This window comes from Arvicanthis niloticus, chromosome 2 (genome assembly GCF_011762505.2).
Source record: "Arvicanthis niloticus isolate mArvNil1 chromosome 2, mArvNil1.pat.X, whole genome shotgun sequence".
Classification (NCBI taxonomy): domain Eukaryota; kingdom Metazoa; phylum Chordata; class Mammalia; order Rodentia; family Muridae; genus Arvicanthis; species Arvicanthis niloticus.
The window spans coordinates 62726248-62791473 of record NC_047659.1 but is presented as its reverse complement, the minus strand read 5'-3'; the positions used below and the strand labels follow the sequence as shown (position 1 = coordinate 62791473).

Here is a 65226-nt window from a genome sequence, read left to right as displayed (position 1 = left end):
TCTGTGTTCCTAATGTCATAGATCACTTTATATTTGATTTTAATCCTTTACTAAATCTGGTCTACACTGATACCCACATTGTGGCTTTTGGGTTGCTACCAACAGTGGATTTATCTGTCTGTTAACTTTTCAACTTTCTACTTCTGCTGGTCTCCTCCATAGTTATCCTGTGCTAAGAAAAAGTGCAGAGGGGATACACAAAGCTGTCTTCACTTGGATCTTCCACATCACAGTGGTAATCTCATTCTTTGTGTCCTCTATAACAGTGTATATGAAAACTAGGCTACTTTACCCATTGAAAAGTTGGTTGCTGCATTTTACACAATGATGACTGTCATGTTAAACCCTTTCATCTATACATTGAGAAAAATCAAAGATGCCATTATGAAATTGTTCAATATAAAAATGCACCCAGAAGATAAATAAATATATTTCTATTTATATCAGAAAAGGATTTAATATACTTTTATTCAATTACTCCATGGAAAGCATTTACTACATGAAGTACTAAAACAACTCTTGTTCATGATGTGAGCTTGAATGAAGCAGAAATAAAAACCATATAATAGAAAAATCTAACTAGATGAGACTATAATCATACCTTTTCCCATAAATTTATGGGTAGGTATGTCTACCTCATAATGTCTCAACTTCCCTGTTTGACCTTCTGGTAGCACAAAGTTAATCCATTAGATACTTTGATCTATTCCTAATAATTTACCAATTCCTATAAACTGTAAATTCTGTGAAGTGGCCAATCTGGATTCTAAGACTTTTAAGAAAGAATACTAACATCAGTTCCAGTATGTACCAAACATTCTATGTCAACACCATTCATTTATACCATTAATTTGGATCTTTGATCATTAACCATTGTCTGCCAGAACACAAGTTTTTCAGTACTTCCAAAGTCCCTGTCCTTTCTACTAGAGTGGCCTTGGCTTTTATGTAAGGAAACAACAACAGTTGAACAATTTTATCTCTCTATCAATTTGTCTCTTATATGCCATGATTTTAATTTCTTTCTTGCTATCACCATCTAATATACCATGATGTTGGGAGCCGACTTTAGTAGAAAGCGGCTAGATCAACTTTGCAGCCATCTGGAACCATATACCCTGATGAAAGACTTAGTTGTCCAAAGCCTATAACAGCTGAAGCACACTCTGATAAATATATTGTTTATCCCACATAGCTTGTTTTGCTGTTTAGTGACCTCAGCTGTATGGTGCACGTGGTAAAGTGTTTTCACCTGTGTTCTCCTGCTTGTGTATATAAATACCTCAGAATTCCCTTCAATAGAAGAGACTTGAGAGAGACTTGAGAAAATAGAAGAGACTGAATCACACCCTGTCTTGTCTCCATTCTTCGAGTCTCTTGCCCCAAGAGCCACACTCTCTCTTGACCAGAGCACTTAGCCCCAAAAGTGTTGAGGCAAAGTGTTGAGGCAGAATGTTGGCCTCAACACCATGATACACAATAATCCCTGAGAAGTTAACCCACTCTTTCCCAAGATTATTCTCACTATTCTATAGGGTAAAGGACCATAAACACCCATGGTTAACTGGTAACATTCAACTTTTGGGGATAAAGTAAGAGGCATATCTGTGGCTAGATTCAAAGCTGCACTCCTTTTGTAGCATGTATAAGACCATAAATACTTAATTTTGATTTTCTTGTCTGTTTGGTTCCTTCTGGCTGATTAAAGGAATATAGCTCATATTGCTTTTTGTGGGGACTCAAGCTGACAAGCCCCTCTGTTCCTTTCCCCAAGGCAAGAGGTTACTTTATATGTCTCTCTTGAATCTGTAGTACTTTGACAAATGTTTGCCATTTTCACTGTGGCTGAAACACCCTGGAAAACTTTGTATAAGTATAAAATATATACTTATATTAAAAAGTATAAATGAGGTAATTCATTATGGGAGAAATCACAGTGTAAAACATTTCCTTGTTTTTACATCCTTCAGGTAGTATGAAGATATAAATTGTAAACTGAAAACACCATTATATGAGAACTAAAGTTTAAGAGAGCTTTGCATCACACCACAGATGATCTTAAGATTGGATTCCACAAAATTAAAATATACCCATATCACTACATATATTGTAGTTCCTATGCTCATTAGAGACTTTGCTACAGCAAAGAAAAACATTTCTTATATTAAAGGCATGACCCAGATCTTCATTGCTAACATGTTGACAGGTCTGGAAATCCATGACACTGGACAATGATGTTGCATTTTCAAACTCCTGAACTATATGGTCATCTTGAATGGAAAGATAAATGATACCATGATTGTTCTATCCTAATAATTTATTTCAGTCTTCTTATGCATTGTCTTCTATCAGGTTCAGGATATTTGGTTCTACATTGAAATTATTGATTCATTTGTTTCATTTGTGGTTGAGTTTTGTTACAGGTGAAAAAAAATATATATATATATTACACACACACTCACAATTTTATCAGAACCATTTTTTGAAGGTTCTAATAAAAGTAAATGGACTTCTGCTGACATTTCTACAAGGTTTATTTTATTGTTCATGGGAGGGTAAATTGTATGGCCACTTTGGAAATCAATTTAGCAGTTTCTCAGAAAGTTGGGGAAAAGTTTTACACTAAAGCCCAGCTATACCCCTTCTGGGAATATACCCAAAAGATGCCCCAGTATATCACAAAGATACTCACTGAATTATATTTATAGCAGCTGTATTCAAAATAACAATAAACTGGAAACAACCATGATGTCCTTAAATCAATAAATGGATAAAGCAAATGTGGTACATTTATACAATAGAATACTACTGAGCTATTTAAAACAAAGACATCGTGTAATTTACAGGCAAATAAAAGGATTTAAAAATATCATCCTGAATGAGATAACCCAGACCTAGAAAGACACACATGGTATTTAGTCAATTACAAGTGGATATTAGCCATAAAGTACAGCATAAGCATATTACAATCCACAGACCTAAAGAAACTAATTAATAAAGAGGGCCAAAGGGAGTATGTGTGAATCTCACTCAGAGAGGGAAATAAATTAGACATTAGAGGTGAAAGGAGGAAGGAAAATTGAATGAAGATTTGGTTTGGGGAGAGTGCGGTTAGGACAGGGCTTGAAGTAAGAATGGAAATTTTTGGACAGCATCTTTGGGACTCACCAATGACCTGGGATGAAGGAGACTCATAGGAGACTATTGGGAGTAACATTTGCTAAGACATTTTAGCAACTGTGTATATGCAGACAGAAGTGGCTACCTCCTGTAGTCAGATGGGACTTCCACTGAAAGAATGGTTGTCTTAGTTAGGATTTTATTGCTGTGAACAGATACCATGACCAAGGTAACACTTATAAATGTCAGGAGTTCATTAGGGCAGGCTTACTTGTTGTGACGTATAGTTCATTACCAACAAGATGTGAAACATGGCAGCATACAGGCAGGCATGGCGTTAGTGTTCTATGCCTTGTTCAGAAGGCAAGCAGAAGACTGGCTTCCAGGTGACTAGGAGAGTCTCTTAAAGCCTAAGCCCAAGGTGACACACTTCCTTTAACAGGCCTACAACAAGTCCAACAAGGCCATACCTTCTAATATTGCCACTCCCTGGGCCAAGTATATTCAAATCACCACAGTAGGCATCAACCTACCCACAAACCCTTTGACCCAAATTTTGTCTTGCCTACAAGATGTGCAGGGATAAAGATGGAACAGACATTGAGGGGATGGATAATCAATGACTGACCCAAAATGAGACCCACTGAATGGAAGAGAGAAAACCCTGACACTATTGATACTCTGCTACACTTGCAGACAGGAGCCTAGCATAACCGTCTTCTGAGAAGCTTCATTGAGCAGCTAGTAGAAACAGATGCAGAGACCCACAGTCACAGGTCAGGCAGAGCACTGGGTGTCTTATAGAAGAGTGTGGGATAGAACTGAGTGAGCCAGAGTGGTCAAGGACATAACAAGATGATCTACAGAGTCACCTAATGCTGGCCTATTAGAGCTTACATAGACTGAACCATCAACCAAGGAACATATATGAGCTAGATCTTGATCCTTTACACACTTGTAACAGATGTGTATCTTGGTCTTCATGTGGTCCCCTAACAATTGGAGCAGAAGTTGCTTCTGACTCTGTTGCTTGCCATTGAATCTCTTTTTCCTAGCTGAACTGCCAGGTTAGGCCTCAGTGGGAGAGAATGTGCTTAGTTCTCTTGAGATGTGATATCCTAAGGGTGTTCCCTTTCTCTGAGGAGAACATGATGGATGGGTAATTCAGGTGAGTTGTAAGTGTGAGGCTGGGGGTAGAGAAGAGAAGAGAGCTGCAATTGAGATGTAATGTGAATAAATAGATATATTAATGAAAAATATTGTGTATCCCTTGGTGTATGGAATAATGTTTGCATCTTAGATTCTAGTTCTTTCTACTCCAAACATCAGCCTGTATGTTTGTATGCCAATAGTTTTGTGTTGATTACTATAGCTCTGTAGTACAATTTGAAATATGGCATTGTTATATCTCCAGTAGTTATTATTCAGTATTATTTTAGCTTCTCTCTCTCTCTCTCTCTCTCTCTCTCTCTCTCTCTTTCTCTCTCTCTCTCTCTCTCTCACACACACACACACACACTCTCTCTCTCTCCTCATGTGTGTGTGTGTGTGTGTGTGTGTGTGTGTGTGTGTACTTCTGTGTGAGGAAGAATATATATCAGCAAGTATCTTGCTGGTAACGCAACAGTAGCCAAGAAATAGCTTTATCTGTTTTTTAAATAATTTTTCCGGGATCCTTTTCCTATAGAGGACAGAAATAAATGGGGAGAACAGATATTCACTGTCTTTGTAGAAAATATTTATTCTTGTCTTGACAGTTAGTGATATCCCTGTTTTCTGCACATGTTCTTTATAGCACATTTTACTTCTGTATTTCTCAAGGTGTAGATCAAAGGATTTAACATTGGCTCAACAATAGTAAAGGACACAGCCATTGCTTTGTCTATTGGAAATGTCACTACAGGCCTCATGTATAAAAAAATACATGGCACAAAAAACAATACAACCACTGTGAAATGTGAGCTACATGTAGAGAGGGCTTTGTGTCTCCCTTCAGAACTATATGACTTAAGGGAGCAGAGAATGACTATGTAGGAAGCAACGAGAATAAGGAAAATGGAAACACACATTACTCCACTGTTCAGAATGACTAAGAGACCCAAGGTATGTGTATCCATGCAGGCCAGTTTCAACAATGGAAACAAATCACACATAAAGTGGTCAATGATATTTTGGCTACAGAATGGTATTTGATACATAAAGAGAAGTTGAATGGTTGCATGAATACATCCTCCTACCTAAGCCCCTCCTACCATTAAGCAACAAACCTTAGGAGTCATAATTTTCATGTAGTGCAGAGGCTTACAGATAGCAACATAGCGATCATAGGCCATCACAATGAGAAGAATGATGCCTACACCACCAAAGAAATGTTCTGCAAATAGCTGGGTCATGCAACTTTCAAATGAGACAATAGTCCACTCAGAAAGAGAGTTCATAATCAACTTTGGAGCAATGACAGAAGAGTAAGTAATGTCCATGAGTGACAAAGATAAAAGGAAGAAGTACATGGGTGACCTCAGACTCGGGCTTCTGGTTATGGTAACCACAATGAGTAGATTTCCAAAGACTGTGGCCATGTACATAATTAGAAACAAAACGGACAATATTTTCCTCAGCTCTGGATCTTTTGTAATTCCCAACAGAATAAATTCTGTCATGTTGTTTTGATTCATCATTTTTGTGAGTCGAAGAACATAAAACTGGAGAATGCTCAAAAGGAGCATAGTATTATGTTCAGTGAGTCATTTCACAGTGTTGTGGATATTCTTTTCTCCTTAGCTTGTATCTTCCTGACACACATTTTCTCCATCCATTTATGCAGAAGCCAACAGCTAACAGTAAAAGTTTGACAGTAGTTTTAGGACTATGGAACTACCAACAGCTTTGTTTATTATTCATACAATTCTTGTTTTCTCTTCTGGGACTTCCTGCTTGGACATTGTGGGAATTCATAACTAAGTGGTACATATTCCTAGGAATGTTATATAATTAAATTTTGAAAAAACATTGGCCACTGGAATATATCTGCTAACAGGTATTTAATAACTGGTTTAACACATACTTAATGTGTTTTGTCTTTTGTTATGCTATGTCTCATACTTTTTTTGGTGTCTGTATCATTTATTTTTACCCACAATAAAAGCAACACTACATACATAAGACCTCTGGAACATGTCAAAAACTTCTTTTTGCACAGTTGAAAGTAAACTCTTCAGCTTCTCTTAGCATTCTATGTGGACTTGGAAAGAGTGCAAGTTTCCATATACTCATGCTATGATTTTATTGAACATTTACTCTGTTTTTATTGAAGAGCCTTGAGAAAAATTAAATACCAAGGACTTTCCTCATATTAAAGAAAACATTTTTCATTTAAACATTTACCTTATAAAACATGAATATTAATAACACCATTACATATTTCTATTAATCAGTGAGTCTGTACTTTGCCTCATGAAATTGGATATCTTACAGTGTATTTTCCATTTTAGAGGTTAGAAAATGAGGCTTAAAGGATGGTAGGACATGATACAAAATTCTTATACAAAGTCAATACTGAGGTTAAATATGAATTCAGCATTTCGTCTTTTAAAACTAAAAGCCGTTACAATCTATATTATATCTCGTACATCAATATAAAGTGCTAAATATGAATGACATTTATTATATAATTTCATTATGGTAACTAGCCTCTAAAATAAATTCATGCTTTCTTTGCTTATTTCATCCAACCATTCAGTATTAAAATTCAGTGACACTCCTATAAAAAGTCAATATTCTAATTTTATATTGTATACAACATATATATGAATATGTTTTCTAATGCTAAATTTAATATATGAATCTAAACTCCTCTTTTAAAATAAATTAAATCCTAAGAACATGTTTCACTTCAAAAGACCCATATCTATAATGTGTGTTATATCATCACTTCATATGCTCTAAGTCAGTAAAATGGTATAAAATTGTAATATAAAAGGATAATGTAAGGTCATCATCAATACTACATCAGAACCTACTTTTCTTCATGATTTACTTGTGAAATCACCAGCTGAAACAAAGGATTCTAACTGAGAGTGGAAGTGGTAAATTTATAAACCTTATTTTGCCTTGTGCTTATTACTATTTTCCCCAAGTAATTTGCCTGTTAATGTATTATTAATTGCATCATATGAAATGGTTTAAGTTTGTTTTAAGAAGATTCAACAAGTAGCTGAAAGAGTAAGATATAGATATTTGCACCCAACCAATGGACAGAAGTTGCTGACCCCTTTGGTTGAATTAGGGAAAGGCTGAAAGAAGCTGAGGAGGAGAATGACACTATAGGAGAACCAGCAGTCTCGATTAACTGGAGCTCCAAGATCTCTCAGACACTGGAACACCAACCAGGCAGTATACACCAGCTGATATGAGGCCCCCAACACATATGCAGCAGAGAAATGCTGGGTCTGGGTTTATTCAGAAAAGATTCACCTAACCCTGTAGACTGGAGGCCCCAGGGAATTTAAAAGTCTGGTATGGTGGGATTGGGGGTGGGGACATTCTTGAGAAGACTGGGGGCAGGGAGGAAGTATGGAATATGGAAAAGTTGGAGGGTGGACTTGAAGGGGAATAAAATCTGGAGTTTAAGATAAATAAATAAATAAATCATAAAATCAATAAATAAATAAGAATAAGGAACTTAAGGCTTAGAATCTTTAAGTTATATAAGAACACAAGTTTGACTCCCCAAAATGCATTTCAAAAGCTGCTTATTAATTATTGTAATCCTGGAGCTTGGAAAGCAGAGACAAATGAAACCTTAGGGTATGAAAACTACTCACCTAATGCATTTGATAAGTTCAATAATTAAATACCACATATTAAAAAGAAAGATGGTTGACATGTGAAGAAAGTTACTGACCTCTGAGTTACACACACATACACACGCACACACACACACACACACACACACACACACACATGAGACAGGAGAGAGAGAGAGAGAGAGAGAGAGAGAGAGAGAGAGAGAGAGAGAGAGACTCTTATAAGATGAATGGGAATTTTGTATACAATACTCTCATTTTAAACTACAAGTTCTGAATTACAGTTACACTCTAAAGTAATATAGTGATCACAAATAGCTATAAAACTTTCTACAGCAGCCAAATGTATAATTTTAAAAAGTCTTAGTAAGTAATAAAATTTTCATTGCTAGAACAAAAATATGTCATGAGTTATTTGATTCAAATATATTCTTTTTACTTTCCATATTAATACTTAAAATACAGTACTACCAGAGAGTTCTTTGTAAATGTAAAACATATACTAACACCAACTTCTCCTATAACTAAATTAAGATCTTCAAAATTCATGAATACGAATAAAGTAGAGTGAATACATCTTTGGGAAACAAAATAAATGAATTTTACCACTTCGCCCTGATTATGATATACTGTGAATATATGCACTTCAAAATAATTGTAATTAATGAGTGGAAGACTGAGGCCTCAAAGAAGACACATGTATGCCTTCTCCATCAATACATAAGACATTTCAGATCTTAACTGCATCTAGTCTTAAAGCTTCCTAGTAAGAATTCCTATAAGCAATCACAAAAACTAAAATAGTTTAAAAGAATAGAAAATATGTCTATAAAACAATATATACTAATCCCCTCTTTTTTCAGATCTGGAAATCAGTCATAATTATCTATTTATAACACACATCTCAATCAATGTAGTCTGGCAGTCAAACTGTCCTCAATACTGGTCAAACTAATCTCTGTTCTCTTCTTTTGCCATCTTTTTAGAGCCATGGAGTCTGCTAACTGCAGAAACACACCACAGCATGCATTTTGCAATGAGCAAAGTCTTGAAGCAGAGTGAGCATTGTTAGATCTTTTATGAGGCTAATTACTGACTACTGAACATTTAATTGTGCAAAACCCCATGTGGAATGTAGATTTTATGAAGACTTGTAAAACTGTGTACGAGTAAATGAGGTAAGTACACAAGTTAACCTGTCTGCAGAAATGAATAGAACTAACAACAATGGGGAGAAAGAGAGAATAATAAATATAGGGGTAGAATATGATCAATGTGTATTATATCTTGCATTAAACCGAGTTTATAAAACACAGTATTCTGGATGATAAAAAAAATGTGTAGGTTTTAACATTGTCTTCAGTCTTTCTCTATATAAAACACAGTAAATTAACCAAATGCAAATACTCACAAGAGACATTAGATCTATCTTAATTTTTTTTAATTGAAACTTAATTGTAGCTAAACATAATGCATTTCTACAGGATTATATGTTTATTAATGCAGTACTCTGTGCATTCTATGCACTACATGTAACTATGTCAATATTTATACATGAAATAAAAGGTATGAATTATGCAGAACACTAGTCAATCACCTGCCATATTCAGTTTTCATAGTTGTAAGTTTCTCTTCCTTCCAGTACTTCTGCTGATTTTCTTTGTCAATGAATACCTCATTCTCCCTTCTCCATGCCTCATTTCTTCACCACTACTGTATTCATTACCATCACACTAAGCACTCCTTAAATTCACCTGCATAAATTCCATATTAACAATAATTTAAATTTTTAAAATTTATGTTTTGTTCTTTTAAGGTTATCTATAAACATGATCATCTTATTATTTATCACAGTTAAAATGTTTGCTATATATACAAATATAATTTAATTAATTTAATAATACTAAATTGATCCATGCCTTCCCAGCAAGTCAGATGACATTCTTACCTCTAGAAATGAAAGCATCACCTTCAAGGTTTGGCTGTCAGTCCCATGGGATCTTGCTTCAAATAGTACATTCAGTATATTTCATCCTTATTATTCCAAATCTTAGACATGCAATAACCAAGAATTGAGCTGAACCATAACTTAGACTCTCGTTTCAGCCTTCATATTCTTTCCTCTATATGAACTTCATGAAGACTTTCAAAAAGTAGTAAAAATTCAAACTAAAAATTTCTGAAAACTCACGGCTGTTCATCATCAGCCCAAAATAGTGACTATAATAAAACACCGAAAAGAATTATTGACACAACAAAAAGTATAGTTGTAATTTTTACCCAGAAAACTTCAAATATATATCAAATTAACAAAAGCATGATTAATAATCAAGAAAAGTTTTAAACTACCTTCAATTCCATTTTATTGTCACCTCTGTGATCCACAAATGCCAGTTATTTTGTGAGCCTAGAATGTAAAAGAAAAGGTTTTACAGGCGATTTTTTTAGGTCTAGTCAAGGTGTTCAAAGGCACAGCTTCAGCACAGATCTTCTCATATTGACTTCTGTACAGAAGAGGTAGGGATCTAAATAGGAGCAGAATAATTCTGTCCCACAAGTAGGTTATCTTGATATAAACAGAGTTTTTAATAATCTTACAGGAAGATTACAGACAAATACCCCAAGTATTCAATGACTCAAAGAGGATACAGCTTTGAGATAGAAAGAGGGACTTAAATTTTCTCTACATAGAAAAGGTTCTTCAAAATGCAATCAGAAGCTCCTTTTAATACCATTCATCAAACTATGCCCATCATTCATCTGTATTTTGCAGTTACTATTTTAAAAAATCTTCCTAACTGTAAACACCATTAACATATTGTTCCTTGAGTAATATTCCTGGGGACAAAGAGATCACAGTGAATATTGAAAATAGTACAAATTTCAAAGACATGTGGGCTTTTCTATCACTTCAGTTGCATCCCTTAGTGGCTACATCTCCACTGATTGAGGATGTAATCGCTTTTCCAGTAATATCGCAGCTACTCCTGCAGTGATTAAGGTTTTCCCAGTTTCAGAGCTACAGTGGAACTGGGCCATCTGAAACCTCAAATGCAAATCAAACAAAGACATAATAAATACCGTAGTATCTCCTATGTAATTACTGGCTCTAACATTAAGTTACAAAAACTGCCACACCATGATCTGTCTGAAAATAAACAAGAGAGACTTGCGGTCTGGGCCCAAGCACTGAGCGGACCACCAGCAGCAGCTCTGCACCCAACCTCAGAAAACCCAGATGAAGCCGGGCTACCAGGAGCTCTAACTAGGGCTCAGGTAAAGAATCAGCAACACTCACCCCAAACAGGGAGTAACCGGGGCACACAGGGACCCAGGATTCACTCCTGGCCAGGAGCACTGGTACCTTCCAGTCTGGGCGGATCCAGGGAGATAGGTCTGCACCCAATCTCACAGAACCCAGAGGAAGCAGGCTCTCAAGAGCTCTAAGCCGGGCAATACAGCAACACTCACACCAAATAGAAAGTAACTGGGACCCACTGGGACCCAGGAATTCACTCCTGGGTGAACATACCGGTTCCTTCCTCTCTGGGCCCAAGCATAGGGCAGATCCCAGGAGGCAGCTTTGTACCCAACCTCACAAAACCCAGAGGTGGCAGGGCTCTCAGGAGTTCTAACCTAGGCAGTATCTCAGGTCAGGAGACAGCAATACTCTACCCAAACAGGGAGTAACTAAGACCCACAGGAACCCAGGAATTCACTCCTGGCCCAGAGCACTGGTTCCTTCCTGTTTCCACCTGAACACTGAGCAGAGCTTGGACCTCAGCTCTAACCCCAGCAGCAACAATCATCCCAAACAGTTCTGACACAACCAAGATAATAGGAAAGATAAGGCTCCAGTCAGAGACAGCTCAGGTAGCACCAAGGAGATCCAGATGGGGAAAGGCAAGCACAAGAATACAAGCACCAGCAACCCAGAGTACTCGGCTTCATCAGAACCTAGTTCTCCCACATTAGAAAGTCCTGAATTACCCTATCACCAGGAAAGCAAGAGTCAGATCTAAAATCACTTCTAATGACGATGATAGAGAACTTTAAGAAGGACATAAATAACACTCTCAAAGAAATTGAGGAGAACACAGATAAACAGATGAAAGCCCTTAAAGAGGAAACACCAAAATCCCTTAAAGAATTACAAGAGAACACAACTAAACAGGTGAAGGAATTGAACAAAAACATCCAGGACATAAAAATGGATGTAGAGACAATTAAGAAATCACAAAGGAAGACTACCAGGGATATAGAAAAGCTGGGAAAGAAATCAGGAGTCATAGATGCAAGCATCACCAAAAGAATACAAGAGATAGAAGAGAGAATCTCAGGTGCAGAAGATACCATAGGAAATATTAACACAACTGTCAAAGAAAACACAAAATGCAAAAAGGTCTTAACACAAAAACAACCAGGAAATTCAGGACACAATGAGAAGACAGAACTTAAAGATAATAGGTATAGAAGAAAGTGAGGATTCCCATCTTAAAGGGCCAATAAATATCTTGAACAAAATTATAGAAGAATATTTCCCTAACCTAAAGAATGAGATGCCCATAATCATCCAAGAAGCCTACAGAACGCCAAATAGACTAGACCAGAAAAGAAATACTTCCCATCACATAATAATCAAAACACAAAATGCACAAAACAAAGAAAGAATTTTAAAAGCCGTAAGGGAAAAAGGCCAAGTAACATATAAAGGCAGACATATCAGAATTACACCAGACTTCTCACCAGAGACTATAAAAGCTAGAAGATCCTGGACAGATGTCATACAGAACCTAAGGGAACATAAATGCCAGCCCAGGATATTATACTCAGCAAAACTCTCAATTACCATAGATGGAGAAACCAAGATATTCCATGACAAAACCAAATTTACACAATATCTTTCCACAAACCCAGCACTACAAAGAATAATAGCAGGAAAATACCAATATAAGGAGAGCAATTATACTGCAGAAAGAGCACGAAAGTAAGCCTCTTCCAACAAACTCAAAAGAAGATAAACACACAAACAATGCCTCCACTGTTAACAAAAATAACAGGAAGCAATAATCTCCTCTCCTTAATATCTCTTAACATTACTGGACTCAATTCCCCAATAAAAAGACATAGGCTAACGGGCTGGATATACAAACAGGAAGACAAGGGAAAGCCCACACTCACATGGAAATTGAACAATACTCTACTCAATGATAATGTGGTCAGGGAAGAAATAAGAAAAGAAATTAAATACGTTTTAGAATTTAATGAAAACGAAGACACATCATACCAAAACCTGTGGGACACAATGAAAGAGGTGCTAAGAGGAAAACTCATAGCTCTAAGTGCTTACAGAAAGAAACTGGGGAGGGTATACACTAGCAGTTTGACAACACACCTGAAAGCTCTAGAACAAAATGAAGCAAATACACCCAAGAGGAGTAGACACCAAGAAATAATTAAACTCAGGACTGAAATCAACTAAATAGTAACAACAACAACAACAACAAAAAAAAAAACCTATACAAAGAATCAATAAAACTAGGAGTTGGTTCTTTGGGAAAATCAACAAGATAGATAAACCCTTAGCCAGACTAATCAGAGGGCAGAGAGACAGTATTCAAATTTATAAAATCAGCACTGAAATGGGGGACATACTAACAGAAACTGAGGAAATCCAAAAAATCATCAGATCCTACTACAAAAGCCTATACTCAACAAAATTGGAAAATCTGGATGAAATGGACAATTTTCTAGACAAATACCAGTTACCAATGTTAAATTAGGAGCAGATAAACCACCTAAACAGTCCCATAATTCTGAAAGAAATAGAAGCAGTCATTAAAAAAATCTAGTTCCCCCCCACCCCCCCCCAAAAAAAACAAACATCTGGGATCAGAAGGTTTCAGTGCAGAATTCTATCAGGCCTTCAAGGAAGATCTAATACCAATTCTTTTCAAACTGTTCCACAAAGTAGAAATAGAAGGAACACTGCCCAATTCATTCTATGAAGCCAAAATCATGCTCATACCTAAACCACACAAAGACCCAACAAAGAAAAAGAACTTCAGACAATTTCTGTAATAAATATCAATGCAAAAATACTCAATAAAATTCTCGAAAACCGAATCTAAGAACACATCAAAACAATCATCCATCATGATCAAATAGGCTTTATCCCAGGAATGCAGGGATGGTTCAATATTCGGAAATCCATCAATGTAATCCACTACATAAATAAACTCAAAGAAAAAAACCACATGGTCATCTCACTAGACGCTGAGAAAGCATTTGACAAAATTCAACATCCCTTCATGTTAAAAGTCTTGGAAAGATCAGGAATTCAAGGCCCATATCTAAACATAGTAAAAGCAATATATAGCAAGCCAGTAGCCAACATCAAACTAAAAGGAGAGAAACTTGAAGCAATCCCACTAAGATCAGGGACTAGGCAAAGCTGCCCACTCTCACCTTACCTATTCAATATAGTACTGGAAGTCTTAGCTAGAGCAATTAGACAACAAAAGGAAGTCAAAGGGATACAGATAGGAAAGGAAGAAGTCAAAATTTCACTGTTTGCAGATGATATGATAGTATACTTAAGTGAACCTAAAACTTCCACCAGAGAACTCCTAAACCTGATAAACAACTTTAGCAATGTGGCTGGATATAAAATCAACTCAAACAAATCAGTAGCCTTCCTCTATTCAAAGGATAAACAGGATGAGAAAGAAATTAGGGAAATGACACCCTTCACAATAGCCACAAATAAATTAAAATATCTAACCAAGCAAGTGAAAGATCTGTATGACAAGAACTTCAAGTCTCTGAAGAAAGAAATTGAAGAAGATCTCAGAAGATGGAAAGATCTCCCATGCTTGTGGATTGGCAGGATTAACTTAGTAAAAATGGCTATCCTGCCAAAAGCAATCTACAGATTCAATGCAATACCCATCAAAATTCCAAATCAATTCTTCATAGAGATAGAAAGAGCAATTTACAAATTCATTTGGAATAACAAAAATCCTAGGATAGCGAGAACTATTCTCAACAATATAAGGACCTCTGGAGGAATCACCATTCCGGATTTCAAACTGTACTACAGAGCAGTAGTGATTAAAACTGCATGGGATTGGTACAGAGACAGACAGGATGATCAATGGAATAGAATTGAAGACCCAGAAATGAACCCGCACACCTATGGCCACTTGATCTTTGACAAGGGAGCTAAATCCTTCAGTGGAAAAAGAACAGCATTTTCAACAAGTGGTGCTGGCTCAACTGGAGGTCAACATTTAGAAGAATGCAAATTAATCCATTCTTATCCCCTTGTACAAAGCTCAACTCCAAGTGGATAAAGGACCTTCACATAAAGCCAGATACACTGAAACTAATAGAAGAACAGTTGGGGAAGATGCTTGAATACCTAGGCACAGGGGAAAAGTTCCTGAACAGAACACCAATGGCTTATGCTCTAAGATCAAGAATCGACAAATGGGACCTCATCAAATTGCAAAGCTTCTGTAAGGCAAAGGACACTATCAACAAGACAAAACGGCAACCAACAGATTGGAAAAAGATCATTACCAATCCTACATCCAATAGAGGGATAATATCGATTATATACAAAGAACTCAAGAAATTAGATGCCAAACAACACAATGACCCCATTAAAAATGGGGTACAGAGCTAAACAAAGAATTCTCAATTGAGGAAACTTGAATGCTCTAGAAGCACCTTAAGAAATGCTCAACATCCTTAGTCATCAGGGAAATGCAAATCAAAACAACACTGAGATACCACCTGACACCAGTCAGAACGGCTAAGATCAAAAACTCAGGTGATAGTAGATACTGGCAAGGATGTGAAGAAAGAGGAACACTCCTTCATTGTTGGTGGGGTTGCAAGCTGGTACAACCACTCTGGAAGTCAGTCTGGTGGTTCCTCAGAAAATTGGACATAGCACTACCTGAAGACCCAGCTATACCACTCCTGGGCATATACCCAAAAAATGCCACAACAAATAACAAAGACATATGCTCCACTATGTTCATAGCAGCCTTATTTATAATAGCCAGAAGCTGGAAAGAACCCAGATGCCCTTCAACAGAGGAATGGATACAAAAAATGTAGTACATTTACACAATGGAATATTACTCAGCTATTAAAAACAATGAATTCGAGAAATTCTTAGGTAAATGGATGGAACTAGAAAATATCATTCTGAGTGAGGTAACTCAATCACAAAAGAACACACATGGTATTTACTCACTGATAAGCGGAGATTAGTCCAAAAATTTGAAACAACAAAGATTCAACTACCAGGTGACATGAAGCTCATGAAGAAGAAAGAACAAGTGAGGATGCCTAGGTCTTTCTTAGAAGGAGTAACTAAACACCCAAGGGAGCAAATATGGAGACAAACTGTGGGACAGAATCTGAAGGGGGGGGGGTTGTAGGGAGACCATTCCATCTGGGTATTCATTCCATGGGCAGTCACCAAAAATAGACACTGATAGAGATGTCAGGATGGGAAAGCTGACAGCAGCCTGATAAGGCTGTCTCCTTAGAGGTCCTCCAGAGTCTGACATACCCAGAGAGAGATACTCACAGCTATCCATTAATCTGATCAAAGGTTCCCAATGGAGGAGTTAGAGAGTAAACTGAAGGAACCTAAAGGGCTGGTGGCCCCATGAGGAGAGCAACAATACTAACCAGCCAGAGCTCCCCAGGGTCTAAACCACCAGCCTAGGAGCACATATGGAGGGACACATGACTCCAGCTGTATATGTAGGGGAGGATGGCCTTGTTGGGCATAGGTGGGAGACAAGGTCATTGGTACCCTGAAGGCTGAGCACTGGGGGGGGGGGAATCTGAGGGTGGGGAGGGGGGATGGGAGTAGGTGGGTAAACACCTTCATAGAGGCAGGAGGAGGGGGGATGGGATAAGGGGTTCCTGGGTGGTGGGGGAAATATGGTAAGGGGATAAAATTTGAAATGTAAATATTATATCCAATAAAAGAGGGGAAAAAATAGAAAAGCGGTTAGAACCAACATTCTTAATAAAATGTCAGCCCTCTTAAAAAAATACTATCTTGATACTAAAATTTGTTTTGAGAATTGTATATTGCAGAATGATCAGCCTTGGTGTATCTACTCAACAAGCAAGCTGGGCAGACCTGCTCAAACTTCTGAGGTCCGGGAATTCCTTCTAGAGGTAGTGAAGACACAGCATCAGAGGACTGTCAATTTGCTCCCACCCCCCCCCCCCACTCCTCTTCTAATATCTCTATGCCCATAATCAGCTTGAAGAAGCTAATGATGAGTCAGCACCCCTATTCCCTGGGCTTGGGGACTAAGGTGGTAAATGTTGGGCTTTCTCTCTAGGGCAAAGTAGTGGTTTTGTTGGAATAGAGAGGATTAGCTAGGGTTTATTGCATAGCCATAACCTATTAGTAGAAATCTGTATAATTAATATCAAGATGAAGATATAAATTCTTAAATGGCACCAATTTACTTTGTTTACAAATTTTAAGATTTTCATTGGCATGAGCTTCTCAGTGATATAAGAGTGAGATGAATATTGTTACTCCCATAGGCATTGTACCAGTATACACATTTAGGAATACAAAGCTTAGACCCAGTCCTTCTTTAACTTTTTTAACTGATTTGAGATGGTCAGCCTGTGAGTTAAGGGACTATAGCAAATTCATGGCTTGGAGTTTATTATAAGGGTGTTCTCTATGTTTTATTTAGAAATAGCTGAGTGGAGTTAACAGGCAACAGTCCAGATTACCTTACATGGATAGTTGGTTTTCAAAACATCAGAAATCCTTAGAATTGACATGACAAACATTTCAGTATTAATGTTCATTTTCATTAGAGACCTGTCTGCTCCGGACAGCTTCCTATATTGAATTCTAAGAAGAAATTGAGCATCCTTGGAGTTACTCCAGTTGTGGTGAGACAGCCACTAGGGAAGAATTGCCACTTTCCTTCTACAGACAAATTACTGTCCAGAAAAGGACACACTTGCAGAATAGTTGACTGATTATATCTGCCTAGACAGAGTAATCAGTCCTTAATAATTCTGCAGCACTAAGGTCTGTCAGATGATCCTGGGCCAGAAGGCAAAAGAACAGATGCTCCAACGTTTTGAAGTAGAGCAAGTGTCCAGGTGTTCAGAGGTCTCTATAAATTGGCTAAGTTTTAGAAGCTATGCTTTGTGCTTCCCACAATTATAGTTAACTCAGTCATTCTGGATTTCTGACAGGGTTGAAAACTTATATCTATTTACCTTAAGAGAAAAGATTTGAGTGGATGGTCATCAGCTGACATTCATCCTAAAGCCAGGTTCAGATAAATGTTTTAGTTAGGATAGATGACAGAGGAGCTGGTTAGTCAACAAAATGATGGACTGGGTATTAGGACTACCTTGTACCTCACTGGTACAAATTGGCATAATTATGCTCTAATTGTATTTTGAGAGAAAAGTTTCATTTTAACAGGAAGGGTGATGTGTAGGAGGAGCTAAGGTAGGAGGAGTACTGAGAGGAAGAAAAGGAGTAAGAAGAGGAGAAGAAGAAGGAGAGGAGAAGCTAGGCGATGAAAGAGAGAAAGAGGGGGGAGACAGGGAGGCAGATATTCATGTATCTCCACCAGTCAAAGATGGTTGTTATATCTAGGTTGGTCAGTGGGTTACACCTCTGATTGAACAATTCCAAATTTATAAAGCCTATGATTAACATTATTTTAAAAAATGTATAAATGCAAAAAGGAAAAGGAGGCATGGGATAGGGGTTTTCTAAGGGGGGAAATGGGGAAAGGGGATGGCATCTGAAGTGTAAATAAAATATCTAATAAAAAATTATAAAAAAAGCATTATATTTCTTTAAATAGTGTCTTCATGACTCTCTGAGGGTGGAAGGGACATGCCTTGTTTACTCTTAACTTTCTAAAACTGAAAGCTCATGGCAAATCTGCTGCTGATTGCCTCTGGCATCGCTGAGACCAATAAAAACTAAGCCACAACTATGTGGAAGGACCCTTTTACTCTTAATTGGAATGGCCAGGACCCAGTTCCTACATAGGGCCAAGGATTAATATTCATGATTGATACCAGAGAAGGCACAGCTAAATGGCCACCAAAAAGATTAATGAACTAAATAGATACCCCCACAAAACCAGGCCTAATTATAAATAAGATGAATAACAATTGACATCCAGGGAAGAGAAATTTCCCCGAGAATTCCTTTCTTTTTTCCTTTCCAGATAAAAAATTAATCACTGGTGATGCCTGCTGTTAGGAGTTCTAATCCTGATGCTAGCTTCTGGACTTATACTACTCAGACCTCCAATGAGCCTTTGACAAGGATGTCAAACAGCTATAGACTGATATCACTAATCTGAAGAAATCCCTCATTTTGCTGTCTGATGCAATCCCCCCAAATTGCAAAGGACTTTATTGGACTTGATTTTCTCTTTTACAATAGAAAAGTTTGTGTACAGCTCTAGACTGTGTACAGCCCTTAAAGAAGAATGCTGCTTTTACATAGACAAAACAGGGATGATTAAAGAGAGCATGAAAAAGGCCAGAGAAGGTCTTGAGAAAAGACAGAGAGAGAAAGAGAAAAAATGAGAGCTTGTACAAGAATTGGTCTTCAACCTCTCCATAATTGTTAACCCTACTTCCTTCCATCTTGGGACCATTAATTAGGTTATTTTTGCTTATTTCCTTTGGTCCCTGGGCCTTAAATAGGCTGACTAACTTTGTGAAACAACAGATAGATAATCTGATAGCAAAATCTATTCAGATACATTATCATAAGTTAGCTATGGAGGACCACAAGACTCTAGATGAAGATGTTACTCTACCCAGGGTGCTCCCAAGTCCCATCTCCACCCAACCTAAAAGAGGGGACTTCTGCCCCTAGACCAAGCAGTGAGGGGCCACCCAGAACCCCCTCTGTCTGGCGATCTGAATTCTTGCTTAGGCTGCTAAGCTTCAAGGGAATATAAATAAAAGTTAAAAATATGTTTCTGGGTTCCCTGAGGGACAAGCCTGACTGCATAGGGGTTGATGTCAAAAGTATCCCCTCTCCAGGAAAAAGACATTGGGACAGGTATAGCCCTCATGCCTCAGTGGACAACAACAGGAGGACTGGAGCCATTACAAGGTCCCCTTTAATTACTGGAGGTCAGGCCTCTATCCCCACCTTGGCAAGATTAGAATCGCCACAACCCTTCTATATTTGGAGAAGTGAGGAGATGTCAGGGGCAGCCCTGCTTATACATTGAAGGCCTAAAATCAGCCATAAGCCTAAAATCAACAATAGGCCTGACATACATGCCTGCTAACAGAAAGTCTTGGGTCTCTATGGAAAAACACTGAAACATATGGTTATAAGCTATTGTAAACAGGCAGCTTCTATGGAAATTTACCAGCCTGAGTAGTCATAGATCTTTTAAATAGGCAGCCTTGGTGGATAGTACCAACTTAGATAAGGACAAGTGAATCATAGGCAGAGTCATAGTGACCTGTCCCCTGAACCTTCACCCAGCTGATACCTGTTCTGAAAAATATCTGTACTCCCCTGAACACCTATGCTCCTGTGTCATCCCCTTCCCCAAATCCTGCATTTTTGTGTTTATAACCCCTGTGTTTAAAAGTAATAAATATGATTTGATAATTAGGCAAAACAATTAAAAAATATGATTGACTCATGAAAGTAAACACATCGGATAATTTCATGAATAATTTTAATAACATATCATCATCTGTAAAAATAATAAACCCTTTTCTCCTCTTCCTCCTCCTCTTCGTTTTTCGTGTTTTGGTTAGTTGAGACTACTGATCTTCCTATAGGGTCGCCCTCTTCTTCAGCTCCTTTAATCTTTACCCTAATATCTACATAGGAGTCCCCTACTTCAGTTCCATGGATCAATGGAAGTATTTGCATCTGTTTCAGTAAGCTGCTGACAGGGCCTCCCAGAGAACACCCATGTTAGGCTCCTGTCTGTAAACACATCCTAACTTCAGTAATAGTGTCAGGCCTTGGTTCCCTCTACCCCATGAGATGGATGCAGACTGGTCACTGGACAGCCTTTCCTTTAATCTCTTCTACCTTTTTGTCCCTGGAAAGACAGGAACAATTCTGAGTCAGAAAATTTTATTGGGGGTTAGTAACACTGTTCCTCCTCTTGGGGCCCTGTCTGTCTACTAGAGATCGACTCTTTGAGTTCCCTCTCCTCACTATTGGACATTTTAGCTAAAAAGGAGAATCTCTCACCTCCCATGTATCTGGGATTTTCTAGAGGGTCCCCCGGCCTCCCACCCCCAGAAGCTGCATATTTCCATTCATTTTCCTGGTCCTCTGGGTTTCTCTTCTGTTTGCCTGCCCATAAGTTATTATGTTCCCCTTTTCCATCCACCCCTTCCCTCTCCCATCCAGGTCCATCCCTCTGCCACCTGTGACTATTTTGTTTTCTGTTCTAAGTGGGATTGAATCATGCCCATCTGGGCCCTTTTGCTTGTTAAATTTCTTACAGTCTGTGGGTTGTATCCTGGGTTATCTATACATTTTGTCTGATATCCACTTATCAGTAAGGACATACCATGCATGTCCTTTTGGGTCCAGGTTACCTCATTCAGAATGATATTTTATAGTTCCATCCATTTGCCTGCAAAATTCATGATGTCCTTGTTTTTAATAGTTGAATAGTATTCCATTTTGTAAATGAACATTTTTTTTCTATCTATTCTTCAGTTGAGGAACATCTGGGTTGTTTTCAGCTTCTGGCTATTATAAAGAAGGCCATTATAAACATAGTAGATTATGTGTCATTGTGGTATGGTGCAGCAACTTTTGGGTATATGACCAAAAAGTAGTGTAGCTGGGTCTTCAGGTAGAGCTATTTGAAGTTTTCTGAGGAAACTTCAGACTGATTTCCAGAGTGGTTGTACCAGTTTGCAATTCCACCAGCACTGGAGGAGTACACCTCTATCTCTATATCCTTGCCAGCATGTACTGGTACTCATGTAAGAAAACACTACCTTGTCTGCCCTCAGTGGGAGAGGATGCTCCTAATGTTGTAGAGACTTGATGCCCCGGGGAAGAGGTATGTGGAAGTGTGTGTAAGGTAGAGGTGTGGGAGTGTGGGATGGTAGTGGGGATTTGGGGGTGGGTGGGAGAACACTCTCTCAGAGGCAAAGGGAAGAGGGGGTATGAGGTAAAGAATACTTGGAGAGGGAACCAAGAATGTGGTTATTCTTAAAAAAGAATATTTTTAAGGTAAATAAATAAAACAAGTAAGAAATTGCTCTAAAAAAGGATTTGTTTTCTCTTCATTTTATTTAAATCACACATTGAAGATTTGTCTAACACAAAGAGAAACAAATCTGGGGTAACCACTTGATGGAAAGCTAGGAGGTATTTCTTCAGAGCCCTTTATACAAGAACAGCAATAATCTATAACAAGTATTTGTTACACAAATTTTTAGGACCATATTGCATTTTCTGTGTATTTATAGCTTACAGAAATGAAGACTTTCATGATTCATGAGGAAATTTAAGCAAACAAAGTAATACGCCAAGTAATTCTAAATCCACCCAGCAAAGACCAGACCTGATATCAACTCCAAGAATAACAATAACTTCAAATACAGATGCCAGAGCACCAACACAAAACCACAATCATTAACCCCCACGACATACTTCTGTTTCTGCCAGAGCCTAGAAACCCAACTATACTAGGCCCTGAGAAGTAAAATATTGCTAAAATACAAGAGAAGTACTAAATATCTGTTATGATTATGTTCCAAAAGTGGCTCTTAGGGCGAATATTAATAAATCTATTAATAAAACCTATGAAAACCCAAATGTACAGTGGAATAAAATGATGAAAATGGTTAAAAACATGAAAGTAGAGATAGATTGTCAATAAAACCCTAAACTGAGGAAAAACTAGAATTGAAAAGTTTAGGAAATCAAACAAAAACCTCAGAGGTAAGGTAACAGTAACAGAGGAAGAAGACGAAACCCAATTCAAAGGTACAGAAAATGTATTCAGCAAAATTATAGAAGAAAAGTTCACAAATATAAAGAAGAGATGCTTGCCAAAGTACAAGAATCATACAGAACACAAAATAGACAAGACTAGAAAAGAACTGCTCCCCTTTCTGTGGCACACAATAGTCAAAATACTATATGGACAGAGCGAGGAAAGAATTTTAAAAGCTGCAAGAGGAAAAGATCAAGCAACATATAAATAACACTTTTCTTCTTAATGGAAATGCTAAAAGCCAAAAGCCCCTGAATATGTTCTACAGACTCCAAAGGACCATAGATGCCAGCTCAACTCTACAAAGAAGGACTTTAAATCATAGTATATGGATAAAAGTATTGAATGTTATAACCAAATTTAAACAACATATATCTATACATTGAGCTATACACACCACATAATGCATAATGCATTAGAAAGAAAATTTCAACCTGAATGGTTAAGCAAAACCAAAGAAACACAAGGAATAAATAATCTATGACCTCCAAATCAAAAGGAAGTGCTTGAAAACCACCCATCATAATAACAAAGTGAAAGGAAAAGAAAAAGAAAAGAAGAGAAGACAAGAGAAAAGAAAACAACATTAAACAATCAAACAAACCCAAGGAATACCGAAATGGAGTAGACTGCAAGAAACAAATTCAGGGCTGAAATCAATTAAATGGAAATAAACAAGAAACAAGACAAAAAAATCAATAAAATGAAGAGGTTGGGTATTTTATTTTGCTTTCCCTTCTCCCCTTTGGCTTTTTGTGGGTTTTGTTTGTTTGTTTGTTTGTTTTGAGAAAATAAATGAGATTGTAAAACCCTTAGTTAAATTGACGAATAGATTTAGAGTGAAGATTAAAATAAACAAAATCAGAAGTGAAAAGGGAAATAAAACAATACACAGTAAATCCAGAGAACCATAAAGACATACTATAAAACCTATACTCTACCAAATTGTAAAGGTTAAAATAAATAAATAAATAAATATCTTGATATGTATAACCTACAAAAGTTAACTGAAGACCAGACAAGCAATTTAAACAGACCCATAACCCCTAGGGAAATAAATACAATATTTCTAAGTCTTCCATAAAACTCCCAATCCAGATGAATTCAGCACAAAATTCTATCTCATGTTGAAAAAAGAGTCAATGTGAATACTCCTCAAATTATGTAAATCAAAACAAAACAGAAGGAACATTGATCAATTATTTTGTTTGATTCATTATTTTTATGAGGTCACAAATACCATGATATCAAAAGCACCCAGGGATCCTATAAAGAAGTAAAATTACACACCAATTCTTCTCATAATCGTTGATGCAAAATTTTCTATAAAAAATTCGCTAAGCAAATCAAACCAATCAGAATGATTATCCACTATCATCAAATAGACTTCATCCCAAAGATACAGGCATGGCTTAAAATATGGAAAATGATAAATCTAATCCAATATATAAAAAAAAACTGAAAGAAAAAATGCATAAAAAATGCATCTCATGCAGAAAAGGCCTTTGGCAAAATCTACCACCCCTTCATAGTAATCGTCCTGGATAGTCTAAGGATACCAGGGACACACTGAACATAATAAAGGCAAAAATTCATAGCCAACATCAAACCACATGAAGTAAAAATCAAAACGTTTTGCTAAAATCACAAACATGACCATGATGCCATTCTCTTCATACCTATTCAGTACAAGTAGTGTACTAGAATAATAAGACTAATGAAATAATAATAAAACTAATGAAGCAATCTAGGGAATACAAATTGTATCTATATTTAAAGATAATTTAATTGTACACATAAATGACCACAAAAACTCCAATAAGAAGTTTTAAGGTATTAAACAGCATCAGCCAAGTAGCATGATACAAATTTAACACACAATAATCAGTAGTTTTCCTACATACAAATGACAGAATGACAGAGAGAAAAATCAAGCAAACAATATGTTTCACAATAGCCTCAAAAATATTATCTGGCAACTCTGATCACATCAGTGAAAGGCTTTTATAATAAAATGTGTAAGACTTTGAAGAAACAATTGAAGATGATATCAGAACCTGGCAAGACCTCCCATGACTATGGCTTTATAGGGCAATATGGCCATCTTTCCAAGACAAGTCTACAAATCCCATTAAAATTCCAAAACAATTCTTCACTTCTGCTTCATATAGTAACAATAAAAACCCAAAATACCTAAAACACTAATGGATTGAACACTAACTGCTGGAGGCATCATCATACCCAAACTCAAATTATACTACAAAGATATAGTAATAAAAACATCATGGTATTGTCACAAGAACAGACTCAACAATTGGTGGAATCAATCAAAATCTCAGACATAAGGTTTATAGTGCTATTGACACCTGATATTTTTTAAAGAAGACATAAATGTGGTATTTGGGAAAAAAAAGGAAAGATCTTCAAAAAAATACATGTCAAATACATATACAACTCTGAGTGTATTAAGGACCAGATATCTGGTATTCATAAGAACAGATAACTGAATTTGATATAAAAAAAATGGGGAGCAATCCTAAACTCATTTGACACAGAAAAAGCCTTTCTGAACAGAAAAATGTAAGCACAGGCAATAAAATTAACAATAAAACAAATGTACTTCATGTAACTGAAAAGCTTTTGTATGGCAAAAAGAACATCATTGAGACAAAGCATCAGGCTAAAGAATGGGAAGAGATCTATGTGATATTTTAAAACTAGTATTTAGAAACAGGTATTTAGTCACACATTTGGTAGCTCTGTTTGTCATTTTCAACTACCCTAGGAATTTCCACTGCTGCTGCGGCATTGTTTGCATAATATTTTATTTATTAATGTAGGAGAAACTGAATTAGACAATTGTGAAATAACATTATTTCTGTTCAATTTATGAAACTATAAAGCAACTTTAAATATCCAGATCAGACTGAGCAAATTTAGAAAAAAATGTTATATATAAGGTATAAGAAACTAGTGACCAAAGGCTATACATTTGTCCTTCCAAAACATATCCAACATCCCTTCCATATCCATTTATTTAAAATTCTTATCTCCATGTATCATTACATTACAAATTTTAAAGTTTCTACCAAGATGACTCAATTTCTGGATAATTTGACATATTAGTCATTTCTCAGCCCAAACATTTTTACAAGGAAAATATTTAAGTATAATTTTGTAAACAAATTAGATTCTTTTATTGAAAGTCCTATGTAAACTGTAATCTTCATAATATCAAAAATATTTTCTTCTTTAAAATTAGGTAGGGTAAATAAATATAATGTATCCATGTATTTAATTCTAAAGTGTTGGTATTGGGTATACATATACATGTACATATATATACATACATATATTCTATGTTTATTTACTTTATTTTATGTGTGAGTTTGTGTGTCCATCTGAGAGCATAAGTGGGTGGACCTCTGTGCATATATGTGTGGGTGTGGCTATACAAGTTACAGGACAACTTCTCATTTAATTAGTTCTTCTACAATGGGATCCTGGGGTCCAATTCTGGTCACCAGGTTTTCTAGCAAGTACATTTACCCACTAAATTATCTCACTACTTCAAAAGTATTTTATTTTATTGAACTAACCAAAGCTAAATACAAACCATGTACAAAGGCTTTTAATGCTGAAATTCTGAAGCCATGGATAAGTACATGTAGAATTAGATTTTAAATCATATTAATGCAGTGTCTTTGGTATCTATTATTATTTATATGTAAGTGAAGCTACTTCAGTAAGTATGAGGATTATTCATGATAAATGCAATATTGTCTTTTTAAAAAGGGTTTTACTATTTAATTTTATTTTAATTTTTAGAACAGTTCAGAGGCATGAACCCCTTTATAATTTTTACAAATCTCTTACAGTCTGATTAACTCACTGTGTCCTTTTTATTAATTAAATTTGTTCCTTGACAGTTTTGTATGAGTATATAACACACTCTGATTCATTAGTCTCATACCTCCCCTTCTATCTCCCTGAAACTCCCTCTGTGCCCTCTTTCTATCAAATCCCTGCCCTGAATTCGTAAAATCATGTCTTTGGTTTGTGGCTGCTAAGTTTAAGAATATTATGTGTGCCCCTCAGTTTGAAAGCATCCAGTGAAGCTTGCTGGGCTCAACAATGGGTGAAGAACTAAAGAAAATGACTTCTCATTTCTCACACTTTATTAAAAAGTCAACAGTTCAGCAGTGGTGAATATGGCTCCATGCTCTTCATCAATGCTGTTTGACAACCCCAGCATAGGCCCCATATAGACAATCATAGGAGCTGTGAACTTATTATTGGAGTGGCTGTACCACACCCAGAAGACAATATGAACTGCCCCTTTTTCATTTTTCTGTCCGTAATTTTTCTTCTACCTCTTTCATTATAATGTTCTATAGCCTTAGTGGGAGTTGTATAAATGTTGTGTTGTGTTAGGGTTTAGTGCACTATCATCCTTTGAACTTAAATATTAAAAACTAACTGTTTTCTGCACAGGGCCCTGCACCCTTTGTTAAGTCCCCTTTCACCATGATGCCTCACAATAAACTGATATTTGTACTTCTTTAGTTAGTGCTTGTTTCTACACAGATTTCTTTTTGCATAGGTTGTTTTGAACATCAGAATTTACGTTTAAAAGTTATTTAGAAAAGCCTCACTCTTTCCAGAGATGACATTGAGGAAGGAAACTGGCTAGAAAAACTAGAGCTTCTACATCAGAGGTGGAGATCTCTAATAGTTCTCTGTGAATAGGAGTGGTTTTATAGCATGAGGCTGCAGGCAGGCTCTCTCATTCACTGGCAGGAGGGACAAAAGGGGGCCAGGAGGATATGTGGACATCAATGTTCTCTTTGATGTAAACATGCATTCTCAGATGAGGAATCTGGGCACCTAGGAAACAGTAACCTCAGTAGAATGCCTATCAATATCTGTGAGAGAGGTAGAGCTGTAGGTATTATGGTCTGAGCCTTAGTCTAGATTTTAATATTACATTTTTGCCGCAAACCCACTAAGCTATGAAATGATTAATTTAAAATTTTTTTGAGGATCAACCATTTTTAGAACACTTTCCCTTTATTTTCTTTATAAATCTTTCTCCTACATTAAATATAAAGTTGAAACAAAGAAAATATTGCCTCATCTGTCACTTTAAATATATCTCCTACAAGATCATATGAAAATGAAACTTAGAATATCTACTTCGATGAATGAATATTTCATGTACTTTTCATATTTATTTGTAAACATTTAATACCTTAAGATAAGATACTTTTATCTTAGAGCCATACAATAATATTTGTTAGGCATTTACTGAGTTTCTGCATGAAAGGATAAAATAACTCATGCTCTGACTAAGTGACAAAGAATATAATTATGAGTATGGACTATAAAATCCAAGGACTAAAGTATCTAAAGTGTAATTATTAGAAACTTAAGATTATAACCTGGATGTAGATGTAAAGGAACAGAAGAGAATGACTAGAAAATGACAGGACATACTTCTTTCTCTCTTTTTCTAACCAGAATTCATCTAAAAATAGCAGGGAAACAGTCACCCAAGGCCTTTGCTAAATAATGTGCCAGGGGAAAAAGAAAAAAATTTAAGTCATTGTACTCTTTCAAGTTATTTAATGTAATTGATTAGTTTTAGATCACCCAGGGGCTATAGTGTACAGTACCCCAAAATCCTCCACCTGAATTTCAAGCATCAAATCTTATATCAGGATTGGTAGAGATCTGCAAATAACAGAAAGCAGACAGGCATGTCTATAAGCTTTTTCTTCCATTAGAACAACTGAAGGGCCGAGATCTCTACATGGATGTTAAACTACACACATGTGGCTTTGCATTATGTGTGATAAAAACGAGGACTTGTGGGGTGGCAGATTCCATCTCTGGAGTAGTTTCTCTGCTCAAAGTGGTAGACACCAGCAAAGGAAAGCTTCATGGATCCTAACAGTCAACAAGTGAAGTAGTGTCCATAGCTTATCAGTCCATCTGAGGCATTATGGTCATTAACCCATCACTTTAGAGCTATATATTTTCCTCTTAGTGTTGCTTTCAATGTATCCCAGAGGTTTTGTATTACTATGCTTTCATTTTCATTATTTTCAGAAAAAAGTTTCATCTTTTTCTTGATTTCTTCTTCTACCCATTCATCATTCAGTAATGAGTTGTTTAATTTCCAAGATTTTGTGTATTTATTAGAGGTTATTTGCTATTATAATTTTTCTTTGATTGTGGCTAGGTAAAATACAAGGAAAGATTTTAGTCTTTTTGAATATGCAAAGATTTGTTTTGTACTCCAGGACTTTGTTTACTTTAGTGTTGCGAACCTTTTCTCTGCCTCAACGATTTGGGGCTAAGTGCTCTGGTCAAGAGAGAGAGAGGGGGGCTCTTGGGGCAGGTGATGCGAAGAATGGAGACAAGACAGGGTGTGATCAAGTCTCTCTTTTTCTATTTTCTCAAGTCTCTCCTATTGAAGGGAATTTTGAGGTATTTATATACACAAGCAGGAGAACACAGATGAAAACACTTTACCACGTGCACCATACAGCTGAGGTCACTAAACAGCAAAACAAGCTATGTGGGATAAACAATATATTTATCAGAGTGTGCTTCAGCTGTTATAAGCTTTTGACGACCAAGTCTTTCATCAGGGTATATGGTTCCAGATGGCTGCAAAGTTGATCTAGCCTCTTTCTACTAAAGTAGGCTCCCAACAGGTCCCCGTTTTTAAATTTTTTCAAAAGGGAAGGCTGGGAAAACTTATGGAAACCGTGCCTGTCAGAGTCCCCTACTTCCAGCCTGTAATATCGGACCTGTATGGGTTTACCAAAGCCATCAGTTTGTTGAACAGCATGAACCCGAGAGACAAGAGACTTAATATCTAAACTGTTGATATAAAAGCAACACTCTTTAAGGCAACACACAACTTCCCCTGTTGGAGAAGTGAAAGGTCTAAGTCTGGTACCCACAAATTTATATCAATGAAATCCTTGAATTTTGCATCAGCTTAGTAACAATTATATAGATAAAGACAGCCTAATATTAACCACCTCAGTCCACAAGTCCAGGGAATTGGGGCGCCGACTCTTCATTAACTTCTTCCAGCTGAACATGGGCATTGAGATATTAGAAGAGGGATGAGGGGAAGGGTAAATTGATAAGTCTCTGACGTCTGTCTTAACTGCATCCAGCTGGAAGTCTAGGGCATCAGTGAACATGCAGGTGATAAGAAGATTCATTCACCAAGTCTGTGTATTCTGTAATATACAAATCTCAAAAACAAATTTTAGTATCAAGATAATTATTTTGTTTCTCTGAAATCTAGTCTTCTGGAGGCCTACCTTTGTCATGTCTGATCCATATAATTCTGAAAGACATAACTACTACCTTTATGGCCTCATCAGAAAACTCATAGAAAAACCTTTTTTTCCAAATTAGCCTTTCCTTAAGCCAGTAACCAGAAAAACCTTTACATTGAGTTTTTATCCAGAAAAATATTATATAACTCAGAATCACACTCATTTTGAAAGTTAAATCAATTAACATCATTCTGCTTAGCTCTCTGTCTAGAGCAGCCTTCTATTTATTTCTCGAGTCTTTAAAGCCTTTTTCATCTGTTTTTACTCACTTATTTCTTGCCCCATTTTCGTTACTATAACCTTTATTTATTTATCTGTTTGGCTCTCTTGACTCAGAGCAGCCTGTAATTTACTCCTTGTATCTTTAAAACCTTTTTCATCTGTTTCTGTTTACTTATTTCTTGCCCAGTTTTTGTTACTATAATCTTTATCTATCTGTTTGGCTCTCTTGACTCAGAGCAGCCTGCAATTTACTCCTTGCATCTTTAAAACTTTTTTCATCTGTTTCTGCTTATTTTTTACCCCATTTTTGTTACTATGCTATCACCTTTGTTTCACTTCCGAATTCAGCCAGCTCCGTCAGTCGACTGCTTCTCCAGCGCAGGGTGTCTTCCACTGTATCCTGCTTACTGGAGCTGTAACGTTGAGACTCTGTCAGTCCACTGGTTCTCCAGCACAGGGTGTCTTCCACTGTATCCCGCTTCCTGGAGCCCCACGTTAGGTGCCACAAATGTTGGGAACCTTTTCTCTGCCTCAACTTGGGGCTAAGTGCTCTGGTCAAGAGAGAGAGTGGGGCTCTTGGGGCAGGTGATGCGAAGAATGGAGACAAGACAGGGTGTGATCAAGTCTCTCTTTTTCTATTTTCTCAAGTCTCTCCTATTGAAGGGAATTTTGAGGTATTTATATACACAAGCAGGAGAACACAGGTGAAAACACTTTACCACGTGCACCATACAGCTGAGGTCACTAAACAACAAAACAAGCTATGTGGGATAAACAATATACTTATCAGAGTGTGCTTCAGCTGTTATAGGCTTTTGACAACCAAGTCTTTCATCAGGGTATATGGTTCCAGATGGCTACAAAGTTGATCTAGCCGCTTTCTACTAAAGTCAGCTCCCAACACTTTAGAAAATCTTCTATCTCATCTTCACTAATAATAGAATGTGCTTTCTTTGGTTTTGTGTTAGAATATTCTATAGACAGACATCTGCTAAGTCCATTTGATGTATACTGTCATGATGTTAATTAATTCTGATGTTTCTGTTTATTTTTGTTTGCCCAGATGACCTGTCTAGATGATTATAAAAAAAATGGGGTATTGAAATCACCAACTATTGCTAGGTTGTTGTTAATCTGCGTCTTAATTTTTTAAAAATAAAATTGGATGCAGTAAAATTTGGTGTGTGTAATGTTTAAGATACTAGTGTCTTCTTCTTTATCTGTTCCCTTGATCAGAATAGAGTGCCCCTGTTTATATCTTCTGATCAGTTTTAGTCTTAAGTTTGTTTTGTCAGATGTACTTATTACATGTCTTAGTAACTCTGAGTAATAATAAATGCGTTGGTGTTTCATTAAAGAAGGAAATACAAGCACTTACCCATGAGCCATTTAAACAAGAATGAGTCCAGATTTTTTAGCTTATGCTCCCTGTAGCTTCTCTTCTCTGTCTGTTTAATGATTCTGAATCTGTGCCTGCCTAAAGGTTGTTTTGTGATTCTGTGTGGATTTGTTATTTGACTGTGTGTTTGTCTGTGACTGTCGGAGTCTTTGTTCTAATGTGTGTTCAATGGGGTCTGTGTGTCTGTTCTATAACTGTGTGTGAATAGTGGGTATCTCTTTGTGTGTGACTGTGAGTGTATCTTGGGGGCCTATCCCTAAAAAAATGGCTTCACTATGTTTGTGTTGAACAGTACGAAAAGAATCACATGAGGGAAGAAATGATATAATATACAGAAACCTTAACAAAACTTTACAAGGGGTTAAGTGAATAGCTAAAACTAATCCTAACTGAACCAGGTTAAAAAAAATTCTCAACCAATGTTGATAAATAATTGCTTTCAACAATTTACTAGAGAAAAATTCAGGAAGATGCTTTTAATTTCTGCATTTGTAGCTTTCAGCAAATGAAACACATACATTATCTGGGTCACTGGAATAAAAGTATATGCAATGTAAATGGAAGCTATGCATTAGGTCAGGTTTTAAGAGATGATCACATAGAAAGCCCATAGCAAGTAATGTTGATCAAATTGGTTAAGGCAGGTTAAACAATCAGGCTGAATACACATTTCTCAAGCTGTATCATTAACTATGGGTATGAGGTTCAGCATAAGTTCTATTCTATTAAATGGAATATATATGTTGCATTGATGGAGTAATATATTAAGGTTCGTAAGGTTCACACTATTCAAAATACAGATTTTATTTTGGTTTTGTTTTATGTTACTAGAGACTTGGAAAGAAAAGAGTACAAATTTGATCATTTGATATGTTGAGAATAACACACTAACCTGAATAGAGAGATCCTCATATCATTACCTGGTTAGTATACTTAGAAAATGCCCATTGGGACAAGATTCCTATTGTAGTAGAATTGATGAAGAAGGAAGATCTTGGCTGGCTTTGTGGGCAGTATAATTTTCTACATGTAAGCTAGTGACCACCTAGTGTCCCATGCTTCATCAGAAGCCTCTTTAGGACATTTTTCACCTCTGCATTCCTCAAGGTGTAGATCAAAGGATTTAACATTGGTTCAATAACAGTAAAGGACACAGCCATTATTTTGTCTACTGGGTAAGTGACCACAGGTCTGACGTACAAAAAAATACAAGGCTCAAAGAACAATACAACCACTATAAAGTGGGAAGTATATGTGGAGAGAGCTTTGAGTCTTCCTTCAGAGCTACAGGACTTTAGGGAGCAGAGGATGATGATATAGGAAGCAGTTAGAATAAGGAAAATGGTCACATACATCACCCCACTGTTGAGAATGACTAAGAGACCTAGAATATAGGTGTCCATGCAGGCCAGTTTCAACAGTGGAAATAAATCACACATAAAAATGATCTATGATATTGGGGCCACAAAAAGGTATTTGATACATGAAGAGAATCTGAATGGTTGAATGTGCAAATCCACCTACCCAACTCCACCCCACCATCAGGCAGCACACTCAAGGACTCATGATGATCATATAATGTAGAGGTCTACAGATGGCCACATAGCGATCATAGGCCATCACAATGAGAAAAATTATCACAACACCACCAAAGAAGTGGTCCACAAAGAGCGGAGCCATACAGCTTTCCAGTGAGATGGAAATGTTCTCAGAGAAAGAGTCTACTATAAACTTGGGAGTAATGAGAGAAGAGTAAGTTATCTCCATGAGGGATAGGGACTTTAGGAAGAAATACATGGGTGATCTCAGACCAGGACTTCTGGTTATTGTTACCACAATCAGTATATTTCCAAATATTGTAGCCACATACATAATTAGGAAAAACAGCTGAGAATATTTTCCTTACCTCTGCATTCTTTGTAATTCCCAAAAGAATGAATTCAGTCACATTGTTTGGTTTCTCCATTTGATGTGAGCTGAGAAAAGCATAGAACTGTGCATGGGAGATGCTGCAAAATAAATTTAATCCAAAAACTTGAAAAAAACATAAACATTTCCATTGATTCATTTTATGTTTTTATTGTGTTCTTAGAATTTCTAATTGAAGAACCATAAACAAAACTCTTAACTTATCAAAGACTATATTCCTCAAATAATTTGTCTTTTAAAGGGAATCATTAATATTACCAATATACATTGTTGATATACTTAGAATCCTACTATGGTTTATGAGTAAGAATGCCATACATAGTCATTTTCTCACTTTTGTCTTTAGAATATAAATTTAAAAAGTCAAATAATTCCTAAATTTTATATAACCAGTAAAACAGTGAAGCCACTGTCAAATCCAGGTTCCTATATTCAAAAATCAATACTAATCTGTGTGTTTCAATTATATTAATATCAAATAGCCAATATTAATGAGCTATTGTGCTTCTTCAGATAATTTCACTTTTACCACTATCAAGTATTATATATTCAAGTTTCAGCTAATAATTTTATAGGCAAATTCAATAACAACTCTGTAAGAATTCTAAAATATAAAGCTATAATGTAATTATTAACTGTTATTATGCAATATGGTTATATTCTTACATCTTTATAATAAAATACACCTATCACTCACTACAATTTGTAAAACATGATCCTATAATGAGCCTGTGTCAGATGGATCATATAAATGCTCTGTCATGAAAGGCACTGCAACTCCACTGTTGGGGGCCGACTTTTAGCAGAAAGCGGCTATCAGCTTTACAGCCATCTTGAGCCATATACCCTGACATGAGACTTGGATTACTATAGCCTACAACAGCTGAGCACACTCTGATAATCTTGGTTTAGATACCTTGGGTGTGTGAGATTAAAGGTGTGTGAGATTAAAGGTGTGTAACTTAAGAGTTTGACTTAGATGTGTAGAGATCAGATTTAGAGACAAGACCTAAGGGCATGATTAAAGGTGTGACCAAAAGGCATGGCTTAGAAGTGAGAGATATAAAAGGCAGAGGCAGACAGAGATCAGAGAATCAGACAGAGGAGACAGAGAAGCAGATACTTCAGAGAGTACAACTTGGAACTAGGAATTAGGTTAGAGAGAACAACTTGGAGTTAGTTATTAGACATTAGGCACTTGGCACTTGGAAGAAGAAACTTGGAACATGGAGGCACTAGGAACTAGGGACTAGGAACTTAGGACTTGGGACTTGGAGAGAGGAAGAGAGACTGAAAAATAAACAGGACTGAAATGCACCCTGTCTGGTCTCCATTCCTCGAGACCGCCCTCACTCTCTCTCTTGCTGAACCCCAACCCTCAGACCGGAGCGGCAGCTTGAGCCAGGATACAGAGGCCGTCCAAACTCGGGGCAGCCTTGGCCTTAACTTTTTGCCAGGGCCCCGACATTTTTTGGCTGCCCAAAGTGGGCCAGCTTAGGCCTCAACATTTTTGGCCGTCCAAATGTGGGACCAGTGCGGTTCTCAACATTTTTGGCGCCCAACATGGAGCAGCGAGAATGAGAGATCCATTGAGGGATGTTACTGGAAGAAGGATCTGTTGATTGTCCCAGGAATCTGCAAGAAAGGTAATGAAAATGGGACAAGAAATTAGTCAGCCTGAATTCAACTCTCTGTTTTGGTTTTGTTTGCTGCTCACATGTGTTAATTCTGTGTTGAGCCACAGCCATCAGATTTCTATCATTTAATAATTTTGAATAACTTGTCAAAGTACACTAAAGAAAAACCAAGGTATAAATTTTTGTTAACTCAGAATTCTTCATTAAGAGGTAATTATGCATGTGAATTTTAAAATAGTGTGATTTATTTGCACATTAAAGTATAACTGCAATATGTTGGGTGAGTTAATTTAAAAAACTTTTTAAAAATCTCATAGTAATGGTAAGATCAATAAAATTCACGTAAATGTTGACATCACCCCAGTTTTATCTTTATTATCTCCATGACATCCAAAAATCCAGTTACCTGATAAATCCAGTGTACAAAAATAAAAATTATTAATATTGTACAGGTAAGTTGCCTAAGCCAAAACCAAAAGGAACAAAAATCCAGCCCTGGCAGTGATGTTCGCAGATGGAATGAATCCTTCTTGTGGTGAGTAGGGACTAAGAATAGAAACAAACAACAAGTCATGCATGGGGCAGTTATCTTGATAGAAACAGAATTCCCAAAGTATTTTGAGAAAGATTACACACAGATAAACTGTAGATCCAGGGAGTTAAATAAGTAAGAGTCCCTGGGCAATGAAAACAAATTAAATTTCTTTTAGATAGGAACATTCCCTAAAACAAGAGACCTCATAGCTTTGCACAAAACTATCCATGACACTAGAACTACCATTTGGCTGTATTTTGAGCTTAACTTTGAAAACAGCCTGCAAAACAATACATTTACCATTCTCTCTCTAGGATAGTGGGCTCAAGGAAAGAGGTCAAACTGAGATATGAGGATGTCAGAACTTTCCAAGATGAACATGATTGCATTAATCCAACTGCGTCCTTTTGAGTCTATGTTTCTCCTGATTGAAGACTTAATCACTTTACCATCAATTCTCTCCATTCCCATTGTTATCAGAGTGGGAGCACACTGGATGAAGACCAAGCTAATATTGTATAAGTAAAACACAAGCAAACAAACAAAACCAATAAAGAAATTACAAGATAACCCATTCGATGGTTAGCTGCAAACACAAACTTCTTTTCAAGAGCAGAACAACCTCAGAGTGATATATTTGCTTTAAAATAGATGAGAGAAAGCAAATGCTACTTATGCTATACATTTAGCAGGTGTCCTGGATCAAGGTTGTCTCTCTCATATCTCCTACTCTCTTCATATCTTTAGGCTAGCGTTGAAATTTTATTCATTTAACTCCAGGTAACCTGCCATCTTATACACTTTTTAAAAATGTGCTATAGATGGTAAAATTAAAGAAAAAATTTTTCTCACACCAGAAGAATTAATGTTCCACAGTGTCTTCAATTAGAAAAATTTGGAGTACCTTTCCAGGTACAATAACTCAAACACATGTGAAGTCAGACACTGTGATAACATGCACAAGACTTGCATAGGTTTAAACCAGGCAAAATTCCAGTGCTCAAAAGGGGAACAAAAGACAAAGTCCTATTCCTAACCAAAAGGTTATTTGCAATTGATACCTGCTGGGAAAGGAAATATCAGTTTCTACAAAGGAGAGTCACAGGTTATATCAACCACACTCCAGGTCAGGCCAGCTTAGTAGAAGTAATTTTCCCACATAAAATGGACTCCTATATAATATTAAAATATTGATTATAAATTCCTTTACTTTGTACCAAATTATATTTTAGATATGTAAAGTCAACCTTCTCAATCCATATAATGCTCCTTATAGATATTATTTCAGTGCTGATCACTTGGTATTGGCTATTATATTAATATTCTGAATGAATGGAGGGAGCACATTGTTATAAACAAGAATTGAATTTTATATTTAACTTTTTGACTCCTAGGACATGTTGTATGTGTATGTGATTTTGGTTTTGTTTTGGTAATATATGTCTAACTGGTTTTTACATTTTTTAGTTTGTTTTTATTTTTATTTCTGCTACATTTATTTTTTGACATGTGTGTGTGCATGTGTGTCTCCTCCTCTCGCTCTTTGTGTGTGTGTGTGTGTGTGTGTGTGTGTGTGTATTATGCATGTGTATGTGTGGGTATCCCATTGAAGGATGATAATATTCACAATACATATTACTGATATTTGACCAAACGCTATTGTAATTCAAACAGTAGACTATAATGAATAACAATATTCTTCATTTAGAGATTAAAAAGTGAGGCTTGTTAAATTAAAAACTGACACAAAGTTAAGTTTAAATCTCTAAGAGCACACATGTCTAAAGCTTGGCTGACATGAATCATATACATGAGCATAAATTATAACAGTGACATACAAACAATAGCAGAGTATATTATAAGACCATGATAAAGACTCCTTAACACAAATTTATGCTTCTATTTTTGCATGTTAATCATATTCCTACATAAAAGAGATGAATCTAAAAAATAATGACTATATCGTCTATAAAATTTCTTGTTTAACATTTAAACATTACATAAAGATACAAGATCCATTCAGTGCATTATCAGTTATACCTTTTGTATCAGATGAGTATTGTTTTATGTTCCATAATGTGAATGAGAAAACTGGGACTGAGGGTCATCTCTTCTAAGATTAATACGGATCATGAATTTTTCAATCCTTTTAAAGTAAAAATCCTTAACTATCTAAACCTCTGGAAAAGTATTAGCTGAGAGTTGAAGGAGGGAATTGGGAATTGAATATTATCATATATTATTATATACATAGATGATGTATTGACATTGATGATCATCAATATCACTGTCTAAACATGAGCTCACAGGATGATGCCAGTGGAAATGTCAAAGCAGATTATAAAGCCCAAGGGGCCTCAACTCCACACAAATCACTACAGGCAACTAGAGAATGCTGAGAGCAGAAGTAAAGTTCCCCAGAGAAGACCATTCCAATTAGTTACTGAATATCAAATGGTAAAATGAAAATATACATACAGGTAACATTGTACAGACTGAGAGTGTTATACATAGGAATATATACATTTACACACATGCATACAATAATAATGAAGAAAAGCAGCTATGCATTTGAAAAATAGTAAGGAGTTATATGTGAGAAGGCTTAAAGAGAAGAAAGAGAAGGGAAAATGCTATTATAGTAATCTCAAAAATAATAAAATAAAATTAGTCTTTGAACATAAAAATATGGTGGGGAAATATTGTTCTTACAGTCAAATTTTAGGATAAAATAATACTTTATGTAGTAGTAAGATTCTTTTTGTTAGAGATAGGAGTGTTCATCTTATTTGCCTCAAATATATTATAGACCATTGTTTTAATAGTCCATACTTTACTAATCTATATAATCCAATCACAAACCTACCTGTCTCCAGGACCAAACTTCATGTATTAATGAATAACCTTCATGAAGTAGAGAGAACATGAAAATTAGAATGATCCTTTTTGTTATTTAACTGCCTAGCTCTCTGTTATGACCTCACATTGTTCTTTCTCCAGGTCGTAAGGTGGTTGCAATAAACTTACGAATGTTTGAGCCCAAAGGATTCCTCTCCAGGATTCTTGGCTTACAGCCCAACATGTCTCTGTATTGATCTTCATTTGCTCTTACTGTTATTGGTAAAAATCCCTGTAAATGATCACAGATCTAGAATAATTTAAACCACGAATCCTATGCAAGAACTGCTAAGAAAGCTGTCTTCTTTATTGAACTTGGGGAACAGAGTACAATTCCTTTTCCCTCTGTTAGTAATAAGTATATCATTCAACTTGGCCTGGCATTCAAATCATCTTTGTGGCAATGCATCTCCAACCTCCCATATCCCTGTGGCTCCCTCCCATTGCAGTGAGTCCCAATTCATCACAGGAATATACATCACAAAATGTTTTCAGCAGTTAAAAATGCTTGGTTAGTGAGCCAATTTAGTTTTAGTCCTGCCCAGACAAATTGCTAACTATAAAATATTCAGTCCTACAAGGAAAAAAGAAAGAGAAAAGGAAAAGAGCTCTCAAAGTAATCTAAATTAGTGTGTATTCGCAACTACTAAAAATGTAGTGTCAGATATTTATATTTTTCTTTTAATTCCTACCAACTCTAAAAGAGATAACTGGGAATGCTGGCATATGCCTGGAATCCAAACTTTAGTAAGTCTGGGATAGAAGAACTACACTCTTGGGGCCAAAACTGTTTAGAACACATTATTCCATATCTAAACAATGGTAACACCAGACCAAAACAAAACAAAAAACTAGAAAAAAAAAAAAAACAAGAGACTATATGACATAGCAACTATTATTTTATATGTACTAAATAAAGATAGGAGAGCTAAGGAAATTTGATCAAATCCTTTGGGTACTTAAGTCATGTGACAGGTCCACAGCATAAACCATGGACTATAGTCTTCAACTATAAACATTATTTATCATATCTTGTAGCACATATGTGAATATAAAAGCAATAATATGCAAGAAAAATTTTGGAGAGTAACAATCAGCTATCCATTATGATTAATTTCATTATTATAAACTTCTCACCCTTTTTTAAAATTTGTTTTATGTATTTACCATTACTTTTTTCAGACACAACAACAGAATAGGGCATCAGACTGCTTTGCAGATGGTTGTGAGCTACCATGTGGTTGCTGGGAATTGAACTTGGGACCTCTGGAAGAGCAGTCAGTGCTTTTAACCACTGAGCCATCTCTCCAGCCCTAAACTTCTCATCTTTAAACATAATTTTATAATCCCTAATAAATTTCATTCAACAGAATAAGAAACTATATATTTTAAAATGAAAATATCAATTATCTTCTAAAAATTATTACAAGTATCTTTTTTTTTTCTTTTAAATTGCATTTTATACTGTTTTAGATACCAAAGAGTTTTTCAGATACTAACTGCTTATTTATGCAGAGGAATCCTAGAACACTGAAATTAGAAAATAGGAACTTTCTAAAAACTACAATCAATATATTTTAACTCAAAGCTCTGATATTTATAGCTTTTAAAATGTTTGAAAAATTCTATATTTCTATTTTTATCATTATAGAAATATAAAATGTGCTCACCAAACCCTTTTAACTTTGTCTACATATTTTACTTTTCTGAACTAATTTTCACTTACTGATGAAAATGCAATAGTCACATCAGTTTCATCCCCTTCGGTGAGATCTAAGAGTCAGCTAAGAGGTCTGAGGAAGAATTTATGTTCAGTAATCTGCATTTGTCCATGGTTCTATGGTCAAACATGATGTGAAAAATAAATATAAAATTCCAAAAATAAATAAAAGTCATCAATTTTAAATGACATGACATTCTTTTGTATTGTAAAATAAACTTGTAGGAAGGATTTAGGTCTTTGTGCTCAATGATGAGCACTAGGGGAACCTAGAATGTTAACAGTGAAGGGTTGTTCATTCAAGGGAAGAAATAATATTCCCATTATCTTCCAAGAGGGCCAAGAGCACATATGTTTACTAGAATGATGACTTTTTCTATAACTGTAAGGCTATACATTATTCAAGCACTTAATTCTCCTCCTGACTCTTATCGTATATCTGCTTTTCTTGTCAATCTATAGGTCCTATCTTTACGAACTTTACAAAGAGTTTTGAGGTAATCATGTTTGATCTGTATTTAGTTTACTTTGTTTCAAAAAGAGACTTATGTTTGCTTTATTTCAGATATGGACCTGAATTAATTATTACCAGAATAAATTTTTACCAAGTTATGCTGTGCTTAAATAGGACCAAAACAAACTACTTAAAGGTAAATTTGGAACTAACACCAGCTTCTAAGTTTCTAAGTTTCTTTGAGCCTAACTGTCTCCTTGTCTCCCATGGAGACATGCTTCTTCAAAGCACAAAATTATAGGATAACATTTTGTTGTTGTTGTTTTATTATTATTTGTTAATTTTTTAGTATGGCTAATTCATAAACTCATAAATTTATAAATGTATTTTGAAATAATCGTATATAAAAGCATACTGTCATCATCTGAAAGCCTTGAAATTTATCCCTCATGTATTAAGGAATCTTGTAAAAGTAACTTTTATTCATCTGATACAATTGTCTCCAAAGCTTATTGCCTCAGTCTGCTAACCTAGACCCAGTCCAGGAAGCTTCTAGCTTCTGTACAATCTAACGTAGGCCTAGAATGTTTTTAGCCTTTGGGACTTACTGCTGAATAAGTTCATTCCTTTCTAATTCTTTATGAAGTCTGACTGGCTGTCAGCTCAGCTGTTCTGGCTCAAAACTCCTCTCCACACTACCCTTTTCAATTTGGCTTCTGTCTTGGTCTCTGACTTAACTGTTCCTGTTGGTCTCATACTAACTTTGGCAATATGTTGTAATCTTATGACTGCTTTTCATTCTCTGCCTTGTTTTTTTCTTCACCTGCATCTGGCTTGTTCTCTACAACCTGTTTGTCTATAACTGTCCCAGTAAAACTGCCTCCTCTTCTCTTTTTCTCTTCGTGCTTCTTTCTCTTAAGTAGCATTTCTTTTCTCTCTCTTCTCATGAGTTAAGCATATCTTATTCTGTCAAATCTGATTCTGACTCATCATTTTTTTTCAATTAGACCCCAATATGGGTGCTTCCTTCTACAAATTAACTTTGCCCTCATTATTTGGGATTAAAAGTGTTTACTAAGGGCATGTCTGTATTCAAGTAAGAGGTGTTAAAGTTTTAAGCAAATGACTGCACCACACTCTAGAAACAGGGTTTTTTCTTTTGTTATGTTTTTCAGTAAATAACATGATCTTGGGGTTCATGGTGTGATCACATATCCTGCAACAGGTACCATGGTGATAAAAATACAAATTCGTAAAGGACATGAGAAGATAAAAATATCCATGGTATCTCATTTGTTATTCAGAATGTATTCTTTTTAAGAGCATTCTAATGGCATTTTTTACCTCTGTGTTCCTTACTGTGTAGATAACAGGATTTAACAAGAGTGTGATGATAATATAAAACACTGCTATTGCTTTATCCATGGGAAAGGTTGTCACTGGTCACATATACATAAAAATACATGGCACAAAAAACAATACGACAACTGTGATGTGGGAGCCACAGGTAGAGAGGGCCTTTTTCCTCCCTGCAGGGCTATGTGTCCTCAAGGAGAAGAGGATGACCACATAGGACATCAACAGCATCATGAAAGTGATCACAGGGATTACACCACCATTGGCAGCAACCAGGAGACCAGGAAGGAAAGTGTCAGTGCAGGCAAGTTGTAGCAAGGAGAAGATGTCACAAAAGAAGTGATCCAAGATATTGGGGCCACAGAAAGGGATCCAGAGAGTAACAAGTATCTGACCAAAGGAATGTAGAAAACCCACTATCCAACATATTCCCACTAGAAGACAGCATGTCTGATGGTTCATTCTGGAGACATAGTGCAGAGGTCTACAGATGGCCACATAGCGGTCATAGGCCATGACCACAAGGAGGACAATCTCTGAAGCTCCTAAGAAATGTTCAACAAAAAGTTGCAATATGCAGGCATTGAATGAGATGGTTTTTGTTTCTGATAGCAAATCTGCCAGCATCTTAGGGATTGTGCAAGATGAATAACATGCATCAATCAAAGATAAAAAAGCCAAGAAAAAGTACATTGGGGAGTTCAAAGACTGGCTACAGATGATGGTCCCCACGATGAGCAGGTTTCCCGTTACAGTAATGATGTAGGTAATGAATAACACAAAAAACAAAATTTTCTGAAGCTTGGGATTCTGTGTTAGTCCCATGAGGATGAATTCAGTCACGTTCATTCTCTTTTCTTTTAGTTGAACGCAGCTGGGCATCTCAGGGATGCTGGATTCACCTAGAAAAAGATCTTATTAGCAAACTTCATGAGGAAGTTAATTTATGGTTTTCAGTTCAGAACAAAACATTTTAAAAATATGAATTATTTCATTTCATGGTATACTGAAGGGAAACTCTCTATGCCATCTGTTTCATAAGAAGAAATTACAATTAAATTTACCATCTTATGAGGACTTTTATTTGAAGCCAAGTTCCAACAAAACTACTATTAAAGAACTGTTTTTTAATCTCTCAGTTTAAATCCTACTTAGTCTTGGCTAACATATTCACACTTATCAATCAGTACAAAATGAATTTCTTAAAGAAATTATATCACATTCTTGATGGTTTGTAAGCTTGATTTTGTGTATGCATGCATGTATGTGTGTGTGTCCACATGTACATGTAAGAGTTACCTAGATGTAATACAATCTTAATATGTGTTTAATAGTTAATTTATGAGGTAATTTCTTTATATTTATTAATTATCTCTAGTAAATGAATATATAGTAGTGGAAAATAATATCAAGCTATTTCCTTTCTTCATAGAGAAAGGAGGCAGAATATTAAGAAATAGAATTATATAAAATATATGTTTATAGTAGTTTACCTATAACTGATATGGCAAGCATAGCCAGATGAGTCTTAAATAAATAATCATATTCAGCATAGAGGTCAAAACTTCATTAAATGGGATTCATAACTAGTATTAGCAACAGTGAAGAGGGACTAAGATGATACCTAAAATAAGGCTTCAGATAGAATATCATCATGGAAAATTCCTGTAGAATGAGTAGTTAAAGTAAATGACCTATGGAATGAGTAGAGTTAAAGTCAATGACCTCAGGGGATGAATCTGGTCAAAATACATGAAGTTAAGTTGGTTCCAAATCTTGCAAGCCTTTACAGCATTGTATAGGGACATGACAATAATGTCCCTATGCAATTTAATTATATACAGCAAGTTCATCATTGTCAAATTTTAGATAGCAAAAGAATATAATCTGACTTACCTGTCATTTGAACTATTCTATACAAAGATCAGGATATGGATAATAGGAGAAGCTAACTAGTTGAGATATTATCTTTACTATCTAGTTTACAGAAAATGGTGTCTTAGATCAGGGTAAATGCAAGAAAAATGTTTCTATTGACATGAACTTTATACAAGAAAAATTATTATGAAGTTTTAACTTTGTATTGACAGAAGAAACTATTGTCACTTACTGAGACAATCTAAAGACAATGTACTCCAGGATAGCAACATTTTCATTAGAATTTATTAAGTACAAGACTCATTTATATTGATTGATTCTTAATGTTGTTTATATTCTTATTGATGAGATAAAACTTAGAGAATGTGGTAAGCTTGTTCAATATTACTTACCACTCTTTAAACATAACCTTATATTGAAATAAAGAGCAAACATATTTCATAAAATATGGCTAACCTAAAAAAAACTTGAACATTTTCTGTAAAATCAAGATAAGTGAACAAATGAGCCATTTTAAGAATGACAAGGAAATAAGTTCACTTAGCACAAAGAACACAGAAAGCAGACAGTTGTCATATAAGGTATTTTACTTGTACTGAAATTTTTAGAAGTTGCATTCTAACTACTTATTGTGAAAACTGAAAACATGGCCTCATGAGTGTGCTGTTTAAGACCACATCTATACTCAGAAACACAAAGCTCCATAAGAGATACCTGTTTATCATGTCTCTGCCTCTTTTATTCATTAATCATGTATCCTGTTATGTTTTCTTCTTTAACAACATGACTGTTGGTAAAATATTTAACATATGCATATTTACACAGAAGACTTACCAGTTTTTTTTTTTACTACATAGTTAAAAATGTAGTTTTTCTAAAATATAATTAGATTTCTAACATGAGTGTCATGGGATTTTCTGGAACAAAGCAATGCATGTACTTACAAAGGTTATTTTTATCTGATATTTTTCCCTTTGAACTTAGTTTTTCTTCTTCTTCACCCATCATCAGTTTCTCTCTTCTGTAAAATTTGCAGCCATTCACTGCCCCCATTCTCCTCTAATGCTTCCAGAAAATTATACTGAAGACAAAATGGGGACTAAAATTAAGAAATTGTATGCTAACTGCATAGTCTAGAAGATGTCGCCTGAGCTTCCTCTTACATAAAACACAAATAAATGCTATCAAAAGAAATTTAGAGTTTTGGAATAATGAGACCACAATTATTTTATGTATTTCAACAATATTATCATGTCCCTTGGGCAGAACGGTATCCTTAATTTGACTCCTTTTAGGAACCCGCATCTTCATCCAATTATTATGGTGTTTTCATTAATCTCATCTCATGGAATAACACACATGTTATTAGTTATAAATGGCTGTATAACTATTCCTATTTTATTGATACAAAAATGTGATATGGAGAACTTAAACCAGGAAGAACATATCTCAGCAACACAAACTCAGGTCTATCTAGTTTAAGTCTTGATCTTGACTTGATCCCACAGAATTTTATTTCTAACAACTCACCTAGACAGGTTCTCCTTTCCTAAGAGCAGTTTTCAGGTAAACTCCTAAGAAAACTCATTCCCATCCTAACTTCTGAAAAAGGTGATTGGAAAACACTTGAGAATGTGAAATACATAACTCCTCATAATCCTATGAGAATTTCTTGCTTCCACTCTCAGGAGAATTTAGAATTACCAACTTATTTATTTTGCAGCTTTAGTTAATAATGTATGACTATCCCTATTTAAATAGAATTCCATATCTGGCCTAAGTTTACCATTGAAAGAAAATATACATTATTCATACTTTATTTTGAAGCCATATCTATATTATTTATCCCACAACATCTTTATGACATAGTTATTTTTTTCCAACTCAGACATAGAAGCATTGGGTTTAGACTAAGATTATCTTGCTTACCCAGAATACTGTAATTAAAAAGACAGAAAATTTCAATCGAATTTCTAATGTTTCATTTGTCTTCTTGTCTGACTAATTTAAGATTTCTCTGAACTTCAAACTGCAGAAATTGATTGGCCATGTCTCATCTTTTTGGTCCCTTTCTTTCTTTCTTTCTTTCTTTCTTTCTTTCTTTCTTTCTTTCTTTCTTTCTTTCTTTCTTTCAGAAATTGATCAACCATATCTCACTTTTGGTGGTTTCTTTCTTTCTTTCTTTCTTTCTTTCTTTCTTTCTTTCTTTCTTTCTTTCTTTCTTTCTTTCAGAAATTGATCAACCATATCTCACTTTTGGTGGTTTCTTTCTTTCTTTCTTTCTTTCTTTCTTTCTTTCTTTCTTTCAGAAATTGATCAACCATATCTCACTTTTGGTGGTTTCTTTCTTTCTTTCTTTCTTTCTTTCTTTCTTTCTTTCTTTCTTTCTTTCTTTCAGAAATTGATCAACCATATCTCACTTTTGGTGTTTTCTTTCTTTCTTTCTTTCTTTCTTTCTTTCTTTCTTTCTTTCTTTCTTTCTTTCAGAAATTGATCAACCATATCTCACTTTTGGTGTTTTCTTTCTTTCTTTCTTTCTTTCTTTCTTTCTTTCTTTCTTTCTTTCTTTCTTTCTTTCTTTCTTGTTTCTTTGTTGTAATATAATCTTACTGATCACACTAACCTCAAACTCATGATAATACTGCTTCATCCTTCTAAGCAACTTTGACTATAGGCTCAAGCCATTGTATGCAGCTTAAGTTTCATTTTAAACTGAATAATAATCTGTATTTCTTATTGCATTCCATTGAGTTATCTGAGAGTTCAAGTACATGGCAGAGCTGACATTTGAAATCTCACAGCCTACCCCAAGAGACACACATCCTCCAAGAAGAACAAACTATCTAATTCTTCCTGAACAATTCCTCAAACTGGAGCCAATTATTCCAGTAGATAAGTCTATGAGGAACATTCTTATTCAAAATGCCATAGGTAGGGAGAGCTACAATGCACGAAGAAAAAGTGAAGGGGGGAAAATATATAGGCAAAATAAACCCTTCACAATCTGAGGGTGGAATGAGTTCACACTTGGCATTGCCTTTTCAGGATCCACCCTTTCACCAATCAAATGTTCTCACTTTTATTGCTAACATCTTGGAGAACATTAACTTAATGTGTATGGCCACAGATATATGAGTGCCACTTCTTGCATCTTTAGGCGTATCTTTCAATGCTTATAATTGTGAGTAATAGGCTTGCAGCTAGGAAGGTTTGTTTAATTGCCTCATACTCTTGGCAGTTTGCATAGTGTTTTCTAGAATCATGGTTGCCATAGTGCAGGAAAGAAGTTTTTAAGTGAGATCCAGTTTAAAGCATTTGAATTCTGTGTCCAAAGTGTATAATGCCTGCAGTGATCAAGTTCCACTCTCAACCTCTGAGAGGCAACCAAAGGCTACATCAATAATGTATAACATTAGCCTTTGGGAGTTGTTTGATTTACACTGAAAAATCATTCACAAGGAGGTTTCTCATGCCTGGTATTGGTGCTTTTGTTAGTTTGTGATTATTTGGAGGAAAACTGCCAGCTCAAGTATCTTGATTTCCATAATTTATATATCAATTATCTATCTATCTATCTATCTATCTATCTATCTATCTATCTATCATCTATCTATCTATATTAATGCATGTATATATGTACATATATTATGTATAATTTTAAGTAACTATAAAATATGAATTATTAGCATCTATCAAACATCATTAGTGCTATTTGTTTATATCTTGTATCCTGTATTACTTCACCTCTTTCCTTACCAGTTAGAGCCTCTTTTCTATTTTGATTTAATTTCTCCCTTCATATCACCTGAATCCATTCCTCTCCCCATACCATTCCCATGGTCCCTTTATATTTTTCTGATTTTTGCAGTTATTCTATGTGAAATATTCATATTTGAAAATTTGGACCCAGGAACTAGAGATGAAAGAAAGTGTATGGTGTTTAGTTAAAGTTTCTGTGTCTGCATTGTTAGTATCATCATTTCTTGGTCCTACAATTTACCTGCATATATCATGATTTCATTTTTCTTTACAACGGAATACTATTCCAATGTGTAAATATACCACAATTTTTATTATCTACTCATCTGTTGAAGGATATATAAGTTGTTTCCATCTCCAACTTTTATGAATAGGCTGGCAATGAATATGGATGAGGAAGTGTTTATGGAGTCAGATGTCTAGTCCTTTGGGAATATGCCAAGAAGAGGTATAGCTAAGTCACATTGTATATTTTAAAGGTTTTTAATTTTATTTTATTTTGCTTTTGTTTGTTTTGCAAACTTTAAATAAAAATTTATTTTAGAAGATGAATGTGTTGAGGATATGTACTCCTGGCGACAAGTAGTATGTTTGATGAATAATCGGATTTGTATTTGTATTAATTCTCTACAGTTTGGGAATACACAAGAGAAGACATTTTGGAAACTAACAAATCATTCATAATTTCAGTATTAATAGTCAGCACTTTTCTTGTCTATGTAATTGCAAACGAGGGTGATATGCTGTATTCTGATAGGATACAGTTATATCTCTAAAGACTGACAAAAGTAGATAAGTACTATGATATTGTGGTGGCCTCTGTATCATAAGAACACTCTACTAAACTGAGATTTTTCCTAAATGTTCACATGGAAGAATTCAAATTAGGATTTCTACTCCTACATGCCTCTCTATACCCATTTTCTTTACCTTGGTCTTCCTGTGTATTTAAAAAATATATAATCTGATAATTTTAATCTTTTTATATTTCACTAAAATATTTATTGAGTACATATTATTTGACTGGGTATTCTGTTAATAATCAGAGTGGTGACAGAATGAACAAATAAATATAATTTCTACTCTGACAAGAATTACAATTAAAATGAAGGGAGAAAGGAAGGAAGGAAGACAATATAAAATCTAAAAGAAATGTGTGTATGTATATGTGTATATGTATGTATGTGTGTAGCCATGCATGCTCATTCATGTGTGTTTTATGGTGTATATATGGTTACAAATGAAAGTGAGTGTGTGTGTGTGTGTGTGTGTGTGTGTGTGCGTGTAATCCAGAGGTTTACATTGGAGGTGGTATTTCAGGAATTCATAAATTTATAATTACTATTTCTGTGTACCCCAAAACTCAAGTTTGGCTAGCGTAGCTAACAGGCAAGTTACAGGAATTTACCCGTCCTTTCTCTATCTCAGAAACTCTGGGAATACAAAAAAAAATAAAAAATAGTAATCATATTCAAGTATTTGTTTGAATATCAGTTCTTGTGTGAAAATTAGCTCCTTAGGCTTACCTGGCTAGCACATTGTATTTACAGCCTCCAAAAAAATTTGTAAAATATAAATTATGATCATAAATCCTGATGTTATAACTTGTATGTAGAAGTAAAGTTTAAGTGAAGGCAATGACAAGATAAAGTTAAAGATTATTTTTCTTTCAGTTTCAAATAGAAATATATCTGAAAATAAAAACATACAGAAAGTCAGCCAAACAAATATTCTAGAATGTATTTTTCCAGCTAACATAAAAAATAGAAGTGTCTCTAAATTTGGAAAATTCACATTGTTAAAATGCACACTTTTAAAATATATGACTAGAGGAAGATACAGTACAAATTATGCTTGGGTTGGAAAACTCAATTCTGACATCCATAGGCTTGGTATCTTGAACACTTTTGCTATCTTGGACAGTTTCATAATCTTAACTGATACATCTGATACCTGAAGGTAGATATCCACAACTTTTTTCAGAGCATGTTTCACTTCTGCATTCCTCAAGCTGTAGATCAAAGGATTTAACATTGGTTCAACAAGGGTAGCACACAGAGCCATTGCCTTGTCTATGGGATAAGTGACCACAGGCCTCATGTACAAGAAGATACAAGGTACAAAGAACAGCACAAGCACTGTGAAGTGAGAGCTACATGTGGAGAGAGCTTTCCGTCTTCCTTCAGAGCTGCAAGACTTTAGGGAACAGAGGATGACAACATAGGAAGTGATGAGAATAAGAAAAATGGTCACACACATCACCCCACTGTTGAGAATGACTAAGAAACCCAGAATCTGTGTGTGTTTGTGCAGGCTAGTTGCAGCAATGGAAACAAATCACACATAAAATGGTCAATGATATTGGGCCCGCAGAAAGGTATTTGATACATGAAGAGAAGCTGAACAGTTGCATGCATGGATCCTCCTACACAAGCCCCTCCCACTATAAAGCAGCACACTCGAGGAGTCATTACAGTCATGTAATACAGGGGTTTACAAATGGCTATGTAGCGGTCATAAGCCATCACAATGAGAAGGATAATTGCTACACCATCTAAAAAATGGTCAGCAAAGAGCTGGGTCATGCAGCCTCCAAAGGATATGGTTGTTCTGTCAAAAAGGCCATCCACAATTAACTTGGAAGCAGTGACAGATGAATAGGTGACATCCATGAAAGACAGAGAAGTGAGAAAGAAATACATGGGTGACCTCAGACTGTTACTTTTGGTTATAGTTATTACAATGAGTACATTTCCCAACACTGTGGCCATGTACATGACTAGAAACAAAGCAGAGAATACTTTTCTCAGCTCTGAATTCTTTGTAATTCCCAAAAGAATAAATTCAGTCACATTGTTTGGATTCTCCATTTGGTGGTGGAAGTATGGAACTCTTAACTGGGAAATCTGAAAAATATATTTTTGTTAGTTTGTTTGTAACTTTATTTTTTCTTTAATTGTTTCATATAAAATTTTTGATCATATTTTTTCTTGCCCAGTGCATCTTTGATCCAACCTATCCCCTATCCGTGTAATTTCAACTTCTCTGTCTCTGTCTCCTTTGTCTCTGTCTCTATGTCTGTTTGTCTGTTTGTTTCCTATTCTCCTCTCCTCTCTTCTCCTTTCCTTTCCCTGCTCTCTCTTTCTTAAAAACAAAATATAAAAATATAAATTAAAATGAAACAAAATCTAAAATACTTATGTTTTGGTCCGTTGAGTCATGAGAATGTTATTTTTAATAAGTAAAGCAGGGTCACAATGTACATCTTTTTCCCACAGTGAACATTATCATCTCGAGCTGAAAGAACCAGCTGATCACAATTGAATCTATCATACTTTTCATTTCTATTGATCTCATTACAAGGTAGCATTCACAAATAAATCATTGCTTTCTGGTTATCAGTTTGGACAACTTAGGAAACTTGCTTCATCGTTTTAGTTTGTAAATATTCTTAGGAATATTATAGGAGTTAAACCCTTCATCAGTGGGTAAAATCAAAGATGTAAAAAAATAAATAATTTAGTACAAATTTAGGGCAATAATGCTTTAATCTTTTGTCTATATCTCAATGTCTTTATTTTCTTACACACACACACAAATTATACACATACACTCATAAATATATATATATATATACATATATATGTATGTATATATATATATATATACACATGTATATATATATATATATATATATATATATATATATATATGACTAATACACAGATACACATACACTCACACACATCCATACATATACACACACACAAACATTCCTATGTATAAGATCTTTACTTATTTTCTCTTTTGGGTACCTTGAACATAGGATGCTAACTTTTATTTTTCACTAAATATATTTAAACACTTGGAAAATACTGTAAAAATTTATCATCACTTTTCATAATATATTTAAATTTTCATGAATCTTTAGAGAAATTTAACAACTCCTAGATCTTCAATTCTGCAGAAATAATGCTCTTCTATATTAATGGAAATCAACATGTCAGGGTCTATTGAGGTATTCATGATGTCTGGTTTTTAATTCATATGAAAATTAAGAAAGAGATCTGGGCATTATGGTGCACAGCTATAATCCCAGTTTGGGGGCTTCAGGTTTAAAGCCCAGATTAGACATATAATAAACTATTGCCTCAAAACATAAAAATTGATCAAAGTAAATGTTCTACAAGAAAACAAGTTATTTTCTGATTGTCGGGTTCTGTAAATTAATCTTAGTGAACTCATAAAATTAAATAGGTTCCCTCTTGTGAATATGTAATGTTTATAGCACCAACCATTTAATACTCTATGCCTCCATTTCTCTAATTATTCTGTGTTACGTTTGTAATATTTTAGAGTAATATAAAGGAAATAAAAGATAATAAAATGTTTGAAAATTGCTATTAAATAATTACCATGATTATTACTCTTAGCTTTTGGTTCTAGTCATGCCTCTGCTCTGCCCTCTGCTAACAAGTTTATAACCACTCCACCTTCATTCCTCACTGCTTGTTTCTTCACTGTCATCCTCTGCATTTAGCACGTGCACCTTCACAGATTCCTTACTAGCCACAATTGAACTGTTTTGATTTTGTTTTTTAAATTTATGTAGATTTTAATCTTTATATGAGTAAGGTTAAGGATGGTAAATTTATAATTTTTGTCAAATTTCTATTGATCTGGAACACAATAATGATTTAAGTAATTAATTCTGTATATAAAATCAAATTGCATGGTGAGGCACTTGCACAGCTATCATAATTTTTGTTTCCAGGAATGAAATATCATTATCAGAGAATGGCTGGATATCCAACCTCAATACTGTATTCCCGATTCTTCGTCTTTACTGTTTCAGTCTCACACATATGACATCCAAACTCAGTAACTGAAACTTACCTTGGTTCTCAATTCAGTGATGAAACCTTGTCATCGGTATTCCTCTGACAGATTGAATTTTGGTGCCTAATTACATTAATGAAAATTAAAATAATAACAGTTTGTAGTTCAGGACTCTTCTTCCTGAGACCACAATTGTGCAAACAAAATCAAATGAACCAATTTAAAAGAAACAATAAATAATATCTCTGATTAATCAGATAAAGCTTATGAAAAGCCATTTAGATGTTGTTCCCACTAAATAAAACGCAAACATTGTGTAAGTAAGAATATTAATCCCGCATCAAGATGACTAAATATTAGTTTCAGAATGATGGTCCCTTGTGGACTCCTCTAAAGAAGTGCAAGGAATCAGAAGATTGGACAAATAGTCATCCACAGGGAAGCTCTCTTGTTAGAAATATAGTTTCCAGTAAGCTTGAAGAAATATTAAACAAAGATGTTATGTGTGCTGGTGGAGATAAGCAGGAAACAGCTCTGTGGCAAAGGAAGGGAAATACATCCTTCAGATTTTCTTAAAATCATTCATGTCTCCATGCCTACCAATTGACAGTATTTTAATTATAGTGTGTAAGCAGTCTCCAAAACACATTGTTTTTGATTCTTAGTAGATTGTTTTATTTTGGGTATGGGGAGTTGTCTATACATCTGAATGCAGATGCTGAGAGAAAATAGAAAAATATGTTGGATCCCATAAATCTGGCATTACAAGCAGTTGGGAACTACCCAATGTAGCTCCAGGAAGTGAGCTTAGGACCTCTGGAAGAGAATTACAGTTACTAGTATGCTGCCTATAAGGTACTGTTTGCAGGTAAAACAAGCTCAAAGAATACTTTTCAAATGGAACATATTTTCAAGATGGGCGTGCTTGTATCACTTTAATGTGCATCCCTTTGAGGCCTTGTCTCTACAGACTGAGGATCTAATCATTTTACTAGCAAATTTCCATCCATTGTCACAGTAGTGATCAGGATTATCCCAGGGTATGGGGTAAATACTGAAAAATGGCTAAACTGAAATTTCAGAATCAAAAAAAAAAAAAAAAAAATTTCCCACACCAAAACAATGAATACACCACTAGAGGAACTAATTAGCTGTTAGCTATGAAAGTTGTCATGGTTCAGCTTCTCGAAAATAAAAATAAATTCAATAAGAATCTCAGCCACATTTCTAATACTCTGAGCCAAAATTCTCTCCTGCCTTTCCTGTTACTCTGATCACATTTTCATCATGTTAATGAAAGCATTTAACTCCTGCTTCAGGAGAGCCACTATTATTAAAGTTTGTTGAGTTGGTTTTTTTTTTTTTTTTTTTTTTTTTTTTTGGCCTTAGGCAAAAAATTAAGAACTTGATCATTTCTCAGTCTATAATAGTTAATATTCTAAATGCTTTCAATTTATAAAAGCAAGTAATCATTGTTCTTTTTTTAGGCCCAAATGTAAACAAGCAAGCAAATAAGCCAGGAACCAAAAAACAAAACAAAAAAATTATATTAATACTCTTCATTTATAATAAGTTTCACACACTACAACTCATTTGTTCACAGATGTAGCATGAGGTGTTCTAAGAAGGAAGCATCTCAACTTTTGCAAGTAAGAGCCTCACAGTTGGTCTGTGGTTTCACCTAACCATTAGCCAAGGGTGGGGACAGTGTCCCCAGACCTTTCAGTTATTATTTTCCTCCTCACAGGTGAGGAGGGCATTTAGATGTTTGGATCCTTTAATTGCACTAACTGTGAGATAGAGACACAGTGAGGCCAGTAGTATGGCTGAGCTGCTAACAGATTTTGGTCAAATGTAAAGTGGTAAGTAAGCGTGATCTCCAGGACACGTGGTATAAGGAGTGAGTTAACTCATTTTTGCATCTGATCTATATGTGACCCCTACCACACACACATGCACCTTCAAAATAAATAAACAAAATATGTTGTAAGGGATTGTTAGTGAGGCTCATTATACCCACTGTAAATAGATTCATGAAATCATTTTTTGACTGTACAAACCTCATTGCATAGAAAATGAATGCACATAGGTTCAATTTTTAAAATTTGTACTGTCATATATTAAGTACATAATACTAAGTTTCATAAGAACATTTTCATTCACAAATAAAATGTGATCCCTCCATACTCTCTGTCCCAATTATATTTCTGTTGAAAAAAAAAACCAAAGAGGGCTTATTTGCCTAAAGTGTTAAATGCATCATTGAGTGAAAGTAAAAGCAGAAAATTAAAGTAGCTAGTCACATCCACAGTCAAGTGCAGAAAAAAAAAAATACATGTGTGTGTACCAGTTTTCAGCGTCCCCTCTACATTTGCAGACTGTGTTCTAAAACAGGGGATTGGGGCCACCCACGTGGATGAGTCCTCCCACCTCAATTATCTTTATCAAGGCAGTACCCCACAAATAAATACTACTGCTGTCTGCTTTATCTTAAGCATTTTTTAAGAATCTCTTGCATGTGATTCTAGAGTGTGCCAAACTGACAATTAAAACTAATCATAGCATATCACGTTCTGTTTTCAGCCCTACCAAAGGCCTACTAGTTTTGCTTATCCCTCTATACAAAGTTACTTCTGTTTTCTAGTCAAATATATATGTCCACACACAAACACACACACACACACCCACACACACACACAAATACCTCTGTAATACATAACCATCAAGTGTCATCAGATGTGCTGTCTGTTGTGGGAAGCTTGAGTAGGGGGATTTATGCATACAACCATTCAGCTTCTTTCCATGCACTAAATTCTAAATTTCTTTGGTCACAATGTCATAAACAACTTTTTATGTTATTTGTTTCATTTACTGATGTTGCCCTGCATGAACAGGCATACTTCATGTCTCATTGTCATTTTCAACAGTGACATAGTATATGTGACCATCTTCTTTATTCTATGTGCCTCTTACATAGCTATTTTGTGATCTCGGAAAACTCACGCTCTGAAGGAAGACAAAAATTCTTATCTACCTGTGGGACTTACATCACAGTAGTTGGTTGGTTCTTTTGTCATGTATTTTCTTGCATGTAAAACCTGTGACTACCTACTCCATAGATGAGACAGTGATTATGTCTGAGTCAATTGTCACAGCTACTTTCAACCCTTTGATCTACACTCTGAAGAGTGCTGGGGTAAAAATGCAGTAAAGAAACATTAACTTCTGTTGGCAATCATGCTAGTGTCATGCTAAAACTATGTGTAATTTCCATAAACATTCTTTCTCTCAGGAACTTATGAAAGCATCACTATCCATCCTTTAATATAAACCACAATGATCTTTCCTTTAGAAAAGTTTTTTTGTGACTTAACAATACTTAGTTACCTTTGTGATCGACACTATTTTCCATCACTTAAGAATTATCTTGTCTTTTTGTAGGTTTTTCTAATTAATCTTGCTATTAGCTCACTTCTTCTTCCATCTTAAGCCAAATCTCTCCTATCTTTACATACAAGTGTAGAGGAATTTTAACACAGCAACATAAAAGATACATTTCAACTGGAACCCACAGTAATTTGAGAAGGCAAAAGTCCACCAATTTTATCTATTTTGCACAGACAGTGAATCACAGGTAGCAATACCAAAAGACAATTTTAGTTATATAGATAGACTTTTTTATGAATTAAAAATGGAAAACTTTATGTTATATTTCTTAAATGCAAGGGTGGGACTTGGGGAAATAAAAGATTATTTTAAAACTCTATTAGAATATTTAAACATTTTAAAGATTCAATAGTAACTTATGGAAATACACTTACCCTATGTGCGACAGATGTTAAATGCCTGAGCTTCCCAAAATAGGATTATTCCTCAATACTTGAAAGATTTAACAACTGTGATGAAAGCTGGTTCTTGATTATAATGGCTGACATGGTGGCAAGAAGAAGTTACAATTATGAAACATAAAAGTAGGTCTAAAGATCAATTGTTAGGTAAAGGTCAGTTTGCTGATTCAAGACAGCAGATTCAATTTGATGACTGAGTTATTATATTATATACTTTAGGAGTGTTAAGAGCCTGGGATAAAGTGGAAGAACAAGGAAAAAGGTCTATGACCTTCAGCCACTTCAGAAGACATCTACACCTTTTGAAGGGATTGAAACATTGTTTAAAGTAAAACACAATATAAGACAAATTGAATGTATGGGACCAGAATTTCGAATGGGAAGAGTAAAGCCTTCTGTGGCAGATATAGCCATGAACCTATAGGGAAGAGATATACTTCAAAAATGGTAAAATCAGATTAATATTTTTCCAATTTCAGCAAACAAGTACCTATTTTAACTGACACTGTATTTTGACATCTTATGTGATACAGCTTGATTGTTTCTGAGTTTAAATGGGTATGAAACCTGGCTCACTGGAGTGGGTCTTGGCATGGAGTGTGAGAGCCTAAATATCTAATTTATGTGTGGGTTCATAAAGTTCTAATTATACCATGATAAACAGAAAGGGGGGATAAGATTAGCTGAAAGACACTGGATTATAGATACAGATAAACCTGTATAAGTTAAAGATGTTTTAATATCAGAATTGAAGTCAGGAAATGTGTCTCATTGTGGAAGAGGTTTTGTCCATATATATCCACAGGTGATGAAAGACTATAGGTTCCATTAAAGTTGATGAAGATCTGATCTGAATAAGAGAAGCTTCTACATGAAAGGCACAACTCAAGAAAGGAAGAGATACCGAAAGACACTAACATAGACAATTCAGAAGGCTGGCCCCCTCTGCATGAGGACAGATCAACATCCTGGCTGACAAAAGACTGATGGTTCATCAGACTGGCAGGCATGAAAACTTTTATGCTAAAATGGTCATTCTTGAAGGACAAATGATCAAAATATCAAATATGAAGGATTATCTCATCAACAGATCTTCATAAGGATATTCAGACTGTTATTTGTGAAATTGATATTTATTTAAATTGTAAAAGTTCAACTGCTTACATGTGTATCCTAAACAGAAAGGTAGAAGATGTAGAGAAATTTTGATCGAGCAACATAGCTGCTCTATTTAGAATATAAACATGCCCTTAGTACATGTTATTAATTCCTAACAATGCAGGTAAAGTTAATGTGTAAAAAGATGAAGCCATATTTGATAGTGTTGTCTAATTGAATGGCATACAAAGGGACAAATTAAAGAAAGATGTGGCAGAATGAACCAGGGATAGAATATTCTCAACTCTCATGAGAACAGACAGGAAGGATGGACAATTTAAGAGAGTTGGGAGGGGGGGTTGAGAAGCAGTTTCATTGAGAGACTTTTATGGAGACAGGTTACAGTGAGAACAAGCTAGAGACAAGATAAGTGAAGACAGAAGAAACCACAGAATAAGAATGAGCTAAAAGATGGAAAAAGATGGTTAGAGTTAGTTTGAGATCAAGGTCAACAATTCAGTCAGAACCTGAAAGATGCCAGTTTGAATCAGTCAGCTTGGAAAGGAGATTGAACAAGAAGAGCTGAGTTGAACTAGCCAGTCAGAATTCAGAAAGAGCTAAAAAAGGGTGAGATTATTCAGCAGAAAGCCATGGAAATGGCAATTATATCTGGCAAATAAAAGTTACTTTTACACAGCAGAAAAATCAGGGCTTTTTCAGTTGTCTGTTGTTATTGGATATTTAAAAGCTCTATTAGTTCTTATTAGGACCCAGTCATCCCCTCAATAATTGAGGTAGAGTCCCATCTTTTTAATCTGACTTAGTACAAGTACTCTGCAAATATCCCTAAATGATTTTTCTACGTGAGACTGGCTATTTCCAAGCTGTGCTAATAGTCATTTTTGTTTTCACAGTTACATGCCAATAGTCATTCTGTCTGTGCTGGATTCACTCCATCAATCCATTTCTTGTTTCTCCATTTCTTTCCCCTCTCTCTTTCTTTTTCCTTTCCTCTTATCTCATAGTCCTCACCTGTAACCCAAGCCCAGTAACTGAAGCCCTGCCTACCTCTGTTTTTCCTAGTAATTGGCTAATAGCTGTATATGCTTAACAAGTTTGAGAAGATTCACAGGTAAATATTATACATTATTTGGTATATGAGAATGTAGTTCTCTGGCCTGCAGACAAATCTCATGAGCCAGTATTTAGCATCTGCATATATAGCAGCACCAGACCAACCAAATAAGTATTCCTAGAAATACACACCCTTTCTTTTATCAATGCCTTTGCTCTTCTCTCACTTAAAATTGTCACCCTTGTGAGTTAATTTTTTACTAACTTCTCATCTTAGATAAACACTTAGATAGAATAAATATGATTCATGTAGCAAAGTCATTTCCCTGTACCCCATACACAGCCTCTTTTTTCATTCTACTACTCTTTACTCAGCATATTTATATTTATTTCCTTACCAATAATCTTTTTAAAAAATATTCTTTTCTACAATTTCTAACATTCCTTGCTTTCCATGTCTGTCTTTGAAGTTGATATCTATCTAAGAAATCCAATTTTTTGTTTATTCTCGACATATACTAAGCCTTAATTGATATATCTCTGACATAGAAAATAAAATACTTCCTTTAATAACCTAATTAGTAGGTTAGTGGAATAAGATATTCAATAACAAGTGTCTAGGAAATATGCAATTTTTAAGATGATTAGAACATGTTCAAGAAATGTGAGTTTCCTCTTATTTCTTAGAAAATTCTTTATATTTGTCAGAATAGGGAAAGAAATTTGGTAGCAGATATTTCTGATACACTTTTTTTCTCTTCTGATATCTTTAGAGTAAGACATTATTAAAATAGCAAGACTGCATCTGATTATTGTTGTGGCAAATCTATTGCTGGCTGCTTTATTCTAGATTTAGAATAAGAATCAGATAAAAATCTGAACAAGAGCATTTGAAAAGTAGTCTTGCTATAAATAGAGTGAGGTGAAATTTGTGGAACAAATGTGGTCATTAAAAATAAATGACATTCTTTGCACTAGCACAGTAAGGAAAGATATCTTAAAGGATTTTAGCACTTGATTAGATTATACCCATTGTTTTGCTATGATATAAAAATCCAAAACTCATTTGAAATATCTAACCTTGAGAAGAGAGACCATCAGAGAATCCTACCTGTCGAGATCTATATAAATAATAGGGATTGGTTGTGCAAGCAGGCACTCAGAAGATGTGTGTCCTAATAAGAAACAGCTAATTCTTCAGCTGTAGAGACACCTCAGGTTTTTCCCTATGATAAAGAGTTGGTTGGTATGCAAATAGGAAGGATTAATGTGCTTTGGGAAGTTTTGCCTATATTTTAAAAGAAAGATTGGAAGCTTAGTCAATGGTTGGGGAATCAGTTTTTCTGAGAGTTAACTGTGTGAAGTAGTAGAGGTGAAGTTTAAGCTGTAATGAGGTCCAATATACTAGAAACAAAAAAATATGAAGCACAGGGCAAGAAAAGTTTGATAATATGAATGCGGTCTGCCAAGGAAAAAGATTATGTAATCTGTAAATAGCAAGAACCAAAAAGGCATGGTTACCAAAATCCATCGACAATGAGTACTACAGCAACATGTGCCCTAGCACTGTACACAGAAGTGTAGGATTTAATATTTTTCATTCTAGGTTTGCTACTGAAATGAGTACTTGTGTTTCATTTTAGATACCCAATCCTTGCTTTGGGATAAACAATGATTTTTGGTCTTATTATATATGGGAAGTATGTAGTTTATTTAGAATTTATAGTAGCTCTTAGCTAAGAGTTTGTGTTGAGTATTAAAAAATGTTCAATCATGGGTTTTTGAATAGTTTTGTAACTGTTAATAATTTGGTGGCTCATGGAGATGAATTTAACACATAAGAGATGAATATGTACCAAGTCTGGCATGGCTGTGTAAGGGGAGTTCCTGACCCTGCAGCATAAACGCACTATTGATCTCCATGTTCCCCATGTGTACTGATGACTGACTGCTGTTGGCCTGAAACTGATCTACAGTCTCTTCTATTTTACTTTCAATCTGGGGAATATACTTCACTATTACTCAGAGCTATTTACTCTATAATAAATAACAAATATGCAGTTCTTGAGAATAAGGAATAGAAGTGGTCATGAGGCTATGGAGGATGAGTAGCAGGCCTTCCTCTTGGTCATTCCGGCCTTGGGAAAGGATCTAGACAACATAACCATAGAAGCCATACAAGCCTACATTGTCCTTTGTAGGAATAGTTCATTTCCAGACTTGGCATTGAATTTGCAATTATGATGAGATACATATCCCTTCTGGTCCAATGACTGATGCATTAATTAGCCAATGTGAACTTGAGGACATCAAGGCTAGAGAATAAAAGTGGTCTCAAGAAGAAAAGATACAAATAGAAAAAGAAGGAATTTATAGAAAAAAAGTAAATGATAGGTTTACTTTCTGGGAGAAAGGCTTGTATGATTTGGATATGAATGGTATTAGAATAAGAGTGTATGTGGCCTTGGAATTGGTAGAATGAGGAAACAAAGATTAAAGAATTAAAAGATGATGTATAAGCATATAAAACGTTAGTATTTTGTTCTAGCTACTTAAAAATTAGAGGTCTTTCCAGTCTGGTCCCAAGCACTGAGCAGATCCCAGGCAGCAGCTCTGCCCCCAATCTCACAGAACCCAGAGGAAGTAGGCCTCCCAGGAGCTCTAACCGAGGCAGTATCTTAGGTAAGGAGAAAGCACTACTGGCCCCAAACAGGGAGTAACTGGGACCCACTAGGACCCAGGGAATCACTCCTGGCCAGGAGCACTGGTTCCTTCCTGTCTGCACCTGAGCACTGAGCAGATCTTGGGCCTCAGCTCTAACCCCAGTAGTAACACCCACCCCATACACTTCTGATACAACCAAGATAAAAGGAAAGACAGGCTCCAGTCAGAGACAGGGCAGGTAGCATTAAGGAGATCCAGATGGTGAAAGGCAAGTGCAAGAACATAAGTATCAGCAACCGAGGGTACTTGGCATCATTAGAACCTTGTTCTCCCACACAAGAAAGTTCTGAATTCCCCATATCACTAGGAAAGCAAGATTCAGATTTAAAATCACTTCTAATGATGATGATAGAGGACTTTAAGAAGGACATAAATAACACTCTCAAAGAATTTGAGGAGAACACAGGTAAATAGGTAGAGCCCTTAAAGAGGAAACACAAAAATCCCTCAAAGAATTACAAGAGAACACAACCAAACAAATGAAGGAATTGAAAAAACCATCCAGGATCTAAAAATGGAAGTATAAACAATAAAGAAATCACAAAGGGAAACTGACCTGGAGATAGAAAACCTAGAAAAGAAATCAAAAGTCATAGACACAAGCATCACCAACAGAATACAAGAGATAGAAGAGAGAATCACAGGTGCAGAAGATACCATAGAAAATACTGACACAACTGTCAAAGAAAATGCAAAATGCAAAAGTTCTTAACACAAACCATCCAGGAAATCCAGGACAAAATGAGAAGGCCAAACCTAAGTATAATAGGTATAGATGAGAGTGAAGATTCCCAACTTAAAGGGCCAATAAATATCTTCGACAAAATTATAGAAGAAAACTTCACTAATCCAAAGAACGAGATGCCCATAATCATCCAAGAAGCCTATAAAATGCCAAAACAACTAGACCAGAAAGAAATACCACCCATAACATAATAATCAAAACACCAAGTGCACAAAACAAAGAAAGAATATTAAATGCAGTAAGGGGAAAAGGCCAAGTAACATATAAAGACAGACCTATCAGGATTACACCAGACTTCTTACCAGATACTATAAAAGCTAGAAGATGCTGGACAGATGTCATACAGACCCTAAGAGAACACAAATGCCAGCCCAGGATACTATACCCAGCAAAACCCTCAATTACCATAGATGGAGAAACCAAGATATTCCATGATAAAACCAATTTACACAATCTTTTTCCACAAACCCAGCATTACAAAGGATAATAGCTGGAAAACTCCAATACAAGGAAGGAAATTATACCCTAGAAAGAACAAGAAAATAATCTTCCAACAAATCCAAAAGAAGATAGCCACACAAAGATAATTCCACCTCTAATAACAAAAATTACAGGAAGCAACAATCACTGTTCCTTAATATCGCTTAACATTAATGGACTCAATTCTCCAATTAAAAGACATAGGCGAACAGACTGGACACATAAACAGGACCCAACATTTTGCTGCATACAGGAAACCTCAGTAACAAAGACAGACTCTACTTTAGAGTAAAAGGCTGGAAAACAATTTTTCAAGCAAATGGTCCTAAGAAACAAGCTGGAATGGCCATTCTAAAATCTCCAGCCCAAAAACTCAAAGGGAGAGACTCATGACTCCACCTGTATAAGTTGTTGAGAGTGGCCTTGCCAGGCAACAGTGAAATTGGATGGCCATAGTACCTGAAAGTTTGCATTCCCTAGTGTTGGGGAATTTCAAGAGCAGGGAGGTGGGAATGGGAGGATGATGGGAGTATACCCTCATAGTAATTTGAGAAGGGGGATGGGGCAAGGGGTTAGGCATCAGTGGAAGTGAAGGGCCTTGGTGCATGAAAGTTTGGATTTCCTAGAGTTGGGGAATTCGAGAGCAAGGAGGAGGGAATGGGAGGATGGTGGGAGCACACCCTTATAGAAACTTTCAGAATTATATGAATGAGACATGACAGAGGCAGGCCGCCAGACTAGATTCCAGAATTCAAACAAAACATTATTTTGATACTAAAATTTATTTTGAGAATTGTATATTGCAGAATACACAGCCTTTGTGTTTCTACCCATCAAGCAAGTTGAATAGACCTACTCGAAGGTCTCATGTCTTGGAATTCCAGCTGGATGCAATGAAGACACAGCATCAGAGGCTTATCAATTTAGTCTTCCCCCTTCCCCTCTTCTAATATCTCAATGCCCATAATCAGCCTGAAGAAGTTAATGAAAAGTTGGTGGCCCTATTCCCTGGGCTTGGGGACTGAGGTGGTTAATATTGGGCTGTCTTTCTAGGGAAAAGTAGTGGTTTTATTGGAACAGGGAGGATTAGCTAGAATTTATTGCATAGCCGTAACCTATTCGTAGAAATATGTATAATTGTTATTAAGATGAATTTATAATTTCTTAATTGGTACAAAATTTAGTTTGATTTTAAATTTAAGGTTTTCATTGGTACGAGCTTCTTATTGACATAAAAATAAGATTAATATTGTTACTCTCATAGTCATTGTGCCTATATAATATATTTAGGAATACAAGTCTTAGACCTGGTCCTTCCTTAACTTTTTAACTGATTTGAGATGGTTAGCCTGTGAGTTAAGGGCCTAAAGCAAATTGTTGGCTCTGAGTTTGTTGTAGGGTGTGTTTTCTATATTTCATTTAGAAATAGCTGAGAGGAGTTAACAGACAACAGTCCCGATTGCATTACATGGATAGTTGGTTTTCAAAACATCAGAAAACCACAGAATTGATGTTACAAACATTTCTGTGTTGATGTTCATTTTGATTAGAGACCCATCTGCTCCCGACAGCTTCCTGTCTTGGATTCTAAGAAGAAATTAAGCATCTTTGGAGTTACTCCATTTGTGGTGAGACAGCCACTAGGCAAGAACTGCCTCATTTCATCTACAGACAAATTACTGTCCAGAAAAGGACATACTTGCGGAATAATCACCTGATTATATCTGCCAAGACAGAGTAATCAGCACTTAATAATTCTACATCACGAGGTCTGTCAGATGATCCTGTGTCAGAGGGCTGAAGATCAAATGCTCCAATATTTTGTAGTATAGGGACTGTCCAGGTGTTCAGCAGTCTCTATAAATTGGCTAAGTTTTGGAAGCTATGCTTTGTGCTTCCCATAATTTCATTTAACTCAGTCTTTCTGGATATCTGACGGGGCTGAAGACTTATATTCTCATAGTCAATCCTGACTATTTACTTTGAGAGAAAAGATTTGAGAGGATGGTTTTTAGCTGACAGTCATTCTAAAGCCAGGTTCAGAACTAAGTCTTTTAGTTAGGAGAGATGACAGAGGTTCTGGTTATTCAACAAAATGATGGACTGGTGTTAGGTCTATGTTGTACCTATTGACACAAATTGGTATAGTTATGCTCTAATTGTATTTTGAGAGAAAAGTTTTATTTTAACAGGAAAGGTGATATGTATGAGGATATGAGGAGCGAAGGTGGGAGGAGTAAGAAGAGGAAGAGGAGAAGTAAGAAGAGGAGGAGGAAGAGAGGAGGA

General features: G+C 35.6%; 1 protein-coding gene and 3 pseudogenes across 2 annotated transcripts; all 4 read right to left on the bottom strand.

The window, feature by feature from the left end:
• Window positions 1-4841: 4841 nt before the first annotated feature.
• On the bottom strand, window positions 4842-11357 carry LOC117704451 (olfactory receptor 4C6-like; annotated as a pseudogene). Its single transcript, XR_013108395.1, has 3 exons — window positions 11224-11357; window positions 10275-10332; window positions 4842-5954 (listed from the first exon to the last, which is right to left on the bottom strand). The product of XR_013108395.1 is annotated as an olfactory receptor 4C6-like (transcript).
• Window positions 11358-33000: 21643 nt separating this feature from the next.
• On the bottom strand, window positions 33001-33932 carry LOC117703181 (olfactory receptor 4C6-like; annotated as a pseudogene).
• Window positions 33933-41681: 7749 nt separating this feature from the next.
• On the bottom strand, window positions 41682-43377 carry LOC117703180 (olfactory receptor 4C3D-like; annotated as a pseudogene).
• A 6603-nt stretch (window positions 43378-49980) lies between these two features.
• Window positions 49981-51002, bottom strand: LOC117703179 (olfactory receptor 4C6-like). The gene is given in 2 exon segments (XM_076928312.1): window positions 49981-50427; window positions 50430-51002. Coding segments are annotated over 2 exon segments (1020 nt in total).
• Window positions 51003-65226: the final 14224 nt, after the last annotated feature.